At 47.0% G+C, this 70,645-nt stretch overlaps 1 protein-coding gene and 2 long non-coding RNA genes across 17 annotated transcripts; 2 read left to right on the top strand and 1 right to left on the bottom strand.

Annotated features, from left to right (window-relative positions):
- The first annotated feature begins 17,382 nt into the window (after positions 1-17,382).
- LOC142860631 (myosin-3) lies at positions 17,383-38,768 on the top strand. Its single transcript, XM_075992125.1, has 39 exons — positions 17,383-17,586; positions 19,159-19,302; positions 19,772-19,928; positions 20,392-20,419; positions 20,707-20,815; positions 21,318-21,410; positions 21,930-21,993; positions 22,074-22,172; positions 23,296-23,399; positions 23,479-23,617; positions 24,275-24,393; positions 24,493-24,642; positions 25,604-25,774; positions 25,868-26,174; positions 26,294-26,364; positions 27,197-27,284; positions 27,369-27,486; positions 27,803-27,926; positions 28,024-28,160; positions 28,944-29,199; positions 29,384-29,626; positions 29,718-29,894; positions 30,022-30,167; positions 30,256-30,346; positions 31,200-31,589; positions 31,681-31,807; positions 32,865-32,983; positions 33,166-33,362; positions 33,681-33,864; positions 34,487-34,652; positions 34,961-35,085; positions 35,534-35,842; positions 35,963-36,166; positions 36,246-36,371; positions 37,264-37,434; positions 37,527-37,631; positions 37,775-37,870; positions 37,965-38,102; positions 38,621-38,768. The coding sequence occupies exons 1-39, from the start codon at positions 17,383-17,385 to the stop codon at positions 38,645-38,647; spliced, it is 5,823 nt and encodes a 1,940-aa protein (XP_075848240.1). The 3' UTR covers positions 38,648-38,768.
- On the bottom strand, positions 35,997-57,743 carry LOC142860632 (uncharacterized). 15 transcript variants are annotated; one of them, XR_012912381.1, is made up of 9 exons: positions 57,481-57,743; positions 57,207-57,346; positions 53,967-54,206; positions 52,413-52,584; positions 43,818-51,240; positions 40,616-42,007; positions 37,165-39,265; positions 36,538-36,633; positions 36,052-36,127 (listed from the first exon to the last, which is right to left on the bottom strand). It is a non-coding gene; the product is annotated as an uncharacterized LOC142860632 (long non-coding RNA). The 15 variants fall into 15 exon arrangements; XR_012912376.1 differs by lacking the exon at positions 52,413-52,584 and having other exon boundaries at positions 43,818-46,876; positions 48,569-51,240; XR_012912378.1 differs by lacking the exon at positions 52,413-52,584 and having other exon boundaries at positions 43,818-46,876; positions 48,588-51,240.
- On the top strand, positions 51,128-57,364 carry LOC142860634 (uncharacterized). Its single transcript, XR_012912384.1, has 3 exons — positions 51,128-51,299; positions 53,375-53,446; positions 53,686-57,364. It is a non-coding gene; the product is annotated as an uncharacterized LOC142860634 (long non-coding RNA).
- Positions 57,744-70,645: the final 12,902 nt, after the last annotated feature.

Here is a 70,645-nt window from a genome sequence, read left to right as displayed (position 1 = left end):
TGGCTCTAGCTGATTTAATTCTGTCTCGGTCTATACACAGCTTCCGCTAAAGACTGAGAGCAGAGGTCCTATGAGCAGGTTTCCTTCTCCATTTGCGGGATAGTTAACTGGAGATGAGCTTTGCTCAGAAGCTGGCATGTTCAGTCTATGGATACCTATATGTGTGTACTATATGCAGTCGCTGTCCTTAGCATTAGGACTTTGGGAATGAGCAAGTCACCAGGAACTTTTTTTTTTTTTTTACAGGTAGACTCTAAACAGATCAACTGATCTGTTGATCTGTTTAGAGTCTAATTAGTACTGAGAAGAAACTCAAAAAAGGCAAGAGTGAAAAGAGATGGAGATGAATGTGTATGGAAGGATTCAGTGACCACTTAATGCCATCCAGCTAGTGATAACTCGTGGTTATACTTTGGTCCTTTGATTCTCAGAAGCCATGGTACTCCATATTATACTGTAATTATGTGCACATTGCACTGAGATCAAGGAGGGTACAAGTATAGTAGTGTGCAAGATGGACCAGAACAAAAGCAACAACCTACCTGTTGGTATTTTTATTTGTAAAACCAGGATCACATTAGGACAACATCAGATGCTGGGACCACAAGCCAGAATGGTGCTCAGCTCCAGCAGGACTTGGAATGGTTGGTTGTGGTTGAAGCAGACACAAGGCCTCTTCCAGAGTGACGGAAGTATTCTGTGGCCTGAAGTAAGTGGTGGCTTACATACCTGGAAGTTTGACTTATCTGTGCTCCTCTACAATCTGTACCTTCAAAACACAGAGGAAGAATTCCTATGAATGACCTAGAAAAAAAGCGTGTCTGGGACATGAGAAAGGTTCAAGTCTCAGCGACTTGTTCTAGCTTAGCAGAGTAGCATTGAAGAACCTTGTTGGCTGCTAAAGAGAACAGCAGCTGGTCAGTGTTCCACTCCAGTGATCCTTGTGCCCCGTTCAGTCCCTTTTTTATGGAATGAGCCAGAGGCGCTACCCTTCCAGTCCAGCCATCCCAAGTATTCCTGGGTGGGTCTGCAGTTGTCAGCCCATTATCCATTTTCCATCCAAGGATGCTGTGGAGGTAAGAGCCCAGGCTGAGCTTGAGAAAGCCTTACCCTTGCATTTGTTGGGCACTGAGGTCTTGTGATGGCCTTGAGGTCTGATTCCTGCCATCATGGTTCCAGTTGTGTCGTCATGATGATGTTGGGAGAAAGGGCCTGGATCCCTCTTGAGTTTGTAGAAAAGCTAATAAAACTTTGGTGGACATTGCAAATTCAAACTGTAATGTGGTTTCAGTTTATTTTATAACTAGAATGTGCATACTTTGCATAGTCTTACATATGTTCACTCCGTCTATAAATATTTAAATGTATAGACGGCTTAATATTTTTCTCCCATGTTGCTGTGCTGTGATCGTCACTTTGCGGGGGTAATGCTCTGGAGTTCCCGAGCATCCAGTTTTAGGTCCAATCTACACGATATTTTCACTTCCTCCCTTCTTGCTCTTTGTCTGGAGATTCTGAATGAGCCTTTTTATTACAACCAGAAAACCAAGAAATGCAGTTGTGACATGGCTGCAAAGGCAGAACGTATAAAGTTGGTCATTGTTAGGCTTAGTCAAAACATACGTCAATAACTACTGACCCCAATGCATAAGAAATGCATGTGGTCCGTAAAGAAATTACATATGAATAACTTCAAAAATCCAGGCAAAGGACCCTTGAAATACATAGTTCCCAAGAGAGGAATAACAGGAAAATGATTAGATGAAGAAGGTGGCATTGCTAGTGATCAGTACTGGAAGTTAAAACAGTGGAATTTCCTTTCAGGTTCACGAGGCACTACAAAGAATGGTACCCATTAATTATGACTCTTGCATAGAACTGGCAGAGAAACCATGGCAACCATTTTGGACGGTGATTCCATGGCAGATTACAAACCTGCTATCCTACTATTTCCAGAAATAACTGGAGTGAATGCAGAATTTGCTTCCTGCAGCACTTTTGTATTAAATACTATATATTAGTGTGAGATGCAGAACTATCTGTGTACTCAGTGTCAGCAGGTAAACAGTGGTACATTCATAAACAGAAGGACACAGGATCTAAAGGAGCTGTAGGTAGGGCTGTGAGGATAACTCAGCGATAGAGCACTTGCCTAGCATATGTGAGGCCCTGGTTTTGATCTCCAGGACCGCATAATAGTTATATTGGGGTAAGTTTAAAAGAGGGGCTGTTGATTAATATTTAAGGGTCTGAAAAGATATTAAGTACATAATTTGAATTAGATAGTCCACAAAAGTTTGATCTCATTTTTGGGTAAACACAAAAAATTTACACCAAATGTCAACAGTTGTTCAATGTTGTACATGTAAATGGAAGTACATTTATGGTCTGGGAAATCCTGAATAAGTGTTGCTTTTATTGGTTAATGAATTAAGAAACTGTTTTGGCCTGTGATAGGGCAGAATAGAGCTAGGCGGGGAAAACTAAACTGAATGTTGGGAGGAAGAAGGCAGAGTCAGGGAGAAGCCATGTAGCTGCCATAGGAGACAGACGCCTCCGCTGAAGCCTGTTGAAACTTTGCTGGTAGGCTACGACCTCGTGGTGATACACAGATTAATGGAGATGGGTTAGTTTAGAATATAAGAGCTAGCTAGAAATATGCTTAAGCTATTGGCCAAACAGTATTACAAATAATATGGTTTCTGTGTGATTATTTCATGGTCTGGGCAGCTGGGAACGAACTAACAGCTTCCCTCTAAACATTCATAAATTTTCTTATTTTCAGTTAATCTGTTTTCTTCACCTTTCCAAGTGAATATACATTATGTTTATAAGAATGATAATATTATATAATAAGAATGAGTCATTAGGACTGAAGAAATGACTGCCTGGATAGAAGAACTGGCTGTAAATCATTAGGACCTGAATTCAAAGCCCCAGGATACACATAAAACAAACCCCGGCATGAGGGTAGCTGGGGCTTGCTACTTGCCAGCCTTCCTCTAGATTCGGGCAAAGACTATGTCTCAATAAAGTAAGGCAGAAAGAGATAGAGCAGGCCACCAGTACCCTCCTCTGGTTTTTACATGTGTACACAGGAATATGCATCTACACACACACAAACACGTACACCATACACACATGCAAAAAGAAAAAAATGCAAGTTTTTATTTAAAATTTTTTATTATTTATATTTTTTTGTATGAGTGCCCTGCATGAATGCCTGCACGGAAGAAGGCATCAGATCCTATAAGAGGTGGTTATGAGCCGCCACGTGGTTGCTAGGAATTGAATCAGGACTTCTGGAAGAACAGCCAGTGCTCTTAACCACTGAGCCATCTCTCCAGCCCCAGTGCATTTTGTTTATATATAAAAGAGTCGTTATTAGGAAAAATGGTTAAGTGTTGGGGGCTGTGGACCCCCAGACCCTGAATTTCCTGTAAACAACTTGTTTTCCTGTATTTGCAGCTGCTCAGAGCATGAGACCCTCAGGAGTTCCTGATGGCAGGGGAGTGGTTTCTGGTGGGTTTGGCTGGGGTGTGACTATCAGTTAAGGATCCCTATATAAGCTGCCCTGGAACACAATTAAGGGGACAATCTTGTTTCAATGATGACCCGTGCCCCCCCCTCTCTCTCTCTGTGTGTGTGTGTGTGTGTGTGTGTGTGTGTGTGTGTGTGTGTGTGTGTTTAAATCTCCAGCTCTTTTCCCAGCTCGCAAACCTGTCCCATAGAGCAGGCGCTACAGTCAAATCTAAGGAAGACAAATAGTTTGTCTTTGTGTTGATTTCAATCATGGTTTGCTGCTTCCAACATTATGGTGCTAGGAGAAATTACAACATTAAGAGCAGGATCAGATATTATGTGCTGTGATCCACTAATAATGTCTGCAGGGGTTGTAGGAAGCAGTAGTAACCCTCTTGATCTAAATCCCACCAGCCGAGAAAGTGAGGCACTAGGTTTACTGTTGCCCTGTGTGCTTAGTTGCTTTTGACTGGAGAAGGGCATAGAATGACTTGGGCTTCCCATGCAAAGCCTCATGGAAACCCCAGGGAGAAATGCCTTTAGAGGCAGGCTGTTTGTCAGCCAGAGAATGCCATATATTAGAGTGACAACCCTTCGCCTCAACACATATACAGACTTGTGTCTCTCTTGTACCTTAAGTAACAGTCAGAAGGTACTAGAGATGAGGATTTATAATTATTTAGGTACCCCCCCCCCATCTTTTTTATTTTATGTAGAAAGAAACTAAGGTCAAGACATTTCACAAGTTTAAATTTTACAGGGGAAATTTGTTTCTTCCATAATTCAAGACTATTGTATCAGTGTTGAGGCAGTGAGGTAGCTCCATGCAACATGCTCAGAGCAGGAACCAGCACCCACCATAGTCCATCCCCTGCACAACACACACATCCTGCTGAGTCATAGCTTCCCCACCAATTAAACAGGGATATGGCCACCTGCTCTGCCTATTCCCTGGGATTGTAGCAAGGCTCAAATAAGATCAGGGACAAATGAGGAAAGCATTGGCAACACATACAAGATCACTAAAACCTTTGACATATGAAAGTTCCTAAAATAGAAAAATATACTTGAGAGAAAAAGGGCAAGAGGTATGAAGATGAGGACTGTGAGTGACCAGAAGGACATCCAGCAACACAGGGAAGCACAACCAGGATACATGAATAATACAGCTGCCCGAACAAAACCTGAACAACGACAATAAATATGCTGACATGGCAGGGGGACATCTCACAGTGTCCCACCCCTAGACAAAGAATTACAGGCAGCTAGTGGCTGTTGAGAGGGGGAAAATTAATCTGAAAAAAGTAGAAAAAAAAAGAAAGGAAGAAAGGCTACAAATAAAAGTTGAGAGGTTTTGCCACTTCACAGAGACTGAGTCTCTTCCAGATCTTCCTCGGTGTGGTCATATAATCTTAGGTACTGCCTTTTGCTCCTCCTACCCCTCAATCCTGCTCTGCTCTCGGGCTGGGAGGCCCCTCATGTCCCATCATGGGAGGACGGAAGAAAGAGCCTGTCTACAGTTGGCTCCTCTGCCAGGAGCCTGTCTCTGCCCACTGACACCTATTGAAGGCCATGCTCTGTGGCCTCCAGATTCTTGGAGCTACTGTGTAAATCCATGTCCCCACCTGAGAAAGTATCCCACCGTGTTCTCATGCTTATACCAGACAGAGGGAACCAAGAAGTGACTGTGACAGATGTGAATTATAAATTGTGTAATTCACGTATAAATTATATACCTTTGTGATCTGTATAAGGGGAGAAAGAAATTCAGCATAGTTCCAGGAGGCCTTGCTACCACTGGCCCAGCAGTGCCTCAAATGCAAAACAGAAGTCCATCTCTGCTTTCTGTTAGAAACCCCAGTGCACAGCTGCCTCTTATTAAAGAGGGGCAGGGGAGGAGACATCACCTTTCTCTTCCTTCCCGCCTCCTTTTGAGTTCTACTCGCCCTGAAACCAGGAAGTGTAAATCTCCTCCCTTTGGTATCTCAGTGCCCCAAGACTGCATGGAGACCTAACCTGGCCTGGGTTCTACTCAGCAGTGTTCCTAAGTCAATTTCTGAGATGATAACTCTAAATCAGGCTCACATTAGATCCATCCCCAAGCAGAAATAGTGTCTTTCCAGAGCACTCTGCCCCTACACCCAGCCTGTTTGTCACTTGAGGTAGACCCAAAAGGTCCATTGCCCTTTTCTCTGTCAACAAGTGGCACTGGGGCCTACAGGTTGCCGCTTGTCCCTTGCCGTGACCGTTTTGTTGCCATATCACCCATCAGTTTGCCCACAGCCTCACTGGTTCCTATGCACCTGTTTTCATATTCTTGCAAGCATCAAATGCCAACAGTTACCATTTGCTATGATCTAATACCATAATAGACACCTTTTGAGACCATTCCCACAGAAACTCATGTTCTAAAGACTTGGTCCCTGGTGGAGCTATGTTAGGAGATCATCAAACCATTAAGAGATGGGGCTTCATGGAAGATAAGTAGGTTTGGGGGATTATGGAGTTCTTACAAGTCCCCACTCAGTTCCCATAAGGATACATTATAAAAGAGAGGCCTTGCTCATGGAATATGGTTTCTAATACAACCTGGCATTACAGCCAAAAGAACCACTTAGCAAACATCCCAGTTTCTTTACAGTTCTTCATGTTCTGTTTTGTTGAGGAGTCATCTCACTGTATAGCCAAGACTGGCTTTAAATGTAAGATCCTTAGCCTCCAAGTGCTGGGGTTGTAGGCTTTTCTACCATGCCCAGCTACTTAGCCTTATTTTTAAATGTATAAGCCAGGTCCAGTTCCTAGCACCCACATGTTTACATTTACAAAGCCCGTGAAAGGCATCATTCCCATTGCTCTCTGCACATAGCTGTTGTCATTAATTTCTGGGTTAGCGTTTGGTGGTTGTTTGAATGAGAATGCCCCCTATAGGCTCATATGTTTGAAATACTTGGTCTCCAGAAGATGGAACTACTTGTGAAGGATTAGGAGGTGTGACCTTGTTGAAGGAAGTAGTCACCTAGGGCTCTCTTTGAGGCTTGAAAAGGCTCAGGTCATTCCCATTGTTTCTTTCTTCTGCATCTGACTTCCAGGTCAACAGATGTGAGCTCTCAGCTGTTCCTGCCATCATGCCTTTGCTTGGACATCATGGACTCTCTAGCCTCTGAAACCATAATCCTCAAATTAAATGCTTTCTTTTATAAGCTGCATTGGTCATAGCATTTTATTACAGCAATATTAAAGTAATTGAGACACCTCATTTCTTGATAAAGATGAGCAAATAGAAATAGATAATGTTGTTTCTCCTCTTTTGCACCAAAGTCTGTACTTTTATGCACTGTTCTGGACATTTATCTCTCTCTCTCTCTCTCTCTCTCTCTCTCTCTCTCTCTCTCTCTCTTTCTCTCTCTCTCATTTACAATAAATTGTGGGAATTAATTTATATCAGCTCATAGGAATATTTTTAATTCTACCATGGAACAATATAAATTATGGCACAAATGATCTAACCAGCTGTGTATCACTGAGCATATGTGCTGCTTACCATCTTTTATTGTAGATGGTGCCACAGTAAATAGCCTGGCTGACTCTGGAGAGCTGGCTCAGCAGGCAAGAGCCCTGGCTGCTCATTCAGAGGAACTTAATTCCCAGAACCCACATGGCAGCTCACCACTATCTGTAACTCCAGTTCCAGGGCATCTGAAGTCCTCTTCTGGCCTCCAGGAACTGCAAACATGTGGCATGCAAACACACATTCAGACAAAACACACAAAGTCATAAAATAAGAGTGAAAAAAATCTTAAAAACAAACAAACCCAAATATCCAAGTAGCCTGTTCTTAATTTTTTGTTTGTTTGATTTTGTATTTGTGGGGATGTGTCTTTGGAGTAGGTTTCAAAGTGATTTTTTTCTGGGCCAACAGGATATCACACACCTACTTTTTTTTGTTTGTTTGTTTTGTTTTCTGTTTTGTTTTTCAAGACAGGGTTTCTTTGTAGCTTTGGAGCCTGTCCTGGTACTAGCTCTTGTAGACCAGACTGGTCTTCAACTCAAAGAGAATCGCCTGCCTTTGCCTCCTGAGTGATGGGATTAAAGGTGTGCGCCATCACTGCCCAGCTCACATACTCACTTTTATTTCTTTGACAGGTTTAATATTTTCCAAAATTCATTTTTCACCAACCAGAAAACTGTGAGTGTCTCTTCTCTGCTTGCCAACAAACAGAGTTGGCAGTGTTCTTCTAGTTTCTTCTATCCATTAGGCATGATATAATATGACTTTCTTTTTAAAAAATAATCATTTTTCATGTTTAAAGGCCACATGCATGTATGAATAGCTTTTTTATAAATCATTCTGTTTGTTGGCTTACCATTTGCTTCTAGCTGAAAGGGTTTTTTCTCTTTTTTCTTAATTTCTAAAAACTAATTAATTTGTATATTAAGGACACAGTGTCTGCTACATCATCTGTCATCTTGTCCATGATTGGTTGCTATGTGCCTGTCTTCATACTCTCAGTAATATCAAATACCATATCTTATGATCTACAATATGCAAATATTTTGTTGTTTTGTCATTTTTTGATTGATTGTGCCAATTTTGCTTTTTAAATTGTCATGATGATAAATTTAACACACACACACACATATATACATACATACATACATACATACATACATACACATACACATACACATATATATAGGGCCCCTAGACCTTCCATCCAGATCCCCAGCCCCACCCAGGTAAACCTGAGCATAGGGGTCCCCAAGCTCCACCTGTTCCCTCTTCTTTTCAGGAAATCTCCCTGGGGGATTTGCTGCCTCAGACCACACTGGGTCAGAACTGGTGACGGGTGCTCCAGCACTAAATCTATACTTGTCTTTTGGAGTGAAATGTATGGTTGTTTTCTAATTTTTTTTTAGGTGTTTTGAGCCAGGGTCTCTTTATATAGCCCTGACTATTCTGGAACTCTATGTAGACCAGGCTGGCCTAGAACTCGCAGAGTTCTGCCTGCCTCTGCCTCCTGGGTGTTGGGGTTAAAGATATGCACCATCATGTTTCACCACCCAACTGCTAGCAAACTGCCGGAGGGAGAGGGCTGAGCTAGACAAAGAATCTAAGAATTCGGGGGGCTTCTGTGGGAGGTCACATGAGCAGGTGATTTTTTTAAAAAGTAGCCTTCCCTCCTAGATTTTTATCTGGGTCCCTCACCTTCCCTCCTCACCATCATGAGATTTTCTGAGCTCCAGCGACCCAGCAGACTGAATGAAGGCATACGGGGAAATCACCCAGGGTCTGGCTGCTAACCTGTAACATTTGGCTCCTGTCCAAGATGACAGGAGGGGAGAGAGAGATGGGAGAGAGGGGAGAAGGTAGTAGCTTGAGCTAACCCTGGGAAGCCAAGGAAGGCCTCAGCACTGATGGAGTTCACACCATTCCTGTCTCTGTTTCAGGACAGACAGGTGAGACCTAAATCTGCTATCCTGGACATGTCAGCAGCTCTGTTAGATCATACGTATCCTGAATCTCTCTGCTCTGAACGTCGAGAGGGCAGGGGTTAGAAAGGAATTCACCTATGCTTTCCTTAGTGCTTATTCCTTTCTTTACATTTGGATCTGACACGTTTAATTTGATGTTCAGTGTAGGGTATACTTCTGTACTAGTCTCTTTTTTGTACAGTATTTTGTCTGCATGTATGCCTGTATACCAGAAGAGGGCACCAGATCTCATTACAGATGGTTGTAAGCTACCATGCGGTTGCTGGGAATTGAACTCAGGACCCCTGGAAGAACACTCAGTGCTCTTAACCACTGAGCCATATCTCTCCAGCCCCTGTACCATTCTCTTTTTTACAGATGACCAGAGAGTGTCCACACACTGTTTATTAAGAGTTGTGCATCCTGGTCTCGAGATGCTGCTGTCTATCACTATCAGCTTTGCATAGACATCTCCAGAGCTTCTGTCTAGACTGTCTGTCATGTCCCTTTGTCTATCTTCATGCACAGTGTGACTCTATTTGAGTGTGGACTGTGACATGTTTTGCTTGCTTTATTTTTATTTTTTATTATTGACTGATTATCTGCCGGGTCTCACTATGTAGACCGTGGGGCCTAGAACTCACTACTCAGTACAAAGAACAGACTGGCCTCAAACTCAGAGACTCAGATCATACCTCTGCCTCTTGAGTGTTGGGATTGAAGGGAACGCTGCCACGCCAGAGTGTGCTCTAATCAGTGCGATGGCATCCCTGTGATTTGTCTCTTCTTGTTTGCTTTTATTGTTTATCATTCACGTCTGAAATTTGGGACTGATTTTCAAGCACCAGGGGAGAGAGCTGGTGTTTTTCTTGGTATTGTGAATCTTGTCATATTAGCCTGCGGGTGACTGGTATCTTTATGGTGTGAGTCATTCTCTCCTATAGCAGCACTCGGAGGTTTTGGCAGACACCCGTTCAGTTTTTCTTTAAGTCTTTCCCGTTGTTCTGGTTTTCCTGTCATCAAACTGTTCATGCAAACTTTGTCCTCTCAACAACTTCTTGGGTACTTCTGAGATCTCAGCAGGTAGAAAGGGTTTTCTAAGTGAAACCTAGATTACCCTTCAAGTTAAAGACTTAGTTAGGATTACTATAGCTGTGAAGCACCATGACACCATGACCAAGGCAACTTACAAGAAAAAGCATTGAGGGCTGGAGAGATGGCTCAGTGGTTAAGAGCACTGGCTGCTCTTCCAGAGGTTGTGAGTTCAATTCCCAGCAACCACATGGTGGTTCACAACCATCTGTAATGAGATCTGGTGCCCTCTTCTGGCATTTCGGCATACATGGAGGCAGCATGTTGTATACATAATAAATAAATCTTAAAAAAAAAACCATTGAATGTGGGGCTTGCTTGTTTATCGTTTCAGAGGGAAAGTCCATGGTGGGAAGCATGGCAGCAGGCAGACATGCTTGGTGCTGCATCAGTAAGGGAGAGCTTACTTCCCGATCTGCAGGCAGGAGGCAGAGAGAGTGAGACTAGGCACCACCCCCAGTGACACACCTCCTCCATCAAGGCCACACCTCCTAATCCTTCTCAAACAGTTCCACTAACGGGGAGCTGAGCATTCAGACATAAGAGCCAATGCTGGCCATTCTCATTCAAACCAACACCAGGTCTATGATTTAAATCTTAACTGCCACTCTCTTCCGTTGACTACCTTTCTTCCTGAGTCCTGTGTCACCATGCCATTTGTTTTCCATCATGCTTTGGTAACCTGATGACACCTTGGATCTCTTTCCTCTTTGCCTGCCTATTGCTAATGGGTTGTTATCTTCTTCCTTCTGGGTGGCACTGCCTGTACCTTTCATTGTAATTGCTAAATCTCCTGGCAGGGCCTTACCTTTTGGCAAGCTGCTTTTCTTAGAATCTCTTCTCCTGTCCTGTTAGAGCATCCTCATCCACGTCCATTAGGGTACTCTACCCTCCTAACCATATGAGCCCCATCAATCACTGTAGTCCAGCACAGACTTGGGACAGTAGCTGTCATCTCCTCTGAGCCAGCTGAATGTCACAAACCCAACAAACACCTTCCCCTCCCGTCTTTTCCTTCTATTTTACCACAATGTGACATCATGTCCCTATGTGGTCACTTTTCAGCACCAGCTCTGTCTCTGACAGATTAAGGGTTGACATTTCCCAGAAGCTTTGCCTGATCCATTTTGCGGGTACCCCAGCTTGTGCATAATCTCTGAATCAACTGTCTCTGATCTCTTCCCACTGAGTTAATGAGGTGCTTCATAGCCTGGCTTTGACATTCTAACTCCAAGCTGGTATCTGCTGGCTTCATATTCCAAGCTGGTTTCTTTTCAGTTTCCTGCTCAACAATCAAAATTCCTACTCATGCCTCCTGCATAGTATTTATATAATAATGCATGAACTGGGCTTTCAAAAATCTCCAGAGCAGTGCCCCAAAGTGACTGAAAGTGCTGGCCATTTTTACCCTTGCACTCATAGTGAGCACTTATAATAGGTTACATGATGGAAGGCAGACAGATGAACTTTTATTACATTGGCCGAATAAGGAGGCTTTTTAAAACTATGTTTTGAATGTATTAAGTTTTAGAATAGGCCAGCATAAGAGTTATAAAAAGTCAAGCCATATCCCTCCTCCATCTCTTCAGCTGTGTGCTTCTCCTTCCAAAGGAAAGAGAATTCCGACACTTCAGTAGCTGTCTGTTGCCCAGTGATGACTTTCTCTGGACTATAGTTTTATGGGGTCTGCTTTTTTCTCATTCCCTGAAAGTTTCCTCTTTCTATCCTTTTTCTTCCTGCTGTTACCCTCAACAGAACACCTCCCTGCAAACCTCCTCTTCACTAGTTCTAGGCCTACTGCCCCCTGGTGCATGTGGGATACGTTCTGGCACCCCAGGGCCGGCCTGCAGCCACAGTCTGACAGAAGATACACTTTCCACCGTCTGTAGCTGTCTGTGATCAGTTGAAATTACAAATTGGGCACAAGCAGACCTTAACAGCAGTACAAATAAAGTCAGATTCTAACAAAAACCTGCAATAATGGATAGTGTGGATGTGGTCTCTGTCTCCTGAGAATCCAGACAAGATCAGGCCTTAATCACTGGAGGCTGAGGCAGGAGGGTGGCGAGTTGGAAGGCCGCTTTCACTACACAGAGAGATTCTGCTTCAAAAAGAAAAAGATCCCAGCCAAACACTATAGCAATATTTTCAGACAGTGGTCTATCTAGAGTAACAGAAAGCGTGGAATGATGGGGAAGCGGGGGGGTGGGGGGGGTGGACTTTTGGACCTGCCCTGCTCCAGGTCTGAGCATGCCTCTTCACCAAATACCCTTTCACTGCCTTCTCGGTCCCCGTCTACTTTGTCCAACTGAAAGACACTGCTATCTCACTTGAATTCAAAGTCACAAGTGCCTTCCTGGCTCAGGGCCCCTAACTTTCACCTCAGAACCAGGGAACAGTTTTGGAGCAGAATAATGGAGTCGGTCATTTCTAGTGACACCCAATCCTCCTCACAGTGGGACGTGGAGAATGCACTTGATCCAGGAGACATGTGCTCACCGAAGCTGACTTCACGCTCTGGCAAACAGTGGTCCTGGGAATGCTGCAGCATGGCCGGGAGCCCCAGCATCCACACTGTGGGTTCAGACATCAAACAGAAGGCAGAGAGCCAGGGAGGAAGCAGCTAGGCATCCCAGGGCGGGTGGTGAGCACCTGACCCCCTGAGCCTGCCTGCATTCCTGAGACACAGTTCATTTTTTTCCAGCTCCTAAGGGATAAATGAAGCCCTGGGCTCCGGCTGTGGGGATTAGCTCTGCCTGTGTGATGGCTCCAAGAACAAGAGTTTCTCTGTTCCCCAGGGATGGCTAATAATATACTATATGTCATCTGTCCTCTGTTTATCAGAGATGCCAAGAGAGCATCAAGTTTGCCCCCAGAAAGCTGCCTCTTCTGATAGCAAAGATTTTCTCTTTAGATAGACACCTTAAAATATATTATCTGATCTTGTTCCCTCTCTACAACTCAGTAAACACATATTCAGAATAATCTACTCAACTTACCACTTAGAAATTCCGTAATGCATTCAAGTAGAGAAGACAGCTTACATTTGACAAACACTGGTGTGTCGAATACTCGAATAGCCTATGGAATGCGTCTAACTGGTCTGTGAGATGCACAGTTTACTCCCATTTCACAGACGAGAGAACAGGTCCTGGAAACACGATGTCCCATCCTGTGGTTTAGGAGTGGGCGACTGTGGTGTAGCTAATCCTCAGCCCCACGTTCTTTCTGTAGCAAGCCATGCCCACTACTTCTCTGAGCACTTCTGTCTCTTGGTTCCTTCCACACTCTCTTTGTTCTGCTTTCTGGGCCATGATTGCTGTTGTCATCCACGTCCCTGAGAACTTCTAGAGAGCTGTTCTCTGTCCCCAATGCTGCTCTCTTCACAACCCCTAGAACCTTCCTTTCTCCCCTGCCTCCAATCCCTTACACATAAGGAAGGGTGTTTAGCAAGCGACTTTGTGGACCTCTCTGTTCTTCTTCTTCTCGGGGACGAAAGGAGGATGCAAGACACAACAAAACCCACGTGGCGCAAGGTTTATTGTAGCTTGCATAACCTTAAAGGAAGAGAAGGGAAAAGAGGACGAATGGACGGCGTTCCAGCTTTTAAAGAGTCCCCCACGCACGTGCGTCAAACCCCACGGTTCTGCACCTGCGCAGCCTTTGCGTGGAAAGCTAGGTGCTCCTGGGAAAGGTAGTTCCCCAGACGAGCGACGCTCAGGGGCCTTCTGGGGAATAACACTCTCCATGTGGCATTTTTGACTATGTTGTGTTTTCTGCTAGGCTCAGAATCTACTCGGTGACAGTAAATGAGTCTGACGGGAAGAGGAAAGGATCTCTGACTTTAGAACAGCAGTAGGTAAAAGTAACCTGCGCAGAATATTTCTCTTCCGAATCCTGAGGTGTGAATGGCTCCAATTATGTAGATAATTGATGGCTATACAGGACAAGTCCCTCCCAACAAGGACTACAGATGATAAAGAAGAACCTGGAGGCATCCATCTCTCTGCCTGTGTCTACCAATGTCTAAGATGTAGCCCTGGCCTCTTGCATTATCTTTGGGAGCCTGCTACCATCTGTCCCCTAGGCGATGCCTCGCTGTCCCGCGCTTCTGTCTTGCCCATCTCTCCCCCGGATCTGGACAGAAGAAAGCATGGTGGCTTGGGACAATGTGTCACTGGACAGGAAGTTCAGAGCCAGTAGCCCATGCTCTTTCAGGTGATGGCTGGACGCTTCAGGACTGACGGGGCTAGAAGAAAGATGAACATTACCGTCCAAACTGCTGCCGGAGGAGCCATGAGATGTGGCTCCACAGTGGGCTTCTGGGTAGCATGGGGGATAGCGAGCCTCAGCATACTCTCCAACCACTTCCTTTGCCTGGCCTCACTGAACATATAAAGGCATGCAGCTCTGCTCTGAAGTTGCCTGGATCTTGGAAGTGAATCTCTGAAGTCTCCATGACTCATCACCCTTAACGTGATTTCTGTTGGGGAAAGACTATCTTCCGATTCCAGTGTATCTCTAAAAGTGTCTTAGATAGGAAAGAGCATACAAGGGTGTTTAATAAATGCTCCTTATTAAAAACTTTGGTCCTGTTTTCTCCCTTTTCCACCTAGCTTCAATTTCTGAGCTGTGTGTGGGTAGGCTGGGAGGGGACGGTCCTCATTCTTAAATGGGATATATTTAAAATTATATACATAATTTTCTAGTAAAATAAGCAACTACGGGGTGGCTCTTCAGCCACTCCCCTCAAAGAACAGGTTAGGAAACAAACAGCGGAATGGAAATGAACAAAAATTTCAAATATACCTTAATTCTTTTCTGAATATTCCAGACCTGATTTAGAAATGACCGCATCTGTTAGACAATACCCACCCCCTCTTTCTCTGCATTGCCCCCCTCACCCGCCCATCCCAGCTGGCAGCTGGTCTTTCCTAATTGGTAATATGTCTTGATAACCACAGGGCCCTAAGCAGCTGTCACTGTAAACACGGGCTGGTGGCATAGCTCCCTGTCATTAACTCGCTTGTTGGTCCTACTAGTGCTTAAGGAAGGATTAAGTTAATAATGACCGTAATGAGACGGAAAACAAAGAGAGAAAGGAGAGAGAAGGAAAAGGAGAAAAAAACCTATAATTCCATGGCACAAGCTTTACAGTCGAAGAGCCCTGACACATGCTTGCTTTGGGATGAGTCTGGCTTGTAATCCTAAGGGGATCGCAACGGGTTCAGTCTTGTTTTATTCGTTTTCTCAAGCAATGAGATTTCTATGCAAGTAGCACAATGGTGTGTGCCTGGTCATGGCTCCCACTGATTTCCAGGGTCGAAGGGCCTGCAGGATGGAGTCAGGCAGGGCTCCTAAAGCAAAGGCTATCCCCCTGTACCAGGTGAAGAAGCACCTAGCCCAAGTTCAGAGAAAGGCATCTCAAATTCCCGGCTTTCTACAGTTGGGAGAATGGTTTCAGACCCTGATCATTTCTATATATACTTTTCCCTTGGCAACGGCAAAAAATACGTGTGGAAGGGGCCAGTTCTCAGCCTGTGGTGTCACTCATTCACTTTCCAAATATAGAGAAAGAATGAGTCCAGGGGGTTAGCGGTGGCCTATAAAAGCCCAGGGGGGTGGCTGCTCCTCCGTGGCTCACTCTGCCGTGGTCAGAGGTAAGTGGCAGGACTGTCCTTCTATCTCTTCTGGCCTTTGCTGCCTCCACACCTGGTTCAGCCACAGCTCTGGGCTGTGGCCCTGCCTGCCTCTGTCACACCGGGCGTCTCTCGTTTTCCTTCTCAAAGCGTTCGATAAGAACATGCGTGGAGTGAGATGCGAGGCTCAGCACCCAGCTGCCTGCTGCTCCCTCCACCTCTCACTCTTTCTTTGTTCTGCTCAGGCAGGATCCTGTTGGACACGTGTGTGCCTGTCCACCATGGCTTGATGGCCTCCTGTTGCCTCTTTGCCCCACGGAGTGGGCAGAGGACGCTGCATTCCCTACCTGGACTCTATACCTGTTGGGTGTTTAGTCACCTCCAGACCACATGCTATGATCACCAGGTTTAAATGAGCCAATCTCAGCATTGTCTCTGATTGCAGACAACCAGGAGGCCTGACTTCACCTGCTAACAGCTTTTATTGCCAGGGTCTCAGTCCATTTAGAATCCTCGCCCTTTTCAAGTCGGATGATCTTGCAGTTTGAAGAAACTGTCAGACTGGGCTGGGAGAGCCTGCCTGCCAGGCAGTTTTGCCTAGCTAGAGGCATGACTTGTCTGCTCCTCCGGCTTGCTTTGGGGATAAGGCTCTTTATAGCCATCTAGGCCTCAGGGAGTGTGAGTTGAGTCTCTTCAAGGTCTGGCTGAACACAGAAGCAGAGCTTGCGCCCAAGCCTCCGTGTTGTGCTCTTGCAGGTCCCATAGCCCCACAGCTGCTGCTGCTCTCTGCTGTCCTGTGGGTGTGACTCAGGTGAGGATCAAGTTGTGTCCCTGGGCTGCAGGAAATCTTCAGGGAAACCCCGATCACCCAGCTCCCCCATCCCAGGGAGAGCTTAAACACACACTAGACTTCAGGGAGTGGGAGAAAGGGCCCTTCCTCCCCAGGGCCACAGCCAGAGGCTCCCATCTCTTCCTTGTGGTTTTTTTTTTTTAAAAAAAAAAAAAAACAGGGTCTCACTATGTAGCCCTGGATGGCTTAGAACTCACTAAGTAGACCAGGCTGACTTCAAACTCAAAGAGATCCACCTACTTCTGCCTCCTGAGGGCTGGGATTAAAGACATGTGCCGCCATGCCTGATCTTCTGTCTATTCTTAGCATGGAAGGAAGAAACCATCTTGATTCAAAACAGTTCATAACTGCCTTTTCCATTTGCTGTTCGGTATTCTCTCTATGAGGAATGCCTCTATTTATTCTATTTTTCATGGTAATTATTATTGAATGTTCTGTCTGCCATATGTGCACCCCAGAAGGGGAAAATGGAGTATCAGGAGTGGCATTAAAGGTCCCTTTACCAGATTGAAGCAATCAAGACATTGGAATTAAATGGACTCTATTTAAGCCCACAGAATACAGTAGCAACTCAACAAATATGAGTTGATTCCATTTTCCCAGGGCTGACTTCTTGTGTGGAGCCCTACTGGGCATGGACGGACCAGCCCAAACCTCCTTAACCCAGTCTGAGAGGCTTTCGTGGAAGGCGGGGGTGATGGGAAGGCGGGGTGGGCAGGTTGATATACTAGGGTAGGCAGGAGGCTGCCTGTTGTCTGGCCAGGGAGCAGCTGCTCTGACTGCTGGGTTTGTTCTGCAGCTGACGCCATGAGTAGCGACTCTGAGATGGAAGTGTTTGGCATAGCCGCGCCTTTCCTCCGCAAGTCGGAGAAGGAGAGGATTGAAGCCCAGAACCAGCCCTTTGATGCCAAAACCTACTGCTTTGTGGTTGACTCAAAGGAAGAATATGCCAAGGGGAAAATTAAGAGTAGCCAGGATGGGAAGGTCACCGTGGAGACAGAAGACAACAGGGTAAGGTGTTTGCTCTGTTTCTTCCTCAGCACTGACCCCGCTCCTCATATGGCTGTGCAGAAGCATCCCCACCTCCTCTACCCACTTCTGCAGCCAGAGCCTGGGTCTGGAATTCAGCTGCTGAATCAGCCTTAGGTATCCAGACACTGGGAGAAAGCAGAATGCCCTGACCTCTATAGCCAGATGAGAGATAGGCCCACTGGTGGCATTTAGTTTTGGATGTCTTTTGTCATTGTTTGCATTGTCCTGGGCCAGAGGACCAGCTTCACTGTCTCAAGGGATGAGTACTTCTGGAATACCCACTGCATGTAGGTTCCCCCAGTTCTGTCAATGGTCATCTAACCAAAGAAGGTAAGGAACTCTAGAGGACCACAAGGTCAATGCCAAAACCAGACTCTCTGTATCTGAAATGGGATGGGCAGTTGAGCCCACTATATTCTGTGGGAGGCAGGGAGACAATTGGGACTTGAGAAAATCCTGTATCTGGAAATGTTACAAAGAAGTAAATAAAAGAGCCGCGGGTACAGCTCAATGCTAGAACACTGGCCCAGCACGTGCAGGTTCCTGGATTCATGTGGTATGTGTGATGGAGGCAGAAGCTGAGTCAGGGACAAAGAAGATGCAAGAGATGAAGGAAATGGTGTCATACAGGAGAGCAGGGGGGAAAGGGGGCAAGACAAACATGGACGCTCCCAGAATGAACCTCTACATATTCCAGATGAAGATGCCGAGAATAGGCTTCCAGAGCAGGGTGGGAGGCAGAAGATAGACTCCATTAAGGATTATCACTGGGTCTAGGGAGAACATGCCTGAGAGGGCACAGGGGAATCCATGGCCCAGGGTAGCTTAAGGGAGGCAGGGAAGAAGCAGCTTTCTGGCCCACACTGGCTATTTCCAGAGTCACTCCAAAGAGAAAGAAGGACAGGGGATGACAGGCCCATCTACAGGCTCTCCACAGAGGAAAGCCCAGCCCTTGGTGGTGGAAGTCTCTCTCTCAAAGTAGAGATGTAGTCATGCTGCAGAAAGGGGAGGACAGGCCAGCAGCTCTTCCCCAGGAGCAGGGAAGGAAGAAGGATGGGAGGGTCTCAAGGCTGGGCAGCGGCTTCTACATCTACAGAGCAGCGAAGCTGGCAGATCCTGTGGGCACCAGCCCAGGGATACAGGGACACTCCTCTCATTTTCTGTTGTTCCTGCTGCAGACATGCCATTTTCTCTGCGCAGGTAGGGCTCAGGTAGGAGAACTAGGGACAGCCAGCGCCATGGCCAAGCAGCTCTCTTTGGCTCCCATGCTGTGCCATGGGCCCCCACTCAGTCCTCAGAAATCCTCTTCCATCACTTCTCTCTCTATCCCCCAACTCCAAGCCCATCAGACAGAGAAAATCAAAAGTCCTGAGTTGTGGGAGAATACATGCTGTCCCACACCACATGCCACGGTCCCCTTGTTTTCCCTTCCTGCCACCCAGGCATTTTTTCTGCTCACCTGGCTTGCGGTCTCTACCAGGGTGGCCAGACACCCACAGCTGTCCAATGACTCGGCAAGGTTAGATAAACCTCATGACTCTTCCCTTTCAGACCCTGGTGGTTAAACCAGAGGATGTGTACGCCATGAATCCCCCCAAGTTCGACAAGATCGAGGACATGGCCATGCTCACGCACCTGAATGAGCCCGCCGTGCTGTACAACCTCAAGGACCGCTACACGTCCTGGATGATCTATGTGAGTGGCTACTCGCCAATAGGCTCCCCTGGGGTGTCAGAGATGTGGTGAGGCCGGGGGAGGGGAGTCTTCGAAAGAGTCCTCTTTGATTGGCCCAAAGAGAAGAGATGGAGTAGGGAAGAGAACGACAAGAAAGATGGAAAGGCAAGAGATGGATGGGATAAGAGGAAGGGGGCTGGAGGAAGGAAAGTGGGGAGAAGGGAAATTAGGATGGAGGAGCTCGAAGAGCAAGAAAGCTGAGGTCACAGTGGGGTCAGCATGGTACTAACTGTGGGAGGACTGGCTGTTTTCCTCTTTGAATTTCAGTTGCTTCATCCATCAATAGAAATCTCTTTCTTATGAGTTATGGAAAGAAGCCTGGGATAATAATAAAGGCAATATCTATATGTACCTATATATGTATATACATACAATAAGATAACATGTATGTATGTATGTATGCATGTATGAATTTTTTTCCCTCCCATAGACCTATTCAGGCCTCTTCTGTGTCACCGTCAACCCCTACAAGTGGCTGCCGGTGTACAACCCCGAGGTGGTGGATGGCTACCGAGGCAAAAAGCGCCAGGAGGCCCCACCCCACATCTTCTCCATCTCTGACAACGCCTACCAGTTCATGCTGACAGGTGTGTTTTTGAGGAGAAAGCATGGGGATGGGGAGTGGGAACTAGACAGGCTCAGGTCCACTCTGGATCGAGGATTTGGGGAAAAAGGGGCAAGGAGGAAAAGAGGCTTTAGGTCCTTGGGGCGGGTAGGGGGACGCAGGGTGAGAAGTGTGCATTTAGCATAGATACTGGTTAGACTATCGGGAATGAATCCTCTTAGGGATCAGAAACAGAGACTGACCATCTCAGATGGTTCAACCTCAGAGGACGAGAGGCCTCAGTTTTCCTCAGCAGCTTCATTTCTCTGAGTCTCATTATAAGGACAGAAGATCTTTATCCCCACCTATGACTAAACTGACAAACAAAAAATAAATAAGCAAATAAACAGAGGGAAAATGAACGAAGTAGTGCGGCCTACTGCCTTAGTGACAGATACAACTTCTTTGGATGTAGCCTTCAGCTCTGTCTTCTTCTCCTTTGACAGATCGTGAAAACCAGTCCATCCTGATCACGTGAGTAGCCCTGCTTAGAGAGGTTTGGCGGCTGGGGCCAAGGATGGTAATCTCTCAGTTCTGCTCATTAGCTAGATTTTGGAGCAAAGCCCTTGGTGAAAAGACAGGTTGGGGATGGGTGGAAAAGCCTCAAAAACTGGGATTGCCCATGCTTGGATCAACTAAAGCAGTAGCCCAGGTTCTCTTCCTCTCTGTGTGTTGAAAGTGTGGAAGACCACTGGGTGATATCCTAGGGTGCTGGTTTACGAACAGGACTAATTTCTTTGCCTTTCTATCCTTCTAAACAGCGGAGAATCCGGGGCCGGGAAGACCGTGAACACCAAGCGTGTCATCCAGTACTTTGCAACAATTGCAGCCACTGGGGACCTCGCTAAGAAGAAGGACTCCAAAATGAAGGTGGGGAAGGGTGCAAGAGCCTGGGGGACAGCGTGCTGTTGACCAGGGGTCTAGATCCTGTGATTTCTTAGCCGATGAGACGCCAATACTTTATAAGAGGGTGGATCTGGGGGCAAGTCTGGGAGCTTGTTCCTTCAGGGTAGCCTCACAGACAGCAGCTTGAGAGCACTGGGAGGCATTCATACCCCTGACTCAGGGTCCTGTGTGGCTGTGTGAGACGAGTGAGAACAACCTAACTCACTGGAGGGTCAAATGAAAGCCTGTCACTCGAGAGATCAAACTGCTGACAAGTACAACAGCAATGCAGAAGTGTCTCGAGGAGGCCAGGCTGCAGATGTGGTTGGTCTTTCTGTCGTCAAGTCAGGGAGGGAAAGCCTGGCATTGCTGGAGCAGCCAGGAAGCCAGGCAGGCCGGGAAAGCAGAGCCAGAGACGATGATTTTGAAACCCTGATTTTGGGGCTTACAAACACAGGCTCCCTTCCTCTATGGTTTTCTTGCTTAGGGGACTCTGGAGGATCAGATCATCAGCGCCAACCCCCTGCTGGAGGCCTTCGGCAATGCCAAGACCGTGAGGAACGACAACTCTTCCCGCTTTGTGAGTCTACCCTTGAGTATGACGGGGTGTTGGGCACTGCAGGACAGTCAGGTTCAAAAACTCGATGCTGTAACTGAGAAGGGCTGGATGGTAAAGGCTTTCCGGGGGTTGGGTACATGAGCCAAAAGCTGCTGGGTAGGGAAGAGTAGAGGTAAAGAGTGGCTACATGTTCCCCAAGGTGGAAATGGTGCATGGAACACTCACTACCACAGAGGACCCATGTGACAAGAGGGGAAACAGAGAGGGAGAAGAGACTCACAAGGACATTACATGAGAAAGGCTTCGGGTATTGCCTTAAGCACAATAGGAAGAATTCTGTCCGCAGGATGCAACATGGTTTGGCACCCTGGTTATTTCATTTATGAGACGTGGGGAGCATAGGAAGAGGCAGACACACCAAATGGAAGTGAGGGGAGAGGGACAGGACATTTCAGTTCAAACTACCGTGGGCAGGGCTCAGGCATCTAGAGGAAGCTTCTCAACCGCAAAAGGATCCAGTCTCCCTCTCCTTCCCCGCAGGGCAAATTCATCCGCATCCATTTCGGCACCACTGGGAAGCTGGCCTCTGCAGATATTGAAACTTGTAAGTAGGCTCAGTGGGACAAGTGAGCTCTCACGGCCATGGGGAGCAGCGTGGACCACAGGCCTGTGCTTCCTTTCCAGATCTGCTGGAGAAATCCAGAGTCACCTTCCAGCTGAAGGCTGAGAGGAGCTACCACATCTTCTACCAGATTCTTTCCAACAAGAAGCCTGAGCTGATTGGTGAGGTCACAGGAGTAGGGGGTGGGACTTGGGGGAGGGTGCTGGGTGGGGCAGGAAATTCGGCTTTGGGCTTTTGGATCATTAGATCCAGGAGAGTTAGTTATACCTATAAGTGACTCTACAGTCAATGGAGATTTATATCTGTCATGGGATATGGCTTTTAAGGCAGCAAATGTACCGTTTTTAAAATTATTGTGCAGTATTCATTGAGTATGTGTGTGGAGGGCAAGTGTATCTGTGGATGTCTGTGCGCATTTGTGCATAGGGAAGCCCAAGGCTGACTCTGGGTATTTTTCTCAATTTCTCTCAACCTTAATATTAAGGCAAGGTCCCTCACCAGAGCCGGAGCTGCTCGAGGCAGCCAGTATGCTGCTAGGACCCCCCTGTCTCTGGCTCCTCGGCACTGGGATTACAGGCGGACCCCAACACCTGCCTGGCTTTCATATGAGTTTTAGGGGAATTCGAACTCCAGTCTTTATGCTTACATGGCAAGCACTTTACCTGCTGAGCCATCTCCCAAGCCCAACTGTACCAGCTTGAAAAATCTGATCACATGGACAAAACCATTTATTGTTTCTATGGTAGGCTTTGAATAGTTAAGTGCTTAATGGTCCTTGAGCGCCCCCTGGTGTTCTCACAAGGAACCACCTTAGCCATGTAAGGCCAGCGTAAATCAGGCAACAGCCCAGTCATTATGCTTCTAGGTTTGTAGCTGATAGAGGCCTCTATGCTCACTACCTTCTTGATTTTCCGTCTGCCCCAGCTAAGCCTTCTGGGATCCAACCTACAAACAGGCTTCCAGTTTCACACTCCTCCAGTTTTCCTTATTCACTGCTCCAACCTATGCTGGCATGCAGTGCTCATTTGCAATGCAAAAAGACAGACCTTTTTCTTTCTAGAGTTCTCCACTTACATGGCATGGGGGATCGCAAAGGTTCCCATAGATTATGTTTTCTGTCGTGACCTGAGCAACGTGAAACTGTCTAGACCCTAGAGTGCTCTACTTTGACATTCAACTTCGACCCCAGTGGTTGATGTCCCAGGTCAGGGCTCAGGAGCACAATTCCACCGGGTGAATTTTTCACTACACGTGTGTGAACTCCTCAAACATTTATCATTTCAGAGTTGCTGCTGATTACGACCAACCCTTACGACTACCCGTTCATCAGCCAGGGTGAGATTCTGGTGGCCAGCATCGACGATGCTGAGGAGCTGTTGGCTACAGACGTAAGAAGGAGCACAGGAAGGTGGGAGAGCCTCTCCCTGGTGAGGGTAATGGATAGACAAGCTGTTCTTTCCCTCGCAGAGTGCCATTGACATCTTGGGCTTCACCCCAGAGGAGAAATCTGGACTTTATAAGCTGACAGGGGCTGTGATGCATTATGGGAACATGAAGTTCAAGCAGAAGCAGCGAGAGGAGCAAGCTGAGCCAGATGGCACCGAAGGTACATTGTCACCCCAGCAGGCTAGAGAGCCCGAGCAGAGGGGTCACCGCCTGGGGCCATCCGGGGACTCTTTTGAAAATGATTAATCTTTCTTCCCCTCTGGAAAGTGGATGAGCTTTTTCTGGGCCTGCAATGAGTATAAGGAACTATCAAAACAAAAACACTTGTTAGTCTTGTTAGTTTGCCTCTCTCTCTCTTTCTCTCTTTCTCTCTCTCTCTCTCTCTCTCTCTCTCTCTCTCTCTCTCTCTCTGTGTGTGTGTGTGTGTGTGTGTGTATCCTATATATAGCTCATGTGTGGAGGTCAATGCACAGGTTTCAGGAGTCTGTTCTCTCCTTCCATGATACCTGTCCCTGGGGTCAAACTCAGATGCCAGGAGTGGTGGCCTCTGCCTCTACCTGCTGAGCCATCTCTCTGGCCCCTCTGCCCATTTGTACTGAATTTTTAGAAAGGTCTTATTCCAGATACAATGTTAAATGGCCGGGGTTTTCTGGAACCAAATCCTGCTACTTCATGAAGTCTCCTACACTCTCTGAGTGACTTAGAGTCACTGGCCCACACAGATATTTAAGGGATGGGAAATATGGAAATGCTGAGATGGAACATCTGGTTGGCTTTCCTCCTACCTCACTGAACATGGTCCTTTCTCTCCGTCCAGTGGCCGACAAGACAGCCTACCTGATGGGCCTGAACTCTTCAGACCTCCTCAAAGCCCTGTGCTTTCCCAGAGTGAAAGTCGGGAATGAGTATGTTACAAAGGGTCAAACCGTGGACCAGGTAAGCTTAGGGCTGCCTGGAGGCCGGGAGGGCCCTGGGACCCTGGGGCCCTGATGCTCACTGCCAACTTACTCATGTTTGCTGCCTTTCCTCCCCCAGGTTCACCATGCCGTGAATGCTCTCTCCAAGTCCGTTTATGAGAAGCTCTTCTTGTGGATGGTCACTCGGATCAACCAGCAACTGGATACAAAGCTCCCAAGACAACACTTCATTGGGGTTTTGGACATCGCGGGTTTTGAAATTTTTGAGGTTGGTGTTATTTATATTTTCTTATATCTCTGCGTTGAGAGTTTTCATAAACTTAATGCAGGTCAGCAAGATGGTTTTCTTGCAGGAAGGATAGAAAGAGCGAGTCAGGGAGGAGGGAAATAGCACAGCACGGCAGTTTACATTGTTTTCAGACAGTGAAGAGGCTGGGGAGAAGGTTTAAGTCAGTAAAGTGCCTGCCTCGAAAGAAGGGAGATCTGAGTGTGATGACCAGAATATATGCATTAAAAAAATTTAAAAAAAGCTGGGAATGGTGGTGTGTCTTAGCAGTGGGGATGCGGAGAAGAGTGGACCCCTGGGGCTCACTGGTCATTCAGTTTAGAAATTTCTAGGTCAATAAGAGATCTTGTCTCAAAATAATAATTTAAAAAAAGGTGGGTGGTGGATGTTGCTTGGGGAATGACATGCTCAAAGCTGTCTTCTGGTCTCTGCAGACACACACACACACACACACACACACACACACGGCTGTAGGCTTCCTTCAAGGGGAATTTTCATGATATCACCAAATAGGTAAAACTGAGAAAAATCCAACGCAGAGGCAGAGAAGTGGAAACTTCTGCTGTCAGTCATGAACTGGTTGATTGACTTACCTGGCAGGTTCCGAGTTAGAAGTAAATGTGCAATCAGTGTTTACCAGGTGGCTGTCATGCAGGCGAGAGGAAGGGAGGCTTGTAGGTTAGTTGAGAAGGCACAGAAGCCCACAGGGCATGCAGAAGCATAAACCCAAAATAAGTGCCAAGAGATGCCCAGAGGCAGGAGAAACATCTAGACAGAAAGCTCTCCAGAGGAGACGTGGTCTGATCCAAGCTTCAAAGAATCATGACTGCTTCTGAAAACATAGATGAGCAGGTGGGACTTGATCCCACAAGGAGGAATGCTGACAGAGTTTCATTTTGAAAGAGGTCTAATTTTTCATGCGAACATTGTATTTCGTTATCAGTATAACAGCCTGGAGCAGCTGTGCATCAACTTCACCAACGAGAAGCTGCAGCAGTTCTTCAACCACCACATGTTCGTGCTGGAGCAGGAGGAGTACAAGAAGGAAGGCATCGAGTGGGAGTTCATCGACTTCGGGATGGACCTGGCCGCCTGCATCGAGCTCATCGAGAAGGTATCCCCCCTTCGTCTGCTCTGAGCCCCCTTCCCATGTATCCTGCTGCTCGTGTATACATACTCAGATGCCTTTGCCTCACCTCCAATCCAGCCGATGGGCATCTTCTCCATCCTGGAAGAGGAGTGCATGTTCCCCAAGGCGACAGACACCTCCTTCAAGAACAAGCTGTACGACCAGCATCTTGGAAAGTCTGCCAACTTCCAGAAGCCTAAGGTGGTCAAAGGCAAAGCCGAGGCCCACTTCTCCCTGATTCACTATGCGGGCACCGTGGACTACAGTGTCTCAGGCTGGCTGGAGAAGAACAAGGACCCCCTGAATGAGACTGTAGTAGGGCTGTACCAGAAGTCCTCCAACAGACTCCTAGCGCATCTCTATGCCACCTTTGCTACAACAGATGGTAACTAATAGACTCCAGACATGGGGGTGGGGCCCTCACACGATCATCTCCCCTCTCCCACACATTCAAAAGACTCGATAGAGTTCTTCACAGTGTCTGGCCCCCTTTGTGTCTTACAGCTGATGGTGGGAAGAAGAAAGTCGCTAAGAAAAAAGGCTCTTCCTTCCAAACGGTCTCTGCTCTTTTCAGGGTAGGAAACTTTTGAGTTCATCCAGCCACAGTTCACTCGAGTCACAGCAAGAGGAGCAGTGCTGAGGTGCTAGACTTGATTTATTCAAGGGTGGGGATGCTGCCTGAGCAGCAATGAGGGCCGACAGCGAGGAAGGCCAGTAGACAGCCTGACAGCATACAGATGAGGGGTACACACATGGGACCCAGGTTTCTTTCCACTCGGTACTATAACAAGCAGGGGTGGCCAGCTGTGGAAGCGAGTTCTCAGTTCTAACTCTGTAGTTGCCTTCAGGACACCTGAGGTAGTACTCCAGGCCCCTGGTAGAGACAGACACACACTTTTCTGTATTGATTTGGGAAACCACTTTGGGGGGGTCACATTTCCCTGTCCTTAGGACCAGAGTGGTTTAGACTTCAGATTTTTTTTGTTTTTACTAATTCATATATAATGAGATTTCAAGTATGGGGCCCAACTCTAAACACAAAATCCATCTGTATTCCATGTATGCCTTATACAGGTAGGATGAAGGTAATTTTGATATTTGAAACCTACTGCTGTTTTGTCTCCATAAGGTGGGACTTTTTTTTTGTCTGTCATGTTGGTCCTCAAACAATTTCAGACTTATAAAAAGAGAACACTTTTAGGTTTTAGTGCATTTTAGATTTTTCAAGCTAGGAATGTCTAAGTGTGACTGTGGTCTCTATGTCCGGCCTTTGGGACTGTTTAAGGACAGAGTTAATATCACAGTTCTCAAGTTGAAGCCATGTCTTTGCGTTTTCTCCCCCATGCATGTATTTTTCTCTGTGGAGGTTTACAGCAGACTGCCAAAGGACATCTTTTCTTCTTTTAGGAAAACCTGAACAAGCTGATGTCCAACTTAAGAACCACGCATCCTCACTTTGTGCGCTGTATAATACCCAACGAGACCAAGACCCCAGGTGAGACACCCGCCAGCCCTCCAGCGGCTGCGTAGTCTGTAAGCGCTTCCAAGTGATGCTCAGGCATCTTGTCTGTGTTCTCAGGGGCCATGGAACACAGCCTGGTCCTGCACCAGCTGCGGTGCAATGGGGTACTGGAAGGCATCCGCATCTGCCGGAAGGGCTTCCCCAACCGGATCCTGTACGGGGACTTTAAACAAAGGTATAGTTGTCCTTTGACATGGATAAGGGCTGGAGTTTGAAGGAAGACATATCCCAAGAAAAAACCTTTTTAAAAAGAGAATTTGTGGTTAGTCTTCCACGTGAAATGACCTACTGCTTGGTGAAGGTTCAGTAACAGTAGAGGGAATGAAAGCCCTGGCCCCAAGGCCTCTGCTCCAGGTCACTCTCTAGAGATGTGTCTGTAGTCAGGTTTCTTTAACTTCTTGGGAATGAAGCTTCCGGGTCTATAGGAAGAGAGGCCTGTGATCACCAGTCTTTGCCAACAGCCTGTGATCATTTGTGTCCACAAACGGCAGATACCGAGTACTGAATGCCAGTGCCATCCCCGAGGGCCAGTTCATTGACAGTAAGAAAGCCTGCGAGAAGCTCCTGGCTTCCATCGACATCGACCACACACAGTACAAATTTGGACACACGAAGGTAACACACCGATTCTGCCTCACGCTGTTGGCCTCTGTGTCCTCTTAACCCAATGAGCCAGACGACTCGTTCTTCATACCTATCCTTCCTCCCGAAGGTGTTCTTTAAGGCTGGCTTGCTTGGAACCCTGGAAGAGATGCGGGATGACCGCTTGGCCAAACTGATCACTCGGACACAAGCCGTGTGCAGAGGGTTTCTCATGCGTGTGGAGTTCCAGAAGATGATGCAAAGGAGGTAGAGCCGGGACTTCAAGTATGAGCTCTTTGGGAGAAGGGGAACAAAAGAATCCCTTGTAGGGATGAGCAATAATTTTTTTCTTCTCAATTTATTTATTTATTTATTTTTGTGTTTATGTGTGTGAACATGTATGTCAAGACAAACTTGTAGGGGTCAGAGGGCTACTTACAGGAGTCAGTTCTTGCCCCCACCATGTGGGGCCTAGGAATCCAAATCAGGTTGTCAGGCTTAGCATCAGCCACCTTTACCTGTTGAGCTATCTTGCTGATCTGTAACTGGTTGTTTTACTCTTTACTTTGGCTTTTTGGGGGAGCCTGCCACCAACCAGCTCCCAAATTAATCACACATGGAGTCTTAGTCTTTTTTATGAATGCCCAACCTTAGCTTGGCTTGTTTCCAGCCAGTTTTTCTTACCTTAAATCATCCCATCTATCTTTTGCCTTTGGGCTTTTCCCTTCCTCTATTTCTACATGCCTTTTCTTTACTTCTTTCTCTGGGGCTTGCTGTGTAGTTGGGTGGCTGACCACTGATGCCTTTTTCTCCTTGTTCTCTTGCTCCTTCTTCTCTTCCACATTTCACCTTCTATTTATTCTCTATGTCTGCCAGCCCCGCCTATCTTTTCTCCTGCCTCGCTACTGGTCATCCAGCTCTTTATTAGACCATCAGGTGTTTTAGACAGGCAACGAATCGCAGCTTCCCAGAGTTAAACAAATGCAACATAAAAAGAACCGCACACCTTAAAATGATGTTCTGCCACACTGAGCCATTCTTTGTTTTCAGGGAGTCCATCTTCTGCATCCAGTACAACATCCGCGCCTTCATGAACGTCAAACACTGGCCCTGGATGAAGCTCTTCTTCAAGATTAAACCCCTGCTGAAGAGCGCAGAGACCGAGAAGGAGATGGCCACCATGAAGGAGGAGTTCCAGAAAACCAAAGACGAGCTCGCCAAGTCGGAGGCAAAGAGGAAGGAGCTGGAGGAAAAGCTGGTCACCCTGGTACAAGAGAAGAATGACCTGCAACTCCAAGTACAGGCCGTAGGTCTTGAGGAATTTTGTGTTTTTATGTTCCAGATTTGATTATGGTTCTGGGAAAGCTGAGTTAATGGAGGGTGGGTCTTGGGCAGGTGCTGGGTTTTACTTGGAGTGACATTCATAGAATGAAAGACAGCAATCTCTCAACCCTTCCCTCCTTAAAGGGCATTGCTATTTCTTTTTAAAGGAAAGTGAAAATTTGCTGGACGCTGAGGAACGATGTGACCAGCTGATCAAAGCCAAATTCCAGCTGGAGGCCAAAATCAAGGAGGTGACCGAGAGAGCCGAGGACGAGGAGGAGATCAACGCCGAGCTGACGGCCAAGAAGAGGAAGCTGGAGGACGAGTGCTCAGAGCTGAAGAAAGACATCGACGACCTTGAGCTGACCCTGGCCAAGGTGGAGAAGGAGAAGCACGCCACGGAGAACAAGGTTGTCACTTTTCCGCCGTTCCTCTCAGCTCGATGGACTCACTTTGAACCAAGCTCCACCTGCCCTGCTAACTGTTTGTGGCGTCTTTTAGGTAAAAAACCTTACCGAGGAACTGGCTGGGTTAGACGAGACCATCGCCAAGCTAACAAGGGAGAAGAAGGCCCTCCAAGAAGCCCACCAGCAGACCCTGGATGACCTCCAGGCTGAAGAAGACAAGGTCAATTCTCTGAGCAAGCTCAAGAGCAAGCTGGAGCAACAAGTGGATGACGTGAGTACCGGGCATCAGTCTCAGGAGTCTCGAACCTTAGGGTGGAAGAGCCCTGGGGCAGGGGCAGGGGTGGGGCTGCCCCCTTGGAAATCATTTGATTCTAAAGGGGAAACGATGCCTTCTGCAGCTGGAGAGTTCCCTAGAACAAGAAAAGAAGCTACGTGTGGACCTGGAAAGAAACAAAAGGAAGCTGGAGGGAGACCTGAAGCTTGCCCAAGAGTCCATACTGGATCTGGAGAATGACAAGCAGCAGCTGGACGAGAGGCTCAAGAAGTATGTCACCCCCCCCCCCCAAACGTGGCTTCCGTTCTGTGAGTGGCCGGGGATCCCATCCTCACGCATCCTCTGTGTCCCACCGCAGGAAGGACTTTGAATATTGTCAGCTGCAAAGCAAAGTGGAAGACGAGCAGACACTGAGCCTCCAGCTTCAGAAGAAAATCAAAGAGTTGCAGGTAGGAGGCTTGCAGCTCTTGCTTGGCCTTGCCGATGGCTCAGACCCATGGGCGGTATCTGTTCAAAGCCGTCTAGAGCAGGTGCGGCGGGACTGTGTGGCTGCCAGCCTCATGGGATCTAACTCTGCCAGGCTGGCGTGGTAGTGGGGACAATGATGGCCATGTTCCCCAAACTTGCAATGAAATGCAAGGAGGTGAGTGGGGAAATTTCCGGGGTAGAGATCATATCAAGGCAGGAAAGATTCATTTGGAGGAAAATGAGCAGCATTTATGTTCCTCTGAGGGAGGGGCATCCAGGAGCCGATTTTTCCGGCGGGAATAAAGTCTCATCTGCTCTATCATCATCATCATCATTGTTATCATCATCATCATCATCATCATCATCATCATCATCATCATCGTTATCTTAATCGTTATCATCATCATCATCATCATCATCAGCAGCAGCAGCAGCAGCAGCAGCAGCAGCAGCATTTTGAACTACTTTTCTATATTAATGGGCTTCCGTGTGCTAGTTCATCACACGCATACAGTGTGCCCTTACTCAGCTAGCTCCCTCTTCATCACTTTCCCCACCTTCCTAACCTTCAACAATCACTGTTTCATATTCAGATTTGACTTAAATTCTTCACATGAAAATGTGCACTATGTGTTTTTCTGTATCTAGTGTCCTCCATTTTGTTGAAAATGGTAGGGTTTTGGTTTTTTTTATAGTTGAGAAATATGCCAGCATTTAAGTGAAGGACGTTTTCTTCATGCATTCGTGGGTTGATGGCACCTACTCGGATGCCATGTTAGCTCTTGTGAATAGTGATTCTGAGAGTCTCTTGCGGGAACTGGCTGCCCCCTATAGGCTCGCATCGAGGAACTGGAGGAAGAAATAGAGGCAGAGAGAGCCACCCGGGCCAAGACGGAGAAGCAGCGCAGCGACTATGCTCGGGAGCTGGAGGAGCTGAGTGAGCGGCTGGAGGAGGCAGGAGGGGTCACCTCCACTCAGATAGAACTGAATAAGAAGCGCGAGGCCGAGTTCCTGAAGCTGCGCAGAGACCTGGAGGAGGCCACCCTGCAGCACGAGGCCACCGTGGCCACCCTGCGGAAGAAGCACGCGGACAGCACAGCGGAGCTGGCGGAGCAGATCGACAACCTGCAGCGCGTCAAGCAGAAGCTGGAGAAGGAGAAGAGCGAGTTCAAGCTGGAGATTGACGACCTCTCCAGCAGCGTGGAGAGCGTGTCGAAATCCAAGGTGAGGGGCCGGCTGGGCAGATCCAAAGAGGACACCGGCAGTGGGTCAGCCTAAGGCCACCTGCAGACCTCCCTCCCCTTCCAATCCCCAGGCCAATCTGGAGAAGATATGCCGAACTCTGGAGGACCAGTTAAGTGAGGCCAGGGGCAAGAATGAGGAGACCCAGAGGAGCCTAAGTGAGCTGACAACCCAGAAGTCCCGGCTGCAGACAGAGGCCGGTGAGCCACGCGCTAGGATGCTGCACCCCGAGACCAGAAGGCTCTCCTAGCTGGGGCAGTTCCTTTGGGGGAGAGAATGTTTTGTTTTGTTTTAGCTTTGCTTTGTTTTCTTTTAAAGACAGTGTCCCAACCATAACATTGACTGGCCTGGAACTCCCTCTGTAGACCAGGCTGGCCTGGAACTTATAGAGATCTGCCTGCCTCTGCCTGCCCAGATCTGGTGTTATAAAGGTCATTGCTAGGATACCTGGGGAAGGAGGATTTCTAAAAATACATTTCAGGAGAAAGGAGATGGAAGCAGTCCATATAATAGGCTGTTGCAAACATCCAGGAGAATACCAGGCCTAGTGAAAATAAAAAATGAAGCAGATGGAACTTGCATCTGACCAAATCTGGGTAGGACCAGGAGGGAGGACCAGTGGCCTTTCTACTTCCTACCCAGTGGCTACATTTAGGAATCACAGAGAATGAAGACAGAAGTGGGCTGAACACAGCAGGCTCATGGTGTAGGAACAATTAAGAGGACAATTTGGGCATTCACTCAGGAAATGCAGCTCCAACCAGCCTGGCACCTCGCCACAGAACAATTGAGTCTTTACTGCAGCCATAGGCCTGCAGAAGAAGAAAAGAAACAAGTTTTATGGTACCCTTGGAACTGCCTTCTCGGGTCATAAGCTCCTCACTTCCCTTCTAACTTCTGTGTACACCCCAGCTGATCATATTCACCCAGGAATCTAACTTCAAATTTCTAGAGGTGAAGTCCTAAGTGGTTTTCTTCATGACACACCTGAAATCCTTAGCCACTGGGGTGGTGAAGAGATGCCCCCGGCAATGTTCAAATTCATAAAGGTTCTCTTATCTGTCGCTGGCAGGCATCACGCCCAGCTTCCTATAGTTTACAACAGCATTTTATTAGGATGCCAGTTCCTTTTCATGGAAACACCCATACCTCCTCAAGAGGGGGTCGCCACCTCTTTACTTGTCCTTTACCGCATTACCACGATGTCTTACCCTTGGTGAGTAAGTGAATGAATGAGCTGTTTCCTTCCCAACACAGGTGAGCTGAGCCGTCAGCTGGAAGAAAAGGAAAGCATCGTATCTCAACTTTCCAGGAGCAAGCAAGCCTTTACTCAACAGATAGAGGAACTCAAGAGGCAGCTGGAGGAGGAGAGCAAGGTACCCATTCTGAAGGATGCTTTCTTGGTCTCATTTTCAAATGGCACATGCAAACTAAAATCAAGACTAAAAAAAAAAGAGAAAGCAACTTTATTCAGATGGTGGTGATAGCAGGTCATACCTGGTTTGGGTGGCACACACAGTCCCAATCTATTGGGGTATCTTTTGATTTTTTTTTTCAGGCCAAGAATGCGCTGGCCCACGCTCTGCAGTCCTCCCGCCATGACTGTGACCTGCTGCGGGAACAGTACGAGGAGGAGCAGGAAGGCAAAGCTGAGCTGCAGAGGGCACTGTCCAAGGCCAACAGCGAGGTGGCCCAGTGGAGGACCAAATATGAGACGGACGCCATCCAGCGCACGGAGGAGCTGGAGGAGGCCAAGTAGGCGACTCTAACCAGAACTTTTAAGTGAACCTATGGCTCAATACATTGGCTTTAGAGCGACTTGGGATGAACTTAATGAATTTGTTTTGTTCCCAGACATTTCCCCATCATGTGTACACTGTCATAATTCTTTAAGACATCAGCTTTGATCCTGGTTAGACCTGAGATGGGACATTGATCACAGACTTTGAGTGGATTGGGGTTTATGTGCAGAGGCATGGGAGTCATGCAGATTGATGACTCCATCTTGATGAGCAGTGATGCCCAAGACAATTGAAACTTACCAGTGCCTGCTTCCTTCTCATTTTCTTGAAGAAAAAAGCTCGCCCAGCGTCTTCAGGATTCGGAGGAGCAAGTTGAGGCCGTGAATGCAAAATGTGCTTCCTTGGAAAAGACCAAGCAGAGGCTGCAGGGGGAGGTGGAGGACTTGATGGTGGATGTGGAAAGAGCCAACTCCATGGCTGCTGCTCTGGACAAGAAGCAGAGGAACTTTGACAAGGTGTGGAGCAGCTCCATGTTGGCTGAACTCCATGGTGTAGGGGTGTTGGGGGCTGTGGGAGGAAGAGATCAGCCCCCTATTCTGCCCTGCTCTAGCGCTGTGGTCTTAGAAAGATCCCTGAATTTCACCAGGATGTTGTTTCTCCATCTGTGATGGGGACTGGGAAGAGGGTGGAGCAGAAATTCCTTTGGGCAATTGTTAGCAGTGAGCCAATTTCCACAGCACTCTTAAGGCCAAGAGCTTTTCCATCTTCTTAGATTACCCACGTCTGTAGTTGACCGACTGAGACTCATACTTGGGTCCCTCCCTGTGACAGACAAGTGTGATTTGAACCAACATTGTAATGAAATACTTCTGGAAGTGCAGGGCCATTTTTTTTAATTAGGAAAAGGATGATTATGTCTGGCTAATTTCTTCTCTAAGAATTTATTTGGATATGACAATAATTACTGATTGATTATCTTGAGTAAGTTTACAGAATAAAACCTCAGCTTGTCCAGTAATCTAGAGCAGGCAGACAGCCGAGAGCCCCTAACTCTGAGAACAGTCACCTCAGTGGCGACATTCTGTTAGAAATTTAGCAAAGAGCTCACTAACAGAGCCTTCCTTGACAATGTTGCAGGTGCTGGCTGAGTGGAAGACGAAGTGTGAGGAGAGCCAAGCGGAGCTGGAGGCGGCTCTCAAGGAGTCTCGATCCTTGAGCACTGAGCTCTTCAAACTGAAAAATGCTTATGAGGAAGCCTTGGATCAGCTCGAAACTGTGAAACGGGAGAATAAGAACTTAGAACGTAAGCAAGGCAAATGGTCCGAGACTGTGGGAACCCCTTCGTCTCACCCATCATGGCCAGTGTGTGTGGGGAGGGGATGGGAGAAACTCTTTCACAGGCTCCTCCACACGGGTCCACGGATGCACCTGTAGAAAATGTTCATTGTCAAAAAGCTGTTGTTTCGAGTCTCTCTATACAGTGTCTTATCTCTGGGAAGCAGAGGTCTCTAGAGTTATAGAGGACTGGAAAAAGGCATTGAGGGGGTGCTTTACAATCCCGGGAACCTGTGCAGAGGCAGCCAAATGCAATAGGAACTTATTGCATTGCAGAAGAGATAGCGGATCTCACTGAACAAATTGCCGAGAATGGTAAAAGCATCCACGAGCTAGAGAAATCCAGAAAGCAGATGGAGCTGGAAAAGGCTGATATCCAGATGGCGCTGGAGGAAGCAGAGGTGAGCATGAGTGGGGAGGCAAAAACCAGAACAGAGGAACCGCGTGGGCCTGGGAGAGAGATAGTCACACTTTGCCTCGTGGAATCATGGTTCTAATGCTGGCTCCTTTTGCGTGACTACAAGGCCAAGGGAGAAAACCATTGCATTAAAATAGGTCTACCCCTGAAATTTTACAGATTTAACTGAAGTTAAAATAGCTGCTCTTCCTGACCCTAATAAATAGGAGAGTATAAACACTTTTTATGTCTGAGTGTATAATCATAAATGAGTAACAGTGGACTGTTTTACTTCTGCACCGATGCTAAGTTAGAGACTTTATTTAAAGTAGTTTTTGATTATTATGGGATTTGGTTTAGGAATATCTCATCGGAGCTTTGCTGACCCAAGGCTGTGTGGTCGGCTCTAGAGCAGCGCAGCAAACTGTTCCTTTTGGGTTTGTCTTTTAAAGGCAGCTCTTGAACACGAAGAAGCCAAGATCCTCCGGATTCAGCTAGAACTGACCCAGGTGAAGTCAGAGATCGACAGGAAGATTGCAGAGAAGGATGAAGAGATTGAGCAGCTGAAGAGGAACTACCAGAGGACAGTGGAGACCATGCAAGGTGCCCTGGACGCCGAGGTGCGCAGCAGGAATGAGGCCATCCGGCTCAAGAAGAAGATGGAAGGTGACCTCAATGAGATTGAGATCCAGCTGGGCCACGCCAACCGCCAGGCTGCAGAGAACCTCAAGCACCTCCGGAGTGTCCAGGGGCAGCTGAAGGTAGAGGGAGCTCCCTGGGGTGGGGGCGGGGGGACTTCTCCAGCATCCAGATACGCAAAGACTAGGCAAGGCTTATGGCCTTTGGACCCTCCACTTCAAGACACACTGTCTTCTGGCTAGGACACCCAGCTGCATCTGGATGATGCTCTCCGGGGCCAGGAGGACCTGAAGGAGCAGCTGGCGATCGTGGAGCGCAGAGCCAACCTGCTGCAGGCTGAGGTGGAGGAGCTGCGGGCCACGCTGGAGCAGACAGAGAGGGCCCGGAAGCTGGCAGAGCAGGAGCTGCTGGATTCCAACGAGAGGGTGCAGCTGTTGCACACCCAGGTGAGGGCAGGGGCACAGGATACGGTACAGAGGGTCCACCCCCAGACACACCTATATGACACCCCTTTCTCCTCCCCAGAACACCAGCCTCATCCATACCAAGAAGAAGTTGGAGACGGACCTCACACAGCTCCAGAGTGAGGTGGAAGATGCCAGCAGGGATGCAAGGAATGCAGAGGAGAAGGCCAAAAAGGCCATCACGGATGTGAGGCTCTTGCTTCCTCCCCCTCCCTCAGCGTGGACACCAAGACCGTTACTCATTAAAGCCCTTCTTTCCCTTAACTCTAGGCGTGACCACTAGAAGTCTACCCTCTTAGGATACACATGGTGTACAGGCTACCCCAGACCATTCCCATCTCCCATCAACTTACCTTTCCCCTCCTGTCTTGTTAAAGCTGGCAGGGGTGGAGGAGAATGGGAGTATCCTTTCTTCTGCCCTTAGAGAGGTATGCTCTTTCATTTGGCATCTGGAAATGAGACCTTCTGAGGGTACTATCCCATCTCGTCTCTAACCTTACTGGGTCTCCAGGCTGTCTTTCTGGTTCTGGCGCTCCAATGGCGCCACCTGTTGCCTTCTGAGGGAACAGCACCCCAATGCCGTTTTTCTTTCAAAGGAAAGAAGGAATGCAAATCCTTACTTCTGAGTCCCTTCCTCCTGTAATTCTAGGTAGCATGTTAATCTCCTCCAAGCTTCAGCATCCTTTGAAACTGTGTGGTGGTGATGGCAAAAGAGACTCCCTGGGGTGTGGACAGGTCCCAAGGAAACAGTTTCAGGACACAGCTTCTTACCCAGTCCTTGAACCTATCTATCTATCTATCTATCTATCTATCTATCTATCTATCTATCTATCTATCTATCTATCTATCTATCTATCTATCTATCTATCTATCTATCTATCTATCTATCTATCTATCTATCTATCTTATATCCCAGGTGTAGTTTTTGTCCTGTGGAACAGGACACTTCCTATGGGAAGTGGACTTCCTCATGGTCTTACCCTTTGTCCTTTCTGCAAGCATGCTCTCCGGTCAGCCCGGCATACTGGTTTCCATAGCTGGACAGTCTTTGAGCCTTCCCCGCACACTTTGCTTTTCAGGCGGCCATGATGGCGGAAGAGCTGAAGAAGGAGCAGGACACCAGCGCCCACCTGGAGCGGATGAAGAAGAACCTGGAGCAGACGGTGAAGGACCTGCAGCACCGTCTAGACGAGGCTGAGCAGCTGGCGCTGAAGGGCGGCAAGAAGCAGATCCAGAAACTGGAGACACGGGTACTTGCAGTGGGAAGCCCTGCCGAGTCTAACTTCTCAGCCTACTCCACTCAGGGAATAGCTCTAGAATAACGCCCCAAACATCTCCCCAGATCAGAGAGCTGGAGTTTGAACTGGAAGGAGAACAGAAAAGGAACACAGAGTCTGTGAAGGGCCTGAGGAAGTATGAGCGCCGGGTCAAGGAGCTCACGTACCAGGTAGGTGGAAAGAACGCCTGATGTGAGCTTTCTCTTCAAGTCTGGAACAGGATGGACCACTTGCGCCGCCCTCTCCCCCCACTGGCTAGCCCATGGTACGACAGGGCCCTTCTCTAGTGACACCTCCACGTTCTCATTTGCAGAGTGAGGAGGACAGGAAGAATGTACTGAGATTGCAGGACCTGGTGGATAAACTTCAAGTGAAAGTCAAGTCCTACAAGAGGCAGGCTGAGGAGGCTGTGAGTTAGATGTTTGTGTGGCCTGCCCGTTTTCCACAGGGAACCTTGACAGAAGGGGCATGCGGATTTCACCGGCTGGCCTCTTTGCTTTTAGGATGAGCAAGCCAATGTTCATCTCACCAAGTTCCGGAAAGCCCAGCATGAGCTGGAGGAGGCCGAGGAACGTGCCGATATCGCAGAATCGCAAGTCAATAAACTGCGGGCTAAGACCCGGGACTTCACCTCCAGCCGGGTAAGCTGACCTGGGAAGTGCTCACAGAGACACAGGCCCTTCTGAGCTGGAAGTTGCTGTAGCGAATCCTCTACTTCCCAGCCGGAGAATCCCAAACCCAGAGAGAGACCTTTGTTTATAGTCACCAGCCTGGGTGGAGCGCCACTAGAATCCCAGTCTGTAGCTCACAATAAAAAAAAAAACACCTTCCAGAAAACAGTGACTCCTAGTCCACCGAGCTGTCTTTCAGCGCCCTCTGCCGGTATGAGAGAGGCTGTTCAGGCGCACCCTCTAGAGGTGGCTGAAGGTGTCTGCAATTACTGCAATTGGGGCTCCCAGAGGGGACTTACTCTCTCTGTGGACCAGCCTCTCAGGCTATGGAGTGATTTCATGCGGGCTTCCATGCGTCCTCCCAAGGACCCCCCAACTCCCTGCCTCCCACTGAAATATACAAACAATTCCTTAATGCTTGCGGGAAGAGGGCTTCAGGAAATGTCTCTACTGCTTGACCTGACCGAGAGCATCCACATTCTCTCCAGATGGTGGTCCATGAGAGCGAGGAATAAGCGAGCCCCCCTGACGCAGGGCAGAAGATATGCAGAATGTGTATTTTCATGGCTCCTGACAGTCATAATTTCCATGTGACTCTTTCCCCCATGCAATAAAATTTGCTTTGTTTTCAAGGTGGGCTGTTTGGTCTTGTGTGTCTCCTTCTTCCCCACATAGAAACCATTCCTCTTTTGGATTGTTTTTAAATGCTGAATACTGAAATATCAGTAAACAAATGGTTTGGTAAATTAAATTGGTAAATTTTGTGTGTATGTGTGTGGGGGTGGCTTTTGATTTACATTTGAGATTAGAAACTTTAACAAACTTCTGGGTCAAGTGTTGCTTTAGTGGAGTCGGGAGGGAGAGTTTTACAAAGCTTATTTATTAATATTACATAAGAGGAACACAAAGGTTCAGTTCAGGAACGCCTTGTTTCAAATTGGGTAGGGTTCCTCTCCAACACTTTTGACAGGGGAAATAGATCTTGAATCTGGTAGATGGTGGCTGGGCTCCATACATGGTTTAAATAAATGTCTTGCTGTCTGGTCCTTTTAAGAGCTCAGAGGCTGGGGATGTAGCTCAGCAGCGGAGCACTTACCTCACATATACAAGGCTCTGGGTTCAACCCTCAGCCACTGTAAAAAAAATGCATTTTTTAAAAAAATAAGGAGAGAAAAGGAATTCAGTATATATCTCCCACTAAGTCCCATTATCTTGGGTGCAGCCTGCCTTATTTCAGAGCTGAATAAACAAACTGCTTACACATCATCCAAGTGGACTCAACTTTTACTCAAAGAGGACAGATGTTGGGAGAGCCAGGATAACCATCATGCTGGTCTGCCAGCAGAGCAGAACGCTCTAACCAGAGGTCAGCTCAACAAGTAGGTCGTCACGAGCATGCTCCTCAGAGAGCGGGGCCAAGTCCCTTTCCTTACCGAGGACTAGGAGATTCTGGGATGACTCGGTTTGACTCGGGTGGGAAGTAAAGGTCAAAGGGTTTCTGACAGTGCTTGGGTCCAAGTCAACACTTGGGTTTGAGGCTACAGAAGGCAGGGGGGCATGACTCTGCCTGGGCTTGTCTTTTTGGTGATTCCCAATCATTTTGTCTCTGAAAACACGTGCCACTGATTTGCCTCCAATACTTCATGGTGACACCCTGGCTGAAAAAGTGGCATGCCTTCTTAGGTGGCTGTGACTAAGAAAATCACGGCCTGACCTGAGGTGGGGCCAGAAGAACAATGGTCCCTTTGCTCCTCCCAGAAGTTAGGAAGGGCTGCTGCATGCTGTCTTCCGTGGGAAGCAGCAGTGGAGAAGGCAAAGGAAGCCCCTTTTCAAGGTATTCCAAGTAGTGATTGCAGAAAAGAAAGAGAGAGAGAGAGAGAGAGAGAGAGACAGACAGACCTGGGCTGTCACAGTTTTCATACAAAGTAGGAGCCCTTCATGAATTGCTACCGGAAGTAGGAAGAGATGAGGCTGCCAGACATCTGCTGCCTCCCCAGACAAGGGTGTGCACAGTGTTCCTCACAAAGATTCCCAGGCATAGTCTCCACTGGGTCCCATCAGACCTCTAGATGGGATCGCTACCAGTTCAGGGAATTCAAGGATAAAAGTCGCAACCAGTAAGTCCACAATATGGGGACCTCATCTGAGCAAATAATAGATAGGGTTTAAAAAATAAATACAGTGCATATAAAAATACAGAATAGTATGGGGGCCTATGCATATGTAAGATTTAACAGGCCTATCAGTCAATTGCACTGTAAGGATGTTTTTTAAAAAATTAACATTAATTATGCTCTATTAAAAATTATTGTGTATGTATGTGTGCATGTACGTATGCACACACACACATATGTATGTGTCTGTGTGTGCCTAAAGCCTATATGTGGAGGTCAGAAGACAAACTGTGGGAGTCGGTTCTCTTCCACTATGTGGGCCTTGGGGATTGAACTCAGGCCATCAAGGTAGGTGGTAAGTGCCTTTACCTAAGGAGCCATCTGGCTCGCTCAAGAAGCTGTTATGACCGGAATAGTATGAAAGTTAAAACATAGAGACATATTCCCCTGCATCCTTAGGGGAGGGTCTGCCACTGTGATTCTGTTTCGGAACCAGTCCTTATTTTTTCACAGGTTCGTGTTACAACATTTGTAGATGAGAAAGGAAGGGAGAGTGAGCAAGCTTTGCTCGACGTCAACATGCTGATAGTACTTGAGGATTCACCGGAGACGCTCCTGATGTGTCGGATGCAGGATGGAGCCACATGCGCGCATGCGCGCGTGCCCACACATACCATACCACACCTCAGATAGTCTCTGGGGTTGTGGGATCTTCCTTGTCCACTCACCAGTGAAATGTGGCATTTCATACAAAAGCACAGTTTGCTTCTGGAAGCCACCCTGGTGCTAGGCAGTGATTTTGTGACTGATATAGATAGAAAAAAAAATTTTCTGAGAGTTACTATTATCATGAATTTTATCAGTTTTCTTATTCCGCGAAGCAAAGGGTGCCCTCCGTTACAGAAGACATCATCCCTGTTAGTGAACAGGGAAACACAGGAGAAGAAGTCTCTTTCCAAAGGAAGAACAGCCATGCCACACAAGACTGATGGGGCGGCCTGCCCTGGCAAGGGAGACCAGGATGAGCTCAGCCACCATGACCGAACTCCCACCGCAAAAACCGCAGGCACTTTCTCACATAACCGTGGAAAGATTAAACAGTGACGAGATGGGCCTTGCTATTCCTGCTTACTTCAGGAGAAGAAGAGAAGACGCGTGGTAACCAAGGTCAAAATAGCAGAGCTGCAGTCATCTTTAGATTCCAAGGCGCTTTTACTCCCCTGCAGAGCCCGCCCACGGGAGCAGCAGCCCCACCCTCAGGTGAAGCACTGCAAGGAGGAGGGGCTGACAGATCCAGAAATGCGCTGGCTTTTTTTCTGATTCCAGTTTCTGCACCGTCAGCCTTCCGCCGGTCAGCGGCATGCTGCACCCCATCTTTGGGATTCTCCCTCGCTCAGACCATTGGGTCACTCCTTGGGACAGGATGGTCATTAGCTCCTGTGTGACATCTGCAGCTGCTTCTGCATGAGCCCCAGATCATGATGAAGAGGTTGAGGGCATTGCCCCTGCCAGCTTTTTGTCTCGGGTGGAATCCCATTGTCTCCAAACTGTAAGGACTGTTCCTAATTACTTTCCATTTCTTGAACAACCCCACTTTTCTCTTTTATTATTGTTTCCTGGTGGCTAGGTAAAGAATTGATTGATTTTCCCTCTCTGGAATCCTCAAATGATTCAGAAACTTCTGACTTGCTGAGTTCTTTATTGAGTGGCAAATCTCTGAGCAGTAGATTTCTTCTATTTTTTTATTACCTTTTGTATTTTCTTTAATGAGAAAAGAAATATCTATTCAAGAATAGAATTTTTAAAAGGAGTGTCAAGTCTAAAGGGATGGCCAGCTGGGACGGCAGACATCTTTATTTGGAGTGGCCATAAGCTTGATTTATGATTGACAGATGGCCCCCTCTTAAGGAACCAAGGGACCAGTTTCTAATAGGAGTAACATGTCCTTATGTGGGGAGACGGGGCCACCTGCAGCCACCGGCAGCTGGCGAGGGTAGCTTTTCACTTCTCCACGCCTGGGTCACTCCAACAGCTGAGTTTTAATTAAGCAAATGTAGCTCAGACTATGGGGGGCAAGAGCAAGCCTCCCAGAACATCCAGGCCTATTTGCATCCCTCCCTCTAATCCCACTGCTAAAAACAGCTGAGGCCCAGAGGCTCTGAGAGTGCTTGCTGGATCAGAGCAGAGATCTGGTTACCCCAGCTCTGCTGAGACATTCCAAAGGCTCTTGTGTTCTCTGCTGCAGGCCGCTGGGGCTAGAAGCCCAGGATGGTACTGGCTATTTTTAATCAAGATGGTCAGACTATCTATGACCCGGAGGAGCAAGGAGCCCCCACTGAAGGGCATGTTCTAACAACGGAGACAAGGTTCTCTTTGGGGAAACTTTGGGGTGAGGTGAGCAAGGGTTAGACCCCCTCGGGCTCCCATCAGAGAAGATCCCGACACCAGATTTGCTAAGAGAAGATCCAACTTTCATGAAGACAATGAAGCACTTCTATCTTTTAGGGTGTAGTTTTTCATTGAATCCACTAGCTGCCCCTTCAGCCACTGCTCTCCTAACCGGCAATTGCAACTTAGCAGCTACCAGCAGGGTTCAGCCACACTGACCGTAGCCAGGAGGCAATTCTGTTCCCTTAGGAAGCAGCTCTATCCTGACTGCTAAAGGGAGCTCTATCTAGATCTCTAATCCTCCATAGAACCCAGGACTCAAAGGCTGAGGTGAAATTCTGCTAGCTCAGAGAGGCTGGATACCAGGTAGCTCACTTCCTCTCCCCACCCCAAAACTGGGTGTCCTTCTGCTCAGCCCCCACTTAGGAACCCTAGCTACACATGGTTCCTCCCTACCACTTCCTGTCAGCTAGTTGCTGGCTCAGCCTCCTGACCCCAGGTTAATTTTATTTAATCAACAAATGTAACACGTTTTAAATGAATATTTCACAGCACTAGGGCTTCCCGGTGAGCATACAGTGTATAACCCTGTGGTACAAAGGCAAATAAGACAGAACCTTGACAGGCCACAGGAAATAAGTACCCAAGTAAAGACAAGAAGAAATGACCCCCCCCACCCCCCCACCCCCCGTGACACAGGCACACCTACAGAGTTTTACAAAGACCAAAAGGAAGGCTTTAGCCACAAGCAAGAGGCTTTCTACACAGCAGGCACACAATGCCCTTGGCAAATCCCATTCTTAGTAGGAAAAGTCTAAGGGAAAGGTGGAAAGAATACTTGCCCTATGGGAAAACCCCTTCTCTCTACTTCCTTATCAGTAAGGAAGAGACAACACCGTTCAGAAGCGAATCTTTACAGGTTTTGAGACAGTCTTAACCATGAACTCCATTTTGCTGGCTTCTCAAACAAGGGGCCCCTGAAGCCAAGCTCAAGTATCAGAGAGGAGGCCTGGGGTGAGAACCTCAGATGGGGGACCAGCCCGACAAGCTCAGCTACCGGGCATTTCGGGTCTGTGCTTTCACACATCCGCCATTTACCAGGTGCCCATTGTTGCCCAGAACTGGGAAATCGGAGCCGGAATCCCTTGGGAAGCGAGCTAGAAGAAGGAGAGAAAGAACTCACATCTTCAATCCTCAGAGCAGGGACGGCAGGAGGATGGGAAGAGAGACAAATATTCTTTTCCAAATATGGCTCAGCCTTTGCCCTGGGTGAGACGACAGCAGCTGCACCTATTTTGGGCCTGGGGTCTCTGTCCCGGGGCAACAGGTGTGAAGACCCAAGGTTTCCCGGCACATTTCTTGGGGGCACAATCCAGCCTTTCGATGATCCATTTTAAGATAGATACAGGTCTCCCTTTCCTGTATTCCTAGGGCCCATTGGCCTTGGGGATCCAGGCCTCATCATACAGGTAAAGACTCATGGTATCTGGGACTGGCACACACGGGCCCTCCTCTCAGCTGATGAGGAGCGAAGTACTTGTCAATCACAGGCTACGCCCAGAAGCCCACAGGAAAGAGGGCAGACAGGGAGCAGAGGTGAATCAGTTCCAGGTTTAGCATCCCCACATTAACGGGATCTGCTATGTGATATGTGGTCCATAGCTGCAAAGGATTAGATCTGATGCTATTAATATTGGTCAGCAGAAGCATAAGCAGACAGCCCCGTGTCTTCAAGACACTACAGAATAAAAGCTAATCTCTTATGGAAAATCACTGTGACCTCATCCCTGTGAGTAGAGGGAGCCTTTTTGTTAGGGTGCTTTACAGAAACCTATCTCCTTTGCGCTCTTCAGGGAGGGATCAGAGGGCAGAGCTAGCCTAGCTACCCAGAAACTGGGATGGGTACTAGCAAACAAGAGATAGTGACTTCTGTAGGTCTTCTATAGCCTGTCGTGAGAATAGTTCTCTAAGCTGAACCTCCAAACCCTGACCCAGGCCTGAGTGCTTGGGACTGAGCAAGACATTAATGTCCTTGCTTCCTCCTTTCGGGGTCTGTCTCGTCTCATAATCCTGAGTAATCTACTGTCTTTGCTTCATTGTCTGAAACATAGCTAAGAAATGCACATGGTTTTTTTTTTTTGTGGTTCTTGACATCTCTGTAAGAAAATATTAATAGTAATTCTGTGGCATAAGCCGTCCTGAGCTAGCTCCGGAGATTAAAAAGACAGTTTGACTCTGAATCATTACTCTATATGAAAAGAACAATTTTGACAAGCTTCTTAGTACATTTCATGACTTCATTGAATTCACCCTTCGGGTTTTAAAGGCTGGTGGAATGAGGGACCCATAATCTCTTGTAATATGAAAATAGGAGAGAGGAATACTGGAGATTAAAGGTTCAAGTAAGGATGGACTATGAACAGGAGGAGAGGGTATGGGTTGATCAAATCTCAAGGGTGGACTGGAGGGGTGGCTCCTCGGTTAAGATCACTGGCTGCTCTTCCAGAGGCCCCATCCACATGGTAGCTCACAACTGTCTGTAACTCTACTTCCTGGGGATCCGACATCCTCATACAGACACATAAGACATATATGCAGGCAAAATGCCAGCGAACATGAAATAAAAACTTAAAAAACTAAGGATTTATGTAAAACCATTATGGAAACACACTACATGGTGGCAAAAAATAAATGAAAAAAAAAATAAAGGAAAAGGACTTTGAACACAAATACCCTACCTTCATGGGTGGACAGAGCTTTCCCAAGAAAATACAGGTTATTAAATTAAAATCTGTGCCAGGCTTGGAATATTCCTCTAGGAGTTATTGGTCAGGAAGGCCACAGACACCACTAAAACAACAGAAGCTCTTGGTTTCCACCGTTACCGTTTGGTAAGACCCTATTGCTGAAGACACAGTACGTTTTGTTTGTGGGACATAGAGAACTCAATGAACCTCAATGGACCTGCCCTGAAAACTTCCTCCCTGCTGGCCAGGAGGTGCCATGCAGGCCCTTGGGGGAGAAAAGTTCCTAGTAGCATTGCCCATCAGGGAACCCTGAATGCTGTAATACTGATCTTTTGGGCAAGAGCTATATGCCCACTGGTGCAAGCAGTATGAAGGTTATGGGGCTAACCAACCACTTTCTGATCGGACTTGAGACCTGGCACTGTAAACTGGGTCAAATGCCCATAGCTCAGGAGGTTGTAGCGGGAGAAACCCCACTACCGGCGCTTTGCTGATTGGACATATTGTTGAACTGCTTTTTCAATGTGTATATTAGTGTTATTCTCAACCGTGGCCAGAGAGACTTCACCCGTAATGAGTAGCAGTTACTGTAGACTCGTAACTGATCAAAGTGTTGAGAATAAATGATTTTTGAGTACTCAGCTCTAAATGGAGGCATCTACGATAGGCCCCCCAGCCCCAAAGTCTCAGGGACCATGGTGGAAGAGAGAGTGAGAAGAACGTAGGGGCCGGAGAATGGAGAGGATCGTGGTGAAATTCTGGCTTCTGAATATGACATGGCAGTGTTGACCCTGGGAACTCCTGGCTGCTGTAGTTACTCAAACCAATAGGGTCAGCCAGTATTCCACCAGACAGCACTAAGTGGACTCGGTGTGTTACAGAAAGAAGGAAGGACAGACAAGGAAAGGACGGAAGGTGGGAAGGAGACAAGCTAGACCCCGTTTCTGTTTTAATCTTTTAAAGGTCTCACTGAGTTGCTCAGGTTGGCCTTGAACTCAGTGTCCCTGACTTTTCCATCCTTCTGCCTCAGGTTTGGTAAATAAAAAACATTGTAAACATGTATAAAATCATCAATAAATAAATAAATAAATAAATAAAATCTGGGGGTGGTGGTACACACCATTAATTCCAGCACTTGGGGAGGCAAAGGCAGGCGGATCTTTGTGAGTTGAGGCCAGCCTGGTCTACAGAGCAAGTCCCAGGGCAGCCAAGGCTGCACAAAGAAACCCTTGTCTTGAAAAACAATAAAAAACAAATAAACAAATACATAGACATATTAAAAGCAAACAACCCATGCTCTGAGATGCAGATGGCTCACTAGCTGTTTGAGCACACAGACCACACCCGTTGTAAACGGAAAACAAGAGAAGCTGAGCGTGTGTTTAATAGCCCAATCCAGCAGATGTTCTAGCTTGGTTGCCTCGGACACTGTAGGGCCGGTCACCTCCCTCATGGCAACGGGGCTCACTGGGAACTATGGCTCGTTGCTGCCACTCTGCATGGAAAGGGTCATAGGTCATGTTGACAGTTGAGAAAAGGACCAGAATCTTCAAATATGATTTCTACTTAACACATTTTTGTTTTCTCACTAGAATAAATTGAACCACAGTAAATTGGAAACTACATACAGTGTCCAGGGCAAACGGTATCACAGCTGAGTCTGTGCAGATCAACAGAGGCCTCCTTAGGCCTGTGTGACCTGCCACAGTTCTGCCAAAACACCCGGTGGCCTCTCTTTCTACTGGTCCAGCACCCTCGCCTCAGAAGGACACTCAACCTGGGTCCCACCTGGGTCTGAAGGCAATGCTAGCCTTTGCTTCCCCACAAATTGACTCACTTTCCACTTGCCGAAATTCAAATACTGCCAAGGCTGTCTCTTCGCACTTGCCCAGCCACTGGTGGACATTCTGACTTGTTTCTAGGAGCAACTCCTGCCTTCAATCACGAGGATTGTTTCCGGGGCCTCCCAGATGCCAGACAGGTAGCAATATCCCCACCCTCTGTCTTCACTTTTATTTTTTTTGACAAGGCTGTCCGGGCTGGTCTTGAATTCACTCTGTAGCTTCCCAGGCCTTGCGTTTTCCATCCCCCTGCCTCAGCTACCCCCAGCAGCTGGGATTATAGAACTGTGATGTCAGGCCCAGCTTCTAGAACACCTTTAGCACTGCCCTTTCCCCTTGAGTAGCACCCTACTCTCTGTCTTACTGATCCCTGCATTTCCAGTGCCTACCCAGAGACCCCTACCCCACCCCCAGATTTTCCAAGACTCTAAGCACTTGATTTTTCAAATCTGTCCCAACGAGGTGAAGTAAAGATTGTGAAAGTTAGAGATGTGGGCTCCATCGTCCCTCTCACTCCACTGATGGGGTGGCAAGACTGGGTCACAAGACTTTTCTACTTTGAGGACACCCTGCCTACCTACACCCTGACCTCCTGACCTGTCTGTCCACACAGTCTTCCATCCTCCCCATATCAGCTGGCACCGCGTATGTCCCTAAGCACTGCCTCCCACACCTGCTCTGAAGATGGAGGCTCCTGGACTGTGCTGGCCTCATCTTTGTCTGCTTGGTGCTAGATTCTCCCACTAGGTGGCGCCACCGATCCGCCAGGCACACAGTTCCCATGGGGGGGGGGGCACATCAGAAGTGATAACAGTTCCTCAGGTGCCAAGGCCTGTGTAGATGGCTCCAGCAAGAAAAGGGAAGACAGGGAAAGGCTACCCACCACCTCAGCCTGCATTTATCAGAATGCAGTACTCTTGGGTATTCTATTTGAGGTAAAAAGGAAAAGCTGGCCATAGGGATCCTGCTAAATTTTAATTTTGTTCATCATGGAGTTTTGAGTATTAAGTTTTTATTTTTGGCTCCCCTGAAGGCTATGCCCAAGGAGGCTTAGGTCATGACAGTGGGCCTGTTTCTGATGTTTTGAGTTACTATGGCAACAGATGCCCTTGCTGTTGAGCATGTTCCCTTTCTCTTTGTGAGGGCCCTGGGCTAGGGAGGATTTCAGGGCAGCCACCATTTTGCTGCATGGGGTCATTGGGAAGAGTTGACCACTTGCAGTATCTAACGTCTCTCAGGGTATATGTCTGCCTAGGAAGACCCCACTGTCCCTGGGAAGCCACTTCCACTGTACCACCCCCTCCCTGTCACCCCTGGCCAGGTTCTCCCAAAGCCCCCAAACCCACAGTGCCTCCACTAGGATACATTAAAGCGCTGGTTCATAGAAGAGGCATGTTTTCTTGCTTTCTGGAACACTCCTTCGCCCTTCACACAGCTTAATTCTTTTCTTCAGGGAGTGAAATGCCTTTCACCACTGCACAGGCTCCCTTAGGGCTCCCTTGTCTCTCCGTCTGAGAAGAACCTCTCCCGCTCTCTCTCTTGTCTGAAGTGTATTCTCCATCCTCCACAGGATACTTCAGCTCATGACTCTCCTTTTTTTCCCTGTGGACTCAGGATCCACTGCAGAGGTAGAGGTGAAAGGGAGTCAAACAAGCTGTCCACCGAACGCACAGGAGCTGAAGGCCCTGTGTGCACACTGCCATTCCCCGTCCTAGTGGAGAGCCATCTAGGGAGCTTTGTAAACTCTAATGTTCATGGTCGGGCACCATGGCATCCACTCTTACTCCCAGCTGCCTGGGAGGCTGAGGCAGGATGATTGCTTGAATCCAGGATTTAGAGACTAGTAGAATCAGCCCAGCAAGTACCTGCTTCAGAAAGCAAGCAAGCAACCAAAGACTCAACGACAACAACAAATTGCTCTGGTCATACACAGGATCAACTAAATCAGAGTCTCTGAGGCACAGTGCCCACGAGTTAGTATCGTGTAATACTCACAAATCTCCAGCTGAAAGCGATTCCCAGCAGGTGGGTACCAAAACCAAGCTGAGCCTAAGCTGCCACCTACAGGCTAGAGAGGGTACTGCCTTCAGCTGCAGGAAGAAGAAGCAGGTTAACACAGAGGCTCTGGAGTCTGGAGTTCCAGCCACCCCTAACTCTCTTGTGTGATCCTGCACTGAACCCCAGACCAAACCTCTCCTCAAATGTTCTGCCTCTGTAGGCCATTGTATTCATGAGGCCACAAGAGCTCAAATCTACCCTCGGCACAAAACTGCCTTCCTGGCTCTTCCAGGCCCACCAGACAGCCGCTTCCTCCTCAGAGACTGTGTCCTCTTGAGGTGAGCGAGTTCTCACGCCTGCATCCTATTCCCTTCACCCTGTGGCTGGCATCTCTGCATGCCAGGCTAACAGCACATCTAGAATTTCGTCTCAGATTTCAAAAACATACAGAGTAATGTGTTTATTTAAACACATACTTTAAAACCATCTTTCTTTGTCCATTCTGCTTGGGGTGGGAGTGGAGCACAAAGCTATGTCTCAACAGGTTTGTGGCGCTGGGAACTGACTGTGATAGGCATTTCTTAAGGGTGAAGCATTTTCTATGTGCCTCTGTATCTTCATCTGTAACCTGAATACTTGCAGTATCCACCCTAGGATCCAGCCACAGTGCTGATAAAAGGTTCCACACAATCCTGTCTGTTAGAAACAGACGTTCCCAAGGGCTGATGATCGGACAAGACAGAAGCATGAAATATGCTGACTTCTTTCATTTTACTTCCATCACAGCCTGACTTGGTTCACGCAGGTGAGTATAATTGGCCCTGAAAGCTAAATACTAAGGGCACCTGCAGCCTTTAAAACTAAGTTGCACTTTTGGAGAGTGCCAGCAGAGGGCAGCACAGGGCCACAGATGAAAAGATGAGCTCCCGGGCCAAGCACACTGCCTTGGTTTTAAACACCTGGGTTTCCTTAAGCCTGGAGTGCCCTGTCCGCTAGTTTGCCAGTCTGAGTTTAAATGCTTTTCTGGTTCCCATCTACAACCAGGGATGACCGTGACATCTTCAAGGTGGGTTCTGTTCTCTCATCCCATAACGTGTCTTCCACGTGCTCTCTCCTTACTTGCAAGCATGGCGAATGTCAAAACGCACAGCACTTCTGCTGGGTCTGCCCTGATAACCGTTCCCTTTGTCTTCACCAATGGCTCCTGCTCAGTATGGGAGATCTTGTCCCTTGGGAAGATGTTCTCATGAGCCTCCTGTGCCCTGTTCTACACAACATCCTTTTGCTAGTCCAAGGCATAACCTACAAAAGTCTTTCTCTGAGAGACTGAACCACTGTGACATCTCCAGGTTCATAATGACCCAAGTGTTTAGCAAGGGTGATCACAACCCCATGTCTCTCTTGAGAACTGTTCCCAAATCTCAAATCCACATTGCCCAGTCCGTGCTCCCTCCCTGGAGCCCTCTCCCTGCCAAGGTGACTCAAACCATAAGGCTTCCTGTAGGAGCTGTGACAAGAACCCAGCACTGTGGTGATGGCCCCAATCCAACTCTTCTGTCTTCAACCCATTCCAAGAGACAAATAAAGCAATCACAGGGACTCACTTTCCAAAGCAGTCAAGATATCAAACACCCCTTCTTCCTAGCAGGCACTCAGACGATCCCGGAACAGCCTGCCCCATTGACTTCAGGGCTGCCTGGACCACCCGACCTGCAGGTTCTCATTTAAGAGCGTTTTGATTATATGTGCCCCTTAAGGAGAATAGGCGAGAGGGTTCCTGCAGGACGATGCAGCATCAGAGACAGGGAGGTCAATAGGATCCTTGACTTGAGTGCTACAGACTATTTTAAGAAATGGCAGAGGAAGGATGTGGGGAATCAAAGGATTTAATGCCGATTAAATCAGAGCGATGGCAACATCCTTGGAGGGGGGCGCACTGCTAGGATGGAACTGAGATGAGCGAATGACACAGGTACTGAAGACAGCAGGAAGAAGAGGGCATCTCCGTCGGTGTATCACCCTAGGAGAAAGAGAGAAACAGGGAAGAAGTCCATGGTGGAATCACATTGGGAGCCGCAGGTTTGATGTAGTTTATGCCCTAACAGGACAAGCATGCAAAAAAAAAAAAATGTGGTGTGAGGGAAGAAACTCTGACTAAAACAAGACGTTAGGATCACAGGATCTATTCAAGAGGTCACTTGATGGCCTGACAACAGATCCCAGGCAATGTGATGGGGACGTAGACAGTGGCCCATCTTTCTGAGGTTATGGTGAGCAGAGTCGCCTCAACACCAAGTAGCTAAGGCACCCAAGGCAGGCAAGGACCACTGTCCGCACTGTTTAGGAAAAAAAGGGCACACGGCATATGATTCCACCTGAGTAAAATGTCCAGACCAGGCAGAGCTCCACAAACAAAAGTCTAATGAATGGGTGCCAGAAGGTGAGGGGAGGGGAGACTGGAAGGTGCCGCCTAGCAGAGAGGGCTTTGCTGGAGGGTGTTAAAATGTTCTAAATTTAAGCAGCTATCGACGGGTGCACATTTCTGTGAATACGCTAAAGTTACTGAACTTTTAATAGGTGCCTGTTAAGGTATGGGAACCGCATTGGAAATGTGTAGAGAGAAGGCAGGGAGGTGTGTGATAGAATTTACAAATCCTCTACTAGAAAAGACTTCACAATGCACAAGGGTTATAATCATGGGCCTGGAGATTTCATAGTGCGGGAAATTCTATTCCATTATTCTATCCATGCTGCAAAGGGAAGGTTTCTAACTCACCAACAGGAGTGAAGAAAAAGCAAAGGATTAGAGAGAAAAAAGAATAAGATGCCCCTCCCCCTGTTTAGTTAGACTTAATGGTTTTTAAAGAAGGGACTCAACAGGTCATGTGACCATGAAGGGATGCTGTCTTATTTTATGGATAAAGAAACAGTCTAAAATAGCACCAAAGGTTCGAGAATGAAACCTATCTCTTGTATATACCAGGTCATCAACCCCACTCCCTGATTTGACCACGGTGACTAGGTTTTGGTGTTGTTTTGTTTTGTCTATTGAGACAGGGTTTCTCTGTGTAGACTTGGCTGTCCTGGAACTCACTCTGTAGACCAGGTTGGCTGCGAACTCACATAGATCTTCCTGCACCTGCCTCCTGAGTGCTGGGCTTAAAGGCATGCGCCACCACTGCCCAGTGATACCTTCAACTTCTTGTAGATCCTAAGAGTAGATTCCACATAGGCATGAGGTCCTGTGAAAACTGTTTCCCTGCATCTAGTCTATGTCCCTTCATGGACGACCCGAAGTTTTCTCAGCCTGGGTTTTCTCAGTAGCTCCTCAGTCACACCGCTGGAGGTGGAAGGACCACATTAGCTGGGGGAGATGGAAACCTACATTACAATCAGAAAGATGCATGGTGGCCGATGTCTAGGAAGATGCTGTTTCCGCACATGGTGGCTAAGGAGTGATAAAACTATCTGGAACACCTCTATGGGTACCCTTTCTGGTGGAAGGAGACATAACCACAGAGCTTCCATCCCCTGTGAACTACTCCATCTCACTGGTGATGGGCTGCTCCGTAGCAGCAAGGGTGATGCTGCCTTGAAACACGGCACCAAAATAGGAGGAGGACAGTCCAGGCACCAAGTCCCCCTTGAAGACTCTTCTCAGAATTATTTTTAGTTGTGGTAATTGTAGGTGGGGAGCAGAGCGTTAGAGCCCTCAAAATAGGAGGCTCTTAAACACGCAAGGTCAGCAGGTGCCACCTCCGTAAGCAAGCCTGCAAGAAGGAAGGGCTTAGCTGTGCACCGGGCAGCTCTCCAGGCAAGGCCGTCTTGCAGAGTGTTCTGGGGTGACCTTCCTCAGGGGATTAACGTGCTTCTCTCCTTGTGCCATTAGCAAGCAGCAAAATATCTGACACTTGGGATACTGTGTGTTGTGGTAACGGGGAGAGTAAACACAGAGGTCTGGTGGTCGCTCCAGTGAGTGCTGGGGAAGAGGAATTGGGAAGGGGAACACATCAATGTATCTCTGGGGGTCCAGCATGTTGTCCAGTCTCCGGACACATGATCTGGGTCCGAGATGTGGAAATGGCCAATGGAACTTCAGATCTTGATAAAAATGGTCACTAACACTATCTAACTTATGTTCTGTGCCCCCTCAGGGATATGGTTTGGAACGGGCCCCAAGGCCCATGGAGTAAAGACTTGCTGTCCAGCACAGTAGCCCCTGGGAGGTAGGAGAATCTTGGAAATGTGGGACCCAGTGGGAAGATTTCCAGTCACTGGGGGTATGCCAGCCCCTTTCTCCTCCACTCACTTTTTTAACATCCCAACCACATGGTGAGTTGTCTTGCTATGCCATGTGCTCATGCCATGATGTACCCATCAGAGGCCCGAAAGCAATGGGTCTCCCCAGTCCTAGACTAAAACCTCTAAACCGTGAATTCACATAAGCTACTTTTCTTTACTTCAGGTTGGAGGCCTTGGGTCTGAGCTAACAGAAAGCCGGTGACTGTGCCCCGTGACATTATGACCTCATCTGCCAGCGAAAGGAACTCTAAGACTGAGCTTGGGTCTGCTTTCTGGACCCAGATAGGCTTTCTTTTTAGATGAATAGCAAATTCTGGTAACAAAAATCAATCGCTGGTGAGTCTGGTGACCACCAATGAAATTTCGATCACTCGATTAATCCTATGTGCCCCGGTGAAACACATTCTAAAATAGCAAGGAGGAACCGCTTCATTGAGTACTTACTCTATACCAATGGCATGGGAGGAGTTGGCAAAACGTAGTCTTTACTCCCAGGAAGCTTCCAGACCAGTGACGAGGCCAACGTGACCAACAGGCAAGAATCAGTCTTGTTCTGATTGCACTTGAAAAGGCCACCCCTCCACTGTCACCAAGTCTTGTTTATAGTCTCTGTGAACAGGTCGGTCCATGTTCCACCTGTGAGAATCCTCAGACACCATCTAGGCCAGTGACTTTCAGCTCCACCTGCACAGCAAAACCATTAGATGAACTTCGGTAAGGGGTCAAAACCCGGAGCATGGACCCATCCCTGAGGGCCATTTGCAGGGCCGGTTGGAAGAAGAGCCCATGCGGCAGTGTTTTGTGAATCTACACAGGCTATTGAAAGGCAAAGGCAGGGCTCACAATGCCCGAGCCAGCCCAACATTTCTCCTTTCTAGGAAGGCAAAGGAAGGACCCACAGAACCAAAGGGACACCACCAAAGTTAGCGCTCACAGTGGTTTCTAGCAGTCTAAGCCAAGCTATGCTTCGCTTGGGGTGACAACTGTCTCCTACATCCCCTCTTTCATGTGGAATCTTCATGGTATTTCCATGCCCACATGCACCACTCCTCATCCTTAAAGTGTTTTTAAAAATGGCTCTTTGTGATACCGTTCAAGCTGTGTGCTCAGCTGGGATCCGCTGATGAAACTGATGTAGAAGACGAGGAAAGTGATACTGCGCAGTGCTCAGAAAGTGACACCAGAGGGCACAGTTTAAATTAAACGTCACCTTTAGCTCTTTGGGTTCTTAAGGACTCCGAACTTTCAATCCATCTCTCTGTTTAATGAGACTTTTTTTTTTTGTATAAGACAATTAATCTTGCTCTCTTTATAAACACAGTCTAAATCAACATGTAATACTCTGAAACGACAGGGGGAAAAGATGTATTCCCTTGTCTTCTCAGTTCAGTCTCAAGATGAGAAAGGCCCTTGGGATCTGACTAATAAATTACCCTTAATTAGTGTTTTGAGGAAGGGTTTTCTGGCTCTTAAATTTGGGAGAAGAGATGTGAGAGGCATTGCAGGGTCGATAAGATGGCTTGGTGGGTAGAAGCCCTCGGTACATGGGCCTGACGACCTCTGTCCAATCCTCAGGGCCCCATGGTGGAAGTAGAGAATAGACCCCCGAGAGCTGGCTCATCTCTGATCGTCACACACACTGTGCCAAGGCATTTCTGCCGAGACTCATGCATAACCATCACACACACACACACACACACACACACACACCACACCACACCACACACACACGCACACCACATACACACCACACACACACACACACACCACACACACCACACACACACTACGTACACACCACACACACACTCACACAAACACACATACACACCACACACACACACTCACACAAATGCATACACATTAAATTTAAGAAAGAAGGGATTGAAGATTTCTTTGGGGAAATGAAAGGTCTGGGATCCTTCAAACCCTCCCTTCTGGACAAAACAAAACGCAAGACTGTGCATTTCCTTCTTCATTTATCCATAGAATAAAGGAATGAAACACCAGGCAGGAATGTAGCAAACCCCAGCTTAAAGGTAAAGTTACTGTTACTGAAAGGAAAGCAAGGGAGAATTATAGTTTTTATTATTGTGATTCATCTTAAAAATTTGAAGTAAGTACAAACATTTATTAAATCTGACTGGTATGTCATGGATACTTACTAAATTGTTTATTTACCTTTCCTGTCAAGTTGTCTTTATAGAGGAAAGCAGAAGGTTCTTTAAGGGATTATAATTCTAGTTCCAGTGTCTGATTTGTGGACATAAATCTATTGGATATGCAGCCCCATTGTGATGTGAAAGGCTTGCATTGTTTATATGGGGAGACAGGTTCAGAGCTCGGCTTTTGTTGTATGTGACATGTACATTTAGCAGGAAGGATTCGTTAAAGAGCTGATGGAGTAAGGGCTGGTGAGAAGGCTCTGGTTCTCAAACCTGACGACTTCCACACATGCCCCCCCATACACACAGCCCACAGATACACATCAGACACACAGCCACAAATACACATCACATGACACACACATGATACAAAAAAAAACTTTTAAAGAGTTAAGTAATAGGATGGAGAGATGGCTCAGCTGATAAGAGCATTGCCTGCTCTTCCAAAGGTCCTGAGTTCAATCCCCAGCAACCACATGGTGACTCACAACCATCTGAAACAAGATCTGGTGCCCTCTTCTGGCCTGCAGGTAGACACACAGACAGAATATTGTATACACAATAAATAAATAAATATTTTAAAAAAGAAGAGTTAAGTAATATTCAGCTAAAATATTTGCATAAGTAGAATATGTTGATTGAAAAGGTGTTTGATTTAATATAACACCCTTGTTTTTTCAAGATATGATGTTTTGAAAAAACGTTTTATTTCTTGAATTTACTTAAACATGTGACAACGCACGCAATCGTGCGCATTCATGGAACACGTAAGCAGTGTGAGAAAGGTTGACGGCCTCCCGTCTCTCATTTCAATTCCGCCCCCACCCTACAAGTTAGCCAAGGCGAGCCCCTTGACTTTATCCTTCGGTCTCTTTCTCTAAGATAGATATATAGATATATAGATATATAGATAGATAGATAGATAGATAGATAGATAGATAGATAGATAAAATATAAGAAATTCAACCTTATTCTTGAAAATTTTCAAACCAATTAAAAATTTGTGATTAAGAATAACTTTTAAAAACAGTACCACAGTCATTTTGGAAAAGTGCACCAAGGAACAAAACCAAGATGAAATAAGAACAGTTCAGTGGGCATGCATTTCTAATTCAGCTGGGGCAGACTTGGTACCTTTTAAATTCTGCATCAAAGAATTTTAGGCTAGACTCCACTTTCTAGCATGTGTGCGCGTGTCTTCCCTTCAAACAGTCCAGTCCCTTTCTGTGAGTGTCTTAATGATCTCAGGGGACTCAATAATTTCAGCTGATAAATCACCAAGGAGTCCCCCCCGCCGCCCCGAGACTCACAGTGGGAACCACCCTTGTTCCCCAGGGCATAACAGGGATATAGTCAGAGACCAGGGCATTCCACTGCCTTCTCCCTGATTTCTGGATGGTCACAGCTTATCACCCCCACCTCCCACCTGCCCTGTCTCCTCTGTCCTTGCCTCCACCACCTCCCTTGCCTGATTTCGTCTCTGCCTCCAACTGGCAGAAGAACTGTCCGTGTCACTCACTTCTTGGGTAACAGGAGCTCCTCAGCTGTTCGGGTCTTGGTTTGGAAGGACATCTCAGTCTTGGCTCCTACACCAGCCAGCCTCCCAGAGGGCTTCACCTGTCAAAGTTGGGGGTTGACTTCTGTTTTCTCATGAGAACTCTGTAGAAGAATTCAAAATAAAATAAATCATTATAAGCGCTAGAAAAAGGCTCAGCAGAGCAATTCCAGTCCTTTCCTGAGATTCCTATTTCAGAACCACACATTCCCCTAAATCTTTGGGTTGGGGGGCTCACCACGTGGTCCTGGAAAGTGTGCAGGGGAAAAGCAACACAAGAAAGAGCCAAAGGAAGGGTTATCGCTCTGGGATAAACAAAGTCCAGAGCCAGTGGCAGGATGGGAGCTGCCCATCTAGGGAGAAGGGACATTTTAGTCAAGAATTGCCATGAACTTCTACAGAGCTTCAGAGACAGGAGTGGGGTTTGCCTGGGTGAATAATTGGTCCTTTCTCTCTTCTCTCCTCTGTTCCTCCATGTCTCTTTTTTTGTGATCTCCCCAATCTTAAATACCCTTTTATATTTGGTTATTTGGAACCAACTTGGCATCATAATCTTTACTCTGGCCGTGCCTGTGCTCCCTGGGGGACACTGACTGGCGGAACAAGCCAACTTCCATGGAGTATACACAGCTGACAGAGAACCCAGTGACAAAACAGAGGCTTAGGGTACAGGACGGCTGTGGCAAATGATATTGAGGACAAATATTCATGAGGAAGAATGGGTATGGGAGGGCATGTTAGTTTTGCTGTAAACTAAAAACTGCTCTGAAAAAAGGCATTTAAACTTAAAACCATGTCAAACACTCCCAAGAGGGAAAATTATCTACTCTGCCAGTTTGTACAATACTGGCCTTAAACTAAAACAACAAGGAGAAAGAGACCAAGACTTTGAAGATAGTCCCCAGGGTCTAATACCAGTAAGCACCTAGTGATCTTGTGAGGGGACAAGGAGCCTTGGACAGGCCACATTCCTGTGCCTGGTGCCAAGGTCCTTTGGCATTATCATCTTACACAGGGAGACGCAAGAATGGTCTTATAATCCAAGGCCTGGGTTCCCCTTCCTTAATCCCTGTGGGGTAAGAAATCCAAGGACAGAACGAGCCTGCCAGGCATGGCCTCTTGACTCTGAATCTGGCTGAGAGATGAGACCCGAGCTACAGATCCTGCTGGGGGATATTCTCGGAAATGCTGTCAGGTCAAGCCACCTCAGTTGATCTGCCTGACCCTGGATTTCTCTGTTGACCCTGATCTAGGAAACTTTTTTTTATCAATCATGCTATTCAGCAGACACTATTCTTCCTGGCTTATTATTTCAAACCCATTCCACATCTTCTGAATACTCCCATGTGCCACATAGTACCCAGTCTCTCACCCACGGTCTCCCGTTCCCCTCCTCAGACTTAGGAAGTAGATGCTTGCCTCCTTCATTATGAATGAGGAGCCTTTAAAGGAAGGAAACAATTTGTTAAAGTCACAAACACATGAGGTTTGGAGGCTCTGAAAAACCCTCCAACCAGATATGCACCAAAGTCCATGCCTGCCTCCTGATGCTGTCCTTCCCAGCTCAGGCTGTGGCTGATGGCAGGATGAGCAGGAGGGTACTGGGGTTGTCTGAGGACTGCATCTGCTTCGTCGCACCCCAAGATGGGTTAGTTACAAGATTTTGGTCCCCTATCTATCCTGGTCTCTCTAGAGCATCCTGTGTTCCTTCTTCCCATGCTCTTCTCAATGCTGACCCTGGGAAGCTGACTTTCTTCCAGACTCACCAGGTTTTCTTGGACCATGTGGTAAACATGGCTTTTGTGTTCCACCTGCTGGGATGACTCCCACTTCATTCTTCCAGAAAGACCTATCTTTTAGGAATAAATTGCAGAAGCAGGAGAGACGGCTTGGCAGTTAAGGGCACTTGCTGCTCTTGCAGAGGACCAGAATTCATTTTCCAGTACCTATTTCAGGCGGCTCACAACCAACAGTTACTCTAGCTTCAGGGGATGCTGTGCCTTCCTCTGGCTTCTGTGGCCACTTACATTCAGTGTACATACACATGTGTCCACACGCATAAATAAAAATTAATTTTTTAAAAAGCAAACAAAAAAATTTGTAATTGTCTCTATCTGAGGGAAACCTTTTCTAACTCCCCACGACTGTGATTGCGCCACCCCATGAGAGCTTCAAGCCTTGCCCCTTCCATGTTGGTGCTCCTCACTGAAGGTTCTTAGCCTTCAGTGGGCTCTGTAGAAGCCTAGCTGTTCACTTTTGCCTGGTCCCCTCCCCCTTTATAGTAGAAAATAGCCTCAAGGTTCTAAGTGCATGTTGGGTGCTCAAAATTGTTGTTTAGATTGAACTCAAGTTGAAAGTATAATTAGGATTTTGGAGATGATTAACAGAAATTTAGTTTACATTTGCCGACTCCATGGCTCATGGGTTATTAAACACAAAACACATTAGCAAGGCCGGAATGAAAAGACAAATTGAGGTCAGACCCAGGGTGGGTCCATTGGCAAGTCCTCAGCCTTATGTGAAACCTTCAAATTGTGAATTCTGTTTTCATGGAAAGTGGTTCAGGGGAAGTATGTCAGAACACTGGGTTTGGTGACACATAAGACTACCAGGGGAAGACATTTATGCAAGAAGATGGAAGGGGACCTATTGACTTCCAAGAGTCAAACTCAACTCTCTAGGAGAAACTAAAACAGAGAAACAGTCGATTTTTCAATAAAGAAGTAGAAACCAACTAGCAACTCATGCCACTCTAGCTAACTGGCAGATAAATAGCCCTTCTGGATGTGGCCCATGTCTAAAAAGGGCCTTTCCAGTTAGTTGTAAACCAATTCTACTCAGCCATACCAAGCCAATGATGAGACTAATGCTTCAGGCTGATTGGTTAAAATAAAAATGTTGTGGGACTGGAGAGATGGCTCAGTGCTTAAGAGTACTGGTTGCCTTTCCAGAGGACCCGGGTTCAATTCCCAGCACCTACATGGCAGCTCACAATCATCTGTAATTCCAGTCCCAGGGGATCTGATATCCTCACATACATGCTAGTGCACATAAAGTGAAATAAATAGATTTAAAAATTTTGCAATTCTAAAATTACAGGGTTGTGCTGGCAAATATTACCATGCAAAGATCAAGTAGAGTTAGGAGTTTAGGTTGGCGAAGGGGCAGGGAGTTACTCATGAGAACCCATTCCCTCGTTCCTCAGTATTAGTGTCTAGTATGTGTCCCCCCCATTGTGCTAGTCACAGGAAGTCGACAGACACACCTCACGGGTCTTCTGACTAAGCAGCTGATCGCCTAGCTATGGATTTGGTGTTGCAAGACCGAGGGTCATCTTTTAGAAAATCTTTTGCTAGCTGAGAAACTCATGGTCACCCACATGCTAAGCTCCTACCCACAAGCTAAGCTTCTACCTTGCATTTGCTGTTCCTTCTCCCTGGAATGTTCCTTTCCCCTGATGTTTTCTCCACTGGTATCTTCTACGGTATAGACTGCAGCTCAGTTCTTTTCTCATCAGAGACTTTTCTCTGCATCCCGGGTCGCTCTTCTCCTTTGTTGCCCACCACATCTCTTTGCTTCATTCTCTTCACTTCTTGGCGGTCTTGCCTTTATTTGTGTACTCGGTTATCCCATCTCTCACAATTATAAACCCATGGGAAAACAACAATTGGGCCTTTCATTTTCAGAATTTGGAATGCGACACCTGGATTATAGTCAATGTTCCCACGGATTTGTGGAGGGAAGGTACCATTCAGCTTTCGCGTGAGTGAGAGAGACAAGGCCCTGAGTTTGCTACTCCAAACTGCTAAAGCAGTTCAAAAGAACCAAGAGCCAATGACGGGCATGAGCAGTAACTGCTTTATGGGAGAACCTGTAAAAACAAAATATTAAGCCGGAGCACAGTGAATCAAAATGCTGACCATGCCGAGTCAGGCCAGAGGGCATGGATAAAGATGCAGAAGCAGAAAACAGTCTGTCCAGGGGGATGGGCACCTGACTGGCTGGGAGCAAGAGTTTACAAAGGTAGATAGTGAGAGATGAGCCTGCAAAGGCAGGATAGTTCAGCTCAGGGTAGGATCGCAATGCTAGCCACAGAAAGTATTCTCAAAGATGCAAAAGATGGAAAACTCAGCCAAGTGAATATCCATCGAACACAGTTCATCATGTTTCAGGCTAGGGATATAAGTTTAGTGGCAGAGGGCTTGCCTAGCATGCACGAGATCCAAGGTTTGAACCCCAACGCAGAATAAGAAATCATTATATTCTAAAAGGAACGAACCTCTGAAATTCTTAGGCAACACTATATAATATCCAGACTTCTCTTTTCTGAGTTAAATTTTTAAGATGTATTTTAATTATGTGTATAGGAAGCCATGAAGGCACCGGGGAGAACAGCTCTTCCCTGGGGACCCTATATGCCCGGCGCTCACGGCATAGGCAGGCACAGTGTATTTCACCAGATGTAGTACAGACCATATGTGTGCGGGCAGTGCTGGGACTTAATAAAAAGTGTGTTACGGAGGAGATCTGCTCTCAGGAAGACCGACTTCGCCTTTAAAACACTTTAAAGCAAACCCAAAGGGGGTGAAAACAAGCCTCCATCCTGCAAGCATCTTGGGAAAGTGCAAGGAATATTGATTGGTATTTTAGGAGAGGAAGTAGGCTCTTTTATGTCTCTTGCTTCTTTAAAAATGTATAAGCAAAGTCTCTAAACAACCATCTGCGTTAATGGCAAGGTGGGAACCACGGCGGCTCTGTGTGAAGGAGGGTGACATTGCACAACTTTTAAAAGGACCTGACGATGTCTAAAAGCAGACGCGAAACACTGGAAGCTTCCTCGGTACAGCTCAGCTTCTGTTTGTGGCTCCACAGCCCATTTGCTACATCCACTCACTCCTCAAGGATCAGCTGCTCCTTTCCAAGTATTAAGATGTCAGCGAAAATCTACCTTCTGGGGAAACTCAATCTGGGGAGAAGAGCGGCTGACGCTTCGTAAAAATAGCTCTCAGGCGTTCTAACTCCTCTGGTGGAACCAGGGTGAAAGAAGAGAGCTGTGTGTGATGATCCCCAGGACCACGGGCTCAGATGCCCCCGGCCTGGGGTCAGGAAGTCAGAGTGGGCCAGGGCTGCGCTTCCGGGAACTCTTGAAATTCCCAGAAATTGAACAACAACAACAATAAAAAAAAACAAAAATAAACAAAAACTCAGGCCTTTACAGAATTTTTAGGGAAAACCTTTCATCAGAATTTTAGATGTTCATCCCCCTCATTCCAAAATTAAGAACCATCACCTTAGTGAATAATGTCCACAGACATTTTTTTTCACTCTTAAAAACGATTTTTCATTGGTCAAGAAATTCTTAGGTACATATCATACACGGGCATGTGCGCGCGCACACACACACACACACAGAGTCTTATGATGCCGCCCTAGTTGATCTGGAGCTCAATAGGTAGGCCAGACTGGTTTTGAACTCACAGAGATCTGCCTGCATCTGCCTCTCAAGTGCTGAGATTAAAGGCATGGACTGCCACTTCTGGACCTTAAATACATAGTTTTAAGAAACCTCAGATTTATACACAGATGAGGCTCATTGCTCATCCCTCCATGTTAGAGCTCTTTGCTAGGGTATCCATTGTAAATAGCTTCTTGGTTAAGGGTAGAACCCTGTGTCGACTTCCTCCTCTTGGTGCTGAGGCCCCACCTGGCTCAAACCTGTGCATGTCTTGTGTGTGCCACATTCTTCATGATTTCATATGTGTGTCAGTCCTGATCTGCTCTAGGGATTTGGAAATACGTCACTAGGAGTCATTTTATTGCCGTGTTCCTTTAGAAGAATAATAGTTAATTTTCCCCTCGGTAGGTCCACGACCTCTCTAGTCTCAGGTTATTGGTCACTTTAAGGATGCCAATTTTGGGTTCAGTCTAGTGGAGTGGGCTTTAAATCCAATCAAAGAGTGATTGGTTACTTGCATAGCATTGGGGTCACGATTGCACCAGTGTATCTTGCAGTTAGATGACTGCTGTAGGTCACAGGGTTTATGACGGAGGGACAATGATGACTATCCTTCTCTCCTGGTAGTGTGAAAAGAACTTTCTAGTGCCGTGAATGCTAGCCTGTAGGGGAGAAGCTTCTAGTTAGGCACCAGCTCGACTTCTCTATGCTCCGTGACATAAGTAAGCGCTGTCCTCAGCAGTCGGGCCTTATCATCATGTCCTGGAGAAAAAGCAGTAGCCTTGGAAATGACCTGTGATGCTGGGGGATTCAATGGAGCCCCTTTGGCTAATGACTCAATAAGATGTAACCCTTTCCTGGCTCTGGAGGTTTCACTTGGTAGCATAAAATGTCCAGTTGGGACATTCATTGTCTCTGCTACTATTTGGTGACTCTATTTAGATTTTATATCTGTATATATTTTAGGACACGTCTATAGTTGCTTTCAATATGTTTTTTTTCAAATGGCTTTATTGTTAGTTGTCTCTCTCCATATTCTCTCCTTTACCTTCCTCTCCAATCTCCCTATTTAACCCCCTTCCCTGGTCTCTATTTAATCTCACCCTAATACTATATCCTATTTCCCTTTCCTTGGGAGATCTTGTCTTTTCCCATGATCCCTTACTGGCTATGTAACCTCTGGGGTTATAAGATGCTTCGTAGAAGTCCCCTCCAAACACTCCCTCACATCTTACCTAGAAACACAGTCATATGAGCTTAAATCCAAGAAGGTAAAACAGGAAGGAAGGAAAGAAGGAAGGGAGGGAGGGAGGAAGGGAAAAGGGGGAAAAGAAGAAGGCAGCAAGAAAGGTTCAGATTTGTCTAAAATGTTTGTGCTATGTTCTGTCTAAGCAACCCAATGTGACAGATATTCCAACTTGGGTTCTTAGCTTGATTCTCCAGCTACAGAATGCTTGGCCTTAGTGAACCAGGCTTCTATTTGTTCTTCTGTGAAATGAACTTTACTATCACTGTCTGACAGGCGTGCTTGCATACCTGTGTGTGTACATGTATATGTACATGTGTGTGTAATATACATTAGGTGCTACAAGTCCAGTAGGACTAGTGAATTGACCCTCAGACCTGAAATCCCTCCCACTCTGTGACTTGTCGGAGGCTCCTCCGGGCTCCACTGACGGACTGATTCTTCTTTCACTCATCCTGCAGGGCAACAAAGTCTTTCCCAGGCCTCTCAATCAAGCCTTCATAGGCTCTTAAAAATTAAACTTCTCAAGCTGCTTTCACACCACTGGACAAGAATTTGCTTAGGAATGCTACCGTAAAATAAAAAGTCTTTTATGGAAGGCAATAAAGGATGATCAATAATCTATCAGTATCACCAGTGTCAGCCACGAGAGTGTTAGTGTTCAAGGACAGATTCCAATACTTTCCTCGAGAATGAGTGAGAAGAGACAGGAAATATAAACGCAACCAACAAAAGCAGATGCTCCAAAGGTGAGTGATGGGGAACACTGCAGAGCCCACTAATAAAAGGAGCTCTCTGAGTTGGAGAGTCAGGGACATCTCTAAAGGAAAAGAAGACGGTTGCTAGGCAAAGGGGAGACAGTGCTTATGGCAAGAAACATGGGGTTGGTAGGAGCAAAGTGACAGAAGGGCTCAGTGCTCTGCGGAGCTCTCTGGTGAACGTGTGACAACTGAGAAGAGCAGCGAAGGCCGGGGTGGGTGCACATGGTGCCACCCGATCCGCTGGGGTTTGGTAGCAGCAGTTGCTTTCCGACCTCGGGACTGAAGGGAAGCATACTTTACACTTTCCATTTTAGTAGTGTTTTGGGGATATTGATTTAGTGTTTCCATGGGTAAAGGTGTATGGTACAAACCTATTAGAAGGTCCCCTCTTATCCCTAGCCCAGTCTTGCCCTTTGTGTTAGCAGCCTTTTGTGAATATCCCAGGGGCCTCTCCCGCATAAGGACAATCCATTCATGCCAATTGCTTCCCATAGTCGTGCTCTGTAAAGTCACTACCAGCGCTGAATCAGCCAACGCTGAACCACGGCTCTAAGGCAAATGCAGGGTTTGCTTCCCGCAAGCTTCAGGTCATGGCACCACTGCTGACTAAGAGAGGACAGGTGTATCCTCTCAAGTAACTTAGGGAGGAGGGAGGGTTGTTGGTGTTGTGTGGCAAGTGGTGGGACTCGTTGGATCCAGGTGGGTCTTGGGCTGATAACAGAAAAAGAACGAGGGGGAGAGAGAGAGAGAGAGAGAGAGAGAGAGAGAGAGAGAGAGAGAGAGAGAGAGAGAGAGAGCGCAACAGTGTCAGGTAGGTAGGAGAACGACATCAATGAAACAAACTGGGGCCCATGGTGGAGTGAGGGGATGGGATGAGGATGGCAACTAGCAATCAAGGAACACCTAAGAAGTTTTAAAATGTAGAGTCTCTCAATTTCTCAAAATAGGGTGAAGCCCAGACAGTAGCAGAATTGTCAGAACAGGAATATTCAGGATTTCCAGGGTCAAGGCCCTTGTTTTAAGAAAGGTAACATTCTCAGGGGCCTTATTAGGAGCTGATTGTTAAAAAGTCTCCCACCTACTCATTACAGGAACTTCACAGTGACATTTCTATTTAGGTACCTCCTGTCCTCTGTCCCATCAGCTACATGGAGTGGACGGTGTTTGGGTTGGAAGTGGATTCTCAGCTTTTAACGACCCGAGAGCAATGATTGGGTTCATTCTTATCCCATCCCTGTTTCTCCACACAGTGTTTCACACCCTCCCCCACTAAAACAAAGCTGGGAATTGGCTCTCTGACTCTATCTCCCAAGAGGACCATAAAGAGTCTAGGGCTGTGTTCAAGGGTGACACTGAATGTCACTGGTCTTGTAAAGCACTGAAATCATCACTTCCTCTTTGAGAACCGGCTTGTGGTTGTGCTTTCTAGGTTGTCTTAGATGGAAGCAGTAGTGACTCTTATCTCCTTCCTATTCTCCATAAGAAACGTGTGTATGAAGTGGTCATATATGTCAGAGAGAGCATTGAACACTTACGAACATCCATGATGTATCAAATGCCAAGTTTGTGTGCTGAGCAACCTATTCCTCCAGATTCAACATTCTGGAATATCTTGTGGCCATGACCTTAGCAGGGATGTTGAGGAACAAAAGTTAACCTGAAATAATCTGCCTTCTCATAAGGCAGTGGTTCTTAATCAGGATGTAGTTCCCTTCCCCATCCGACACTGACAGTGTCCGGAGATGTTTGTGGTTGTCACACCTCAGGCAAGTAGGCTACTACTGGCTAGAAAGGCCGGAGCCACCTCTAAATGTTCTACAAGGCAGGTTTACCCCCCAACAGAATTTGTACAACAGCGGTTCAGAGGACAAGAGCCGGGGACTGGGTGTCTCTACTGTAGAATCTTGCTTAAAACGCAGTTAAAAAATGTTGAAATGTATCTCAGTTGTTACCGCCTGTCCATCTGCTGGCAGCTCATCCTTGAGAAGTTGTGATTTACAGTGCAAGGCTTGGCATGGACAGTAATCAGATATCCATACATGGGAGTTCATTTTAGAGATTCATGCCTCCTGTTCCACTGTGTAGCCTTTCATTTTTCAGGCTTACGCTGCTGACTCAATAGATTTTCTAAATTTTATAACTGGGTCTTCAAAGCTGTCCTTGACATTGACCCTGAGTGGAAGCCAACATGAACTTCTTTAATGTCTTCTGTAAGTTCACGGGCTGTTGCTCTCTGCCCCGCCCCTGCAGGAAGTGAGGTGAGACTGGTCCCGCACGCACACAGCTGTTTACGGAAATAGCTGCAAGCGTGAACAGAGGCAAATACAGCAGGGCTGGTCACTCCTGTAAGCAGATGCATTGATTATTGTCTGTAGAAAATGGGCAGGCGTGATGGTGATGCGTGCCTGGCAGCCCAGAGCTTGAGAGGCTCAGGCAGGAGGATCATGAGTTGAAGGCCAGCCTTGACCACAGAGTAAGAGTCTGTCTACAAAAGAAAGGAGGAAAGGAAGGGAAGACAAGGGAAAGAAAAATAAAAACATAACAGTAATTATGTATTGAGATATAACAATTCCAGAAATGGATTTTTTCTTCTGTTTTTTTTTCTTCTATTTCCTTAGAAGACTAAGGAATTTTTCAACTGACTTTTTCTATACTAAGTATGCATTAAGACCACTAGGCCGGGGTGCAGGTTTTACCGTGACTCCAGTCCACCCAGCCTTCTTGTTAAATACAGATGCTGATCTAGAGGCGGGAAGGACCACGCTCCCTGAGAAGCTGACGTTGCCCGCTAGTGGACCGCCATCGAGCACAGTAGACTTTAGAAGTCTCTCTAAGTAGTACCTGGGGAGAACTTGTTGCTATTTAAAATCTACAGGGTCACAATGGCTTAATACCTAGAGGTTAGAGATTGCCTCCACTCCTGGAATGCAATGGGAGAGAAGTCACAGGTGTTTTTGCTTGTTTGGAGTTGCTTTGTTTTGTTTTTAGGATATTGGCCAAAGGAAACACTTAGATCAGTGGGAAAGGAATAAAGAGTGGTCATAGATGTTCTTCGTTAGGATTTCTATTGCTGTGGTAAAAAGCCGTGACCAGAAGCAGCTCAGGGAGAGAAGGGCTTATTTCATTTCCAGCTTGTGATCTTCATAATTCAGGGGAGTCAGGGCTAATTGGTTCAAATCAACATTAACAGTTGCAAGTCCTCCAATGTTAGGAGATACGATGGAATGGCGATACTTTGGAAAACTCTACCCCCCCACCCTGACCACAGTGTTAGACATGAGGAGTCTCAGGAGATGGAGGAATGTCCTGTGAAATACAACAAGGAGAAACTCTCAAACACGGGGAAGTCCATCAAAAAAGAGACGTCTGAGAGACTGCCACCTCCAAGAGGAGCCTGCACACACCGAATAACTGAATACAGCATGGCATCCTAGAACAGAAAATGAGAATTAGGCAAAAGTTAATGAACTTTAAACTCAAGGACTAGCAGGCATGTGCTATGGACTTCACCAGTAAATATGAACCATTTACTAATAAATATGGTATTTCTAATAAGAAATGCATAATCCTAATTGCTCATCAGCCTTTTGACTAAGATCAAATGTAGAAAAATAGCATAGAAATATGGTGTTGATAATGGGGAAGTGATTATGCCCTTTTACACGAATCTAAAGCTTTTGAGGAATATAGTCTTTAATAATAAAATAATAAATAAAAATGGTGCTAAATTTGAAAGCCTTAAGAAGCCAAACAAAATGGAGCTCTATGAGAAACTGTCCCATGGTGCTTTGAGCCCTGCCTGTATGGAGGAGTCCAAATTTTAAAGTGGAGACTTCCTTCTTTTAGTCTGTCGAGAAGATGTGAATGGCAGCAGAGTCTAGCTAACATTAGGCCATGACACACTAATCGCCTCCAATCCGTTCCCTCTTAGAAGTCAGTAGGCAGCATCAATAGCGCCATCCCCGCAGCCCTTTGACTGTCAATCAGAAGTTGCACGCCCATCAGTTTTTAAGTGGGACTATGTCAGAGCTGTTCGTCATTTGGCCGCTGTGACTGACCTGTTAAGACTTGGCATGTGGACAGCGACAGAGGTGCTGAGGGAGTGTTCTGGGAGCCCAGCTCCTACATCTCAGCAAGTTTGCTGATGACGTCAGGTTTCCAGGTTTTCGGCAGCTTCTGTGAAACAAATCCTTAAATGATCTCGGGTGCAGGCAAGGGAAAGCGAGCAGCAGGCATGCTTCCTCTCTTAAACCAACAGATGCGACGATGTTTATTAGACTTTATAATTCCTTCTATAAAGGATGTGGGGATGGAAGGCTATCAATTACAAAAGAGTGTGACCTGCCCGGTTGTTTTATATCAATGTACAGGGTGGAAAATAAGATAAACATGAGATCAAAGAGAGAAAGTAGCCCACAGGGATGAAAGTGTACCTTCCAACATACTGAAACACGGGTGGGACTAGTGTTTAATCCTTTCCTTCTCGTCGAGGGACGCAAAAGGAAACCACTTCTAAATGGCGCTTTTCAAAGTGTCGGCTCACCCTCCTGAAATGAAAGGTATAATCCGCTCCTGATTCTTGCAGACATGGATCATCCAGAACGATTTTATCTCATTTAAGGAGTGGACTTTGCTGAGCTAAAGAGTTTATGCTCAAACTAGCAAGGAATCAGAGGAAAGAGCTTTCTAATGAGGCAGCTGGCAATTCTCCCACATTCACGCCTTAAGCGCAGCCACAGGGGCCTGCATATCTGAGTGGTGTTTATGGAAAGCAGTGGCAGTGAATAGCCTGGGAGCCTGTGGGGCTACTCTCCCCTCTTCACACACCGTCACTCCAGGGGTGATGCTGGCCTCTGAGTCTAAGCCTCTCATAGTGCAAAGCATCCCATCTTTGAGGACACGGAGGCTTTGGATGTTTATGTTTCTCGCCGTTGTAACTGGGAAAGTCCAAAGATCCAGTTATGAAATGTCTTGGGAAACACAGTGTTCTTGGGGGGGGATTTAGGACAGGTATCTTTAAGTGCGTTTTCAAAAGCCACTCGTTATTCCTTTAAATATGTTGGGGGTATTCACGGTGAATCTGAATCTCCCAGCAATGGAAGTAACATTGCTTTCCCATTTCAAACACCAGCATAACGAATGTGTGTGTGTGTGTGTGTGTGTGTGTGTGTGTGTGTGTGTGTATTGTACACCTGTGCAACTAGGTAACTGTCGGGCATATCTATGTAAAGTGACTAAATTCAACTTCTAGGAGTAGATCTGCTCCCCCAAATGATCTGTGCACTTTCCACGTTGGTAGACACTCTGGAGTAGCCAACAGATGTGGCCTTGGTTTTTATCTCCACCAACACCACTTGAGAATCCTCTGCCACTGGTGTTTTTAAAAGTCCAGACGCATGACCCACAGAGGACAGATCTATCCCACACCTGAAAGGTCTCCCCCAACCCCCTCAGCAGCTGAAAAGCCTATTTCTGAGGGAGCAGCCACTCTGTTTACTTCAAGGTCGCTATGCGGCAAATGTGTCCCCAGCTCAAGTTTACAAGTTCCAGATGAAGGTGGTTTGTCTTTCAACACAAACCATCTTTCACCAGGCTGACCTCGAGCCTCCCAGGACAACGCTTAGCACTCTGTACTAGGATGTGCCCACCCAAGTTGGGGGTAGGGACACTCGAAAGCGCAGGAGTAGAGAGAGAGTAAAGACATTTTCCTCTTGGTATTAGCAGATACCTGTCGATTAGGCTGACTCTCTTCTCCTTCATATGAACCAGGGTAATGCTGGGACAGTGTCATTTTAGCTGCACTATTTTAAGTTCTTGGCTAAGACCTTTAGGTTTTAATGAATTTATTGGTAAAGAAGAAATAGGTTTATTTCTATCAAAACAATCATTTAATAGAATCACCACTAATTAAAAATACAGTATGCAACACCAACATTCCTAT

The sequence above is a fragment of the Microtus pennsylvanicus genome, chromosome 11 (assembly GCF_037038515.1).
Source record: "Microtus pennsylvanicus isolate mMicPen1 chromosome 11, mMicPen1.hap1, whole genome shotgun sequence".
Classification (NCBI taxonomy): Eukaryota; Metazoa; Chordata; class Mammalia; order Rodentia; family Cricetidae; genus Microtus; species Microtus pennsylvanicus.
This window is presented reverse-complemented; position numbering and strand designations above follow the sequence as displayed.

Bases quoted from the DNA above. Each gene is read 5' to 3' on its own strand.
- LOC142860631 (XM_075992125.1), top strand. From the start codon at position 17,383: ATGAGTAGCGACTCTGAGATGGAAGTGTTTGGCATAGCCGCGCCTTTC. The intron at 21,994-22,073 runs GTAAGTAGGCTC...CTTCCTTTCCAG, and splicing joins CTCTGCAGATATTGAAACTT to ATCTGCTGGAGAAATCCAGA. The intron at 38,103-38,620 runs GTAAGCTGACCT...CATTCTCTCCAG, and splicing joins GGGACTTCACCTCCAGCCGG to ATGGTGGTCCATGAGAGCGA.